The 72089-nt window shown below is 39.5% G+C and overlaps 2 protein-coding genes across 9 annotated transcripts in view; one reads left to right on the forward strand and one right to left on the reverse strand.

Annotated features, from left to right (window-relative positions):
- The first annotated feature begins 3345 nt into the window (after positions 1 to 3345).
- PDK3 (pyruvate dehydrogenase kinase 3) lies at positions 3346 to 56046 on the forward strand. 3 transcript variants are annotated; one of them, XM_020789146.3, is made up of 11 exons: positions 3346 to 4015; positions 25431 to 25572; positions 26246 to 26317; positions 30060 to 30244; positions 32394 to 32483; positions 40893 to 40970; positions 41504 to 41580; positions 42860 to 42961; positions 44939 to 45049; positions 50901 to 51014; positions 51937 to 56046. In XM_020789146.3, the coding sequence occupies exons 1-11, from the start codon at positions 3910 to 3912 to the stop codon at positions 52078 to 52080; spliced, it is 1221 nt and encodes a 406-aa protein (XP_020644805.1). In that variant the 5' UTR covers positions 3346 to 3909; the 3' UTR covers positions 52081 to 56046. The 3 variants fall into 3 exon arrangements, with proteins under 3 accessions (XP_020644805.1, XP_020644806.1, XP_078246579.1); XM_020789147.3 differs by lacking the exon at positions 3346 to 4015 and adding an exon at positions 15197 to 16592; XM_078390453.1 differs by lacking the exon at positions 3346 to 4015 and adding an exon at positions 18200 to 18281.
- Positions 56047 to 68691: 12645 nt separating this feature from the next.
- Positions 68692 to 72089, reverse strand: part of PCYT1B (phosphate cytidylyltransferase 1B, choline) — a 49032-nt gene continuing 45634 nt past the window's right edge. For all 6 annotated transcript variants that reach the window (XM_078390455.1, XM_078390454.1, XM_072994278.2 and 3 more), the window contains one exon: positions 68692 to 72089. This exon is cut by the window's right edge and continues 1237 nt beyond it. The gene's annotated coding sequence lies outside the window, so the exon portion shown is untranslated.

Raw genomic sequence — 72089 nt, forward strand, 5'->3', positions numbered from 1 at the left:
GATAAGCCATGTGTGAAAATCTACCGTATTTTTCCGTCTATAAGATGCCCCCTACCACTTTTCTAAACCCAAATTAAGAAAACTTAGCTTTTTCAACCTCTGGACTCAGAAGGCTCGGACATTACGAGTCCCTGTTGAATCTGAGCACAGCCTACAGACTCCACCTCCAATGAGGCGTGTTCCAGTTGGTTCGTTCAGCATCAGCTGACGTCAGTTCCATAAGGCTTATGATTGGAGGAAACTAAGCCTCCTGACTGTGGGAAGCTAAGCCTTGTGAATGAAGGAAACCTGTTTGCAGAGGCAAGGTATGTGGCTTTTGTTCTCTCCTCAGCTTACTTCTGTGTATACAACAACCCTCAATTTTTAGTCTAAAGATTTTGGACAAAGGTATCATCTTATACACGGAAAATTACAATCAGCTTCTATAGGAATTAAGAAGCTAAGTAGCAGCCAGGTGCTGCTAATGAAATTGTTGTTATTTAGTAGTTATGTCGTGTCCAACTCTTCATGACCCCATGGACCAGAGCACGCCAGGCCCTCCTGTCTTAAACTTCATGTTGGTCGCTTTGATGACACTGTTCAACCATCTCATCCTCTGTCGTCCCCTTCTCCTCTTGCCTTCACACTTTCCCAACATCAGGGTCTTTTCTGGGGAGTCTTCTCTTCTCATGAGATGGCCAAAGTATTGGAGCCTCAGCTTCAGGATCCGTCCTTCCAGTGAGTACTCAGGGTTGATTTTCTTCAGAATGGATAAGTTTGTTCTCCTTGCAGTCCAGGGGACTCTCAAGAGTCTCCTCCAGCACAATTCAAAAGCATCAATTCTTTGGCGGTTACCCTTCTTTATGGTCCAGCTCTCACTGTCATACATCACTACTGGAAAAACATAGCTTTGACTATGCGGACCTTTGTCGGCAAGGTAATGTCTCTGCTTTTTAAGATGCTGTCTAGGTTTGTCATCACTTTCCTCCCAAGAAGCAGGCGTCTTTTAATTTCGTGGCTGCTGTCACCATCTGCAGTGATCATGGAGCCCAAAAAGGTAAGCTTGTACTTCTTGGAGTTCTCAGTCCACATACTGCTGAAGCCTATCTTGTAGGATTTTTAGCCATGCTTTCTAAGGCCCATTTGACTTCACTCCCCTGGACTGCAAGAACAAACCTATCCATTAAATGTCTGGCTCAAGGTCAGCAACCACACTACAGTGGTGCCCCGCATAACAGGCATCTCGTTTAACAACAAATCCACATAGCGATGTTTTTTTGCAATCATTTTTGCGATCGCATTGCGATGTTTTAAGAACAGCTGATCGGCAGTTCCAAAATGGCCACCGGGTAAAAAAAATGGCCGCCTGCAGTGTTTTTGTGCCCATTCCTCGCTTACCGGGCAGCGAAAATGGCGGCTGTATGGAGGATTTTTGCATAACGGTGAGTTTTTTGCCCATAGGATCGCATTAAACATGTTTTAATGCATTCCTATGGGCTTTTTTGTTCCGCATAGCGACTAATCCACATGGTGACGATTTTTCCAGAACGGATTATCGTCGCTATGCGGGGCACCACTGTATTTGGGTTGTCCGGGACATCCAGATCTTTCTGGTATAATTCCTCTGTGTATTCTTGCCACTTTTTCTTGATGTCTTCTGCTTCTGTAAGGTCCCTACCATTTTTGTCCTTTATCATGTCCATCCTTGCACGAAATGTTCGTTTAATACAGACCAGGGCAAAGTGCGGCCCGAGAGCCACATACAGCCCATGAGCTGCTCCTGTCCGGCCCGCGGTCAGTTTTGAACAGCAAAACCATTTATAACTTTTTGTCTAAAGTTGATAAGTTGCTTATCTTTAACATACCGCAAAAAACCTCTTTAGTATTTGTGAAGATTAGCAAATTTAAAATAAAAATAATCATAACATCATTGTCTCATTTTATTTTTAATTAAAGTTGGTTCGGCCCCCAAACACAGTTCAGATTTTTCATTTGGCCCCCCCTATAGAAATTAATTGCCCACCCCTGCTTTAATATCTCCAATTATCTTCAACAGATCTCCGGTTTTTCCCTATTATTTTCTTCTATATCTTTGCACAGTTCATTTAAGAAGGCCCTCTTGTTGCTCCTTGCTATTCTTTGGAAGTCTGTGTTCAATTTTCTGCAACTTTCCCTTTCTCCCTTGCATTTTGTTTCCCTTCTCTTCTCTGCTGTTTGAAAGGCCTCGTTGGACAACCACTTTGCTTTCTTGCATTTCCTTTTCTTTGGGATGGTTTTTGTTGCTGTCTCAGTACAACACTTGTTTATTGGGAAATAATAATAATACTAATAATAATCAGGGGACGGATTTTATGGGCAGGTGTTCCCACGGTTCTGAAACATCACATCCCAACTGGCAATGTCACTACAACACCACCCACAGTCATGCCCCCAAGTCCTTTTGCAGAAGTAAACAACTGATCACATGGGAAAAAATCAATTCAAATTATTCCAGCTTGAAAAAATCAGAAGGAAAAACTGCAAAGCAAAAAGGGCCAGACTGATTTGAATTGGCCTTTGTGTCTTGTGATCATTTTTTCAAAAAGCAAATTAATCAATTTTATAGAGCAAATCCAATTATATTTGCCTATGTAGTACAACCATGGACATGCTGTACAATGCCCCTAGAAGAATGGGAAACCACTTGAGTGTTCCATACCTAGAAAACCCTAAAAAGGGTCACTGTACATTGGAGCTTAATTAACGGTCAGTAAATATTATTTTAAAATTAATGACATTCTAAACTGGCCAATTGTGAACAGCTCTGGTCAGGTGAAAGGCTGTGGCTTCTATTATTCAGTCAGTTCATTCCATGTTACATCTTCTCTTTTTCCTCCACTTTTTGTTTCATTGTGGTTTTGTCCAGTGAGTCTTCCCATGATACGTCCAAAGTATAACAGCTTCAGTTTAGTCCTTGACTGAATCAAGCCTTTCCCTGAAATCAAATATTGTATGTTCGCTTCCACTGGACCTACTTTGTACATGCATTCATTGTTTGCCCTCTCATTCTGTTCTAATCCAGGCATCAGGGCTGTTACCAGACCCCGGTTAAGTGTTAAAAAGTAAGGATATTAACACACACACACCGCTTTTAGAGATAATTTTGCATCACTAAGAACTCGCCCTGCTTCTGAAAACAGAGTAGGCTTCTGGAGAGCAACGAAAGTACCTTGGGGACCAGGGGTGACGGAGCCACAGCCCGTGAGCGCCCTTCGCTTTCCGCGCGCGCGCGCGCGGGGGGGGGAATATAGATACGGGTGCCGAGGGGGCACTTTCGCTTTCCCCGCCGGCTGTAGGCCCCGTCCCCAAACGGCGAGCCGTCGGCGCTTGCGCACCGCTCGGGGTGTCAAGGCAATTGCAGGCGGCGCTTCAGCATCCAGGCAAGAAAAAAAAAAGAAGAGGATGGCCGAGTGGGGGTGCCGCCTGCTTCTCGCCCACTCAGAAAGCTGCCTACGCCTGAAAGACGGGCCTTTACCAAATAGGCTAGACTAGAGAGTCGGCTCGGGCAGAACGGGGCGTAGAGTGGTCGGGGCACAAGGTGCCCGCCCGCCCGCCCGTTTAAGATAAAAGGGGGCACGGCTGTGAGGAGGCAGTGGCAGCTGCTATTCATGCCGCCGGCTCCTCCTTCCTCAGACCGCTACCCACTGACCGCGAGGAAGGGCCGAGCCGTTGGGGCTGTTGCGAGCCTTCCCCCCCTCCTCGTGTTTGTGTGCGTGAGGCACGGCACGCGCCGCCGCGCCAGACGGTTGCTCGGCCGGTTCGCCCGGCGGCGGCGAGTGGGGGTGGTTGCGCGCGCACGTCCGTTCCACCTTCACGTCCTTTGCCCACCCCCCAACACCAACCCCTGCCCGGCCAGCCCGCCCGCCCGTCCGCGCCACCCACGGACCGACCATGCGGTTGTGCGGGGCGCTCCTGAAGAGCCCCGTCCCTAAACAGATCGAGTACTACTCTCGCTTTTCTCCGTCGCCGCTCTCGATCAAGCAGTTCCTGGACTTCGGTGAGTGACGGAAGGGCCACGGCGCCACACACACATCACAACGACGCCCGCACCGCTTCCCCCTTCTCTTTTCCTTTCCCCCGCCAACCGACCCCTCCATCGGCATTTGGGGCGAGGGGGCGGGCGCAGGCTCCGCCGGGCGATGGCCCCTTACCCAGGTTTCTCGGTGTGTGTGTATGTGTGTGACGTCACCGAGCGGGGGGTGGGGGAAGGGCCGGCGACGAGGCATCAAAACAAACAGAAGCAAGTGAAGGGTCCAAGGGCTCAGGCCGTCCGGGCCTCAGGACCTCCGCCAAGGGCCATGGCAGGATGAGTGCCGGCCACGAACAGGCGGTTGGTTGTGAAGAGGCTCCGACTAGTGGGGGTGCAGGAGAAGAGGGGCCCAACTCCTGGACAGGCAGAAGCGCAAAACAGATAGGGCGCTGACTATGAAGCCACACTTTGCAGTGGGTTTACACACCACGGGTTTGGTCGGCAAGGGCCTCTTCATTTCTTGCCCGAAAAGGGTTAGGCAGTAGTTCTCAACCTGACAACCTGGCATATCTGGCTCAGGTAGGCAACGAGCAGGAGGCCAGAAGACTTACACTTCACCTGTTGACTTCCTTTGTTTTATAGCTGTTAGAGAAACAGGGCATCCATGTGGGTGTGCTAAGTAAATCTAGTCTTTCTGAACCATAATCACATGCATTCTCACCATTCTAGGGATAAGGTCAGATTCTAGATCTCCAACTCTTAGGATGGAGGACAAGCCAAAGGCTTGAGCACTCCTCCCCCCCCCAACTCCAGCTTGATTTAATTCTCTGGGTTTCCATGTTTCCCTCAGACTAATTGCTTGTGCTGCCCAATGTCAACAATTTCATGTTAAATTTAAAAATAAACTTATCTGGAGAAATTGTGAACCATGGTGTGGTGATCAGCAGTTGGGTTCGTGATTAGCAACAGTGGTCCTCCAGATGATTTGGTGTACATCAGCTGTAGGCCAGTGATAGTACTGTATTATGTATCAGTGGGTGCTATAGATCAGAAAGGTTTGGAAAACCACAGCTGCCCAAACCCTCCTAGTTTCTTGATTCATATGGTTTATATACTGTAGTAGTCTTCAGCTTTCTCAGTCTGAGACCTAGGAACATTTTAAGCTCACACATCCACTTCTTAACAGTTTCCCATTCTTTTGATAGTTGTATTGCTAATGTAACCTGTCTTAAACTGTGATCCAGTAGTGCAGTGGATTGGCAGCTGCCCACAGCTGTTACTGGACTGCAGCTCTCATCATCCAGAACCAGCAGTGAGCAATCCTGAACGTTCCAGTCGATCAATATCTGGAGGGCTGCATTTTGCTCCTGCAGGAGGGGGTAATCATCAAACAGTTGAAGACCATTGGATTGTTTCTGGTGTGATGTCTCCCAGATTTGCTGGGCTAGACACAGACCCCCTCCCTATAGATGTGTAGAAAATTATTGAAGACCAAACTGTCGAGGGAGGTCTTTGGCAACATCTGATATTGATTCTGTGACTCGTTATACAGTATTTCATTTTTTGGATTGATGTTTTATCATTGTCATTTGTTGTATTGGATTTTATTTATTTATTTTTGATCTGTTCTGTTAGATGTTTGTTGCTAATGTCAGGTGATGTTTGCCTTTCAGTTAATTTGACAGTTGGGAGGTGAGTCTTCTTTTTAATTGCATAGTTTAAATTTAGTAAACCACCCCAAGTTACAATTTTGCTAAGTAGGCTAAATAAATCAATAAATCAATAAATAAATGCAGATGCATATAAGAAGGAAATGTTCTGATGGGGCTTCTTAGGAAAAATACCATGGCTTTATTGTTTCACCAGTCATGGTGTTGAAGTGGAGTACCAGTAAGCAATGTATCAATTGCCAATTCAGACTCATCTTAGTGGTGATATTTTCCCCTGCGTGCCTTTGGTTTAGGGTCAGAGTAGACACTAGCAGATTTTAGAAGAATTGCTGTCTCAGATGGTGAAAAGTTTTACAGTACATAATTTTTCTCAACAGTATGTCCTGAGTTTAGCATGCTTTGTTTTATGATTGGTCATTGGGACGTAATATTCATTTGCATATCTGGTTGCTATGGCACCTGTCTTTTGAGGAAATCTTGAAGTTAATAGCTTGATCTAGCTAACATTTGGTTTGATCCTGAAATGCAGAAAGGGAGCCTGCATATTGCATACTACTGTTTGGAGTAGCAAAAGCAAAGTATTCTCTTAAGCTAATTCTGCTATGTCACCCTCACACCTTTCATTAATATTAGTTCTTGGCATACATCATGGGCTTCGAAAAGCATGTTCTCATTCTCATTGGCTTTGTTTCAGCTAATATTGCTACACAGTGGCTGGAATTGTATACAGATTCATGCATGCAGTGGTGATGATGTCATCAGGAGTGGCAAATACCCTGTTCCCCCCAAAATAAGACCTAACCTGAAAATAAGCCCTACTATGATTTTTCAGGATGCTTGTAATATAAGCCCTACCCCAAAAATAAGCCCCAGTTAAGTGAAACCCCAGTTAAGTGAAAGACTCCCTGGAAAAGACGCTGATGTTGGGAAAGTGTGAAGGCAGGAGGAGAAGGGGACGACAGATGATGAGATGGTTGGGCAGTGTCATCGAAGCAACCAACATGAATTTAACCCAACTCCGGGAGACAGTGGAAGACAGGAGGGCCTGGCGTGCTCTGGTCCATGGGGTCATGAAGAGTCAGACACGACTAAACGACGACGATGAGTGAAACCCCGCCCTCTACCATTGTGCAGCAACTAGAAGAAGATGACATGACTGTATTTGAATAAATGTAGATTGTTGTACATGAAAAAATAAAACATATCCTGAAAATAAGCCCTAATGTGTTTTTTGGAGCAAAAATTAATATAAGACCCTGTCTTATCTTTGGGGAAACACGGTAGTTGCTGATTAAAGGCCTCCTTTGGGGATTTTGGGCGCACTCAACTTTATCATATTGTGTGCAAGTCACATGCACCCCCAAATCACCTTTAATCAGTGGCGATTCATTTACCACTCATTATTATGTCATTTCCATTGCCAATGTGGAGATGCAAAACAGGATTTCAGTCGCTATCTGTCTAATGAAACTTATGTGTATCAGCTCTAAAACTCACCACAACTTATTGACGCTCATAGTATTCTGCAGATTTTTTGGATCTGTTTTGTTATCAGTCAATACACGCAACTTCAGGAACACCAAAGCTTTGTGTTTCTACTACATGGGCAAGAGGAGCCATGGGGGCCAAACAGAAATTGCTTTTATAGCAGGGGTGGGGAATCTAGGCCTAAATCCAGTTTGACAAATTATAAGGCTAAATTAAGGCCTTTAAAAAAAAGACCTAAAGATTGTCAACTAGAGTAGATCCATTGACTGAATGAGATTTACATCATGTTGGCATATTCAGCAATTGATTCAGTAGATCAGTGGTACCGTATTTTTCCATGTAAAAGGTGATACTTTTTCCTAAAATCATTGGAGGAAAAATTGAGGGTCATCTTTTACACAGAAGTAAACCAAGGAGAAAACTGTGCTGTAGCAAAACTGCCTACGCTGTGCTCATCAGTGGGGTCAGGAGGCACCTCCGTGCCAGGACCCACCCCCTCCGTTTCTGCTTCTGCTACTGCTTCACAGATCTGAAGCAGTGGGCGCTGTTCCTCATCGCCTGCAAGCGGATCCGGAGTGGGGTGTGCATGCACACAGCGGGGCTTAGGAAATGGAGGGGTAAAACAGCGAAAGGGCTGCAGGATCAAAGGGCTGCAATCCTGCAGCCCTTTCATCGCTGCTTTACCTCTCCATTTCCTAAGCCCTGAATGGTGGGGTAAAGCAGCCGTGAAATGGCTGTAGGATCAAAGGGCTGCTTTACCCCTCCACTTCCTAAGATTCCTGCTTTCCCCCTCCACTTCTGCAGCCCTTTGATCCTGCTTTCGTGAGGCTTAGGAAGTGGAGGGGAAGAGCAGCGATCACATTTTCTTATTTGGGGTTGGAAAGTGGGGGTAGTCTTATACATTGGGTCATCTTATACATGGAAAAATACAGTATTTGAGACCAGTGGTTGGATTTTGTTTGCAGTTATGTGTGCAGAGAAGCACATATTGTGCTAGGAGAGAAGAAGGAATTGGGACACCTGTATGTATCTCATTTTAAGAAGAATGAAAACCTGTTTAGCAGCAGAGATTATCAGTGAAGTAACTTGGTTGAAAGAACATGTGGGGGTTACAAGAATATGTATAACGTTCTCACACAATTAAACTGAATGACAGTTACTTTGAGACAAATACAGCACTCCTGATGTATATTGAAAAGCATCTACTTCAGCTACTGTCCTGTAAAATGCCCAGCTATCAGGAGAGACCAGTTTTGTTTTATCTTATTTATTTATTTATTTAACTTGTATGCCGCCTGCACTACCCAAAGGTCTCTGGGCGGCTTACAACAATTAAAATACAATAAAAAGATAAGACAATTAAAATACAATTAAAATATATACTCTAAAAATTGCCATTAGGACCCACAGTTGATATTATTTTAATTAAAAGCCTTCTGGAACAGGAAGGTTTTGACCTGGCGCCGAAATGTCATCAGCGTCGGCGCCAGGGCATTGAAGTGTTCCTAATTGCCTTATGAAGTTGCTACAGCAATATGAATTGTTCATGTTTGCTTTCATGCTGGGTAATCTAGAAACACACTATGTTTGGCTGACATAGTGTATCAAAGGCATACATAGAAGGAGGTGACCATTTGAGATTGCTTGTAGAATTATCTTCTTAGACAGTCATAGGAACAGGAAAACTAGAGAATAGAATGTTGCTTTTCTGAATGGTATATACATACTTTGTGTTTCTGTATTGGCCTGGTGATAAATTGGTGTGTTAATGCTGGCTAAAGTGCTGGATTAGAACTTGGAAGATCCAAGTTCAAGGTCCTGGGTGACTTTGGGTCAGTCATTCTCTCTCAGCTGACTTACTTCACAGGTTTGTTGTGAGGAGAAAGGAAGATTGCCATGTGTTCGGCCTCAAACTTGCTGGAGGAAAGGTGCAATATAAATGTAACTGTAGACAGACAGACAGACCTTCCAGTTTTCCTAGCACTGTGTTCTTTTCTACTGAATCTTGCCTCTTGATATGCCAGAAGTATAATAGCCTCAGTCTAGTTAATGAATGAATTGATATATTCATCTAGGTTAGTGATGGTGAACCTTTTTGAGCCCAGGTGCCCAAACTGCAACACAAAACTAACAATTTATTTTTATTTATTTATTTATTGCATTTATATGCCGCCCATCTAGACATAGTCTACTCTGGGCAGCTCACAACTTAGAAGATATAAACAATTTAAAATATACAGTTTTACATTAAAAAACAAAACGATATAAAATATAATATCATAAATTTACAATTTTAACAGTTAATTTAAAGCAAAGAGTCCCAAGATGGCAAGAATAAAAGAGAAAAATAAGAATGACTTAATTGACTGAAGGGAAGGCCTGCTTGAATAGCCAAGTTTTCTGCTGGCTTTTGAAACCATGACCACCCTGAAGAGTCCCACTCCTCCAGCACCTTCCTGGGACACTCCTCGCTCTGCCTTCAGCTGCAATCCTTAAATGTGCAGGCAGCAGGAGCCAGGTGTTTCCACGTTTGGCATCCAGGTGGATGTGTATATGTATGTGTGTGTTAGTGTCAGTGGCGGCCATTGCCAGCTTGGCTCTCTCTCCCTTCCCAAGAGTTCTTCCCAAAATCGGGGATCGGAGGGCAGGTAAATATTTCTCGATGGCAACTTATGACTGGCAGACTGGAATGCCCACAGAGAGGGCTCTGCGTGTCAGCTGTGGTACGTGTGCCATAGGTTTACCATTGCTGATCTAGGTCCTAAGAATGAAGATTTCTGTTTGAACTGAGAGATTTGATACTAAATTGTCCAGTAGTTTCAATGGAGGAGATAGGAAGGACAAATGAAACAATAATTTGAAATTAGTTGTGTGATCTATTAATGAGTCTATATGAACAAAACAGAAATTGCTAGATGTGAAAAGCCAATAAGATGGTAAAAAGTGTTGGCTGACATAACATATTTTCAGTTTTTGCTAAGGAGAAAGAGAATTAACTGTTCTCAGGAAAATGGGAAGTGGCTGGAAGTGGATATCAAAATGCCTGGATTGTTGTTATGTGCTGTCAGCCCCCGACTCATAGTGGCCCTGTGAATGTGTGATCTCAAAGATATTCTGTCTTCAATAGCCCTGCTCAGCTCTTGCAAACTCAAGTGTGTTGGTTCCTTTAGGGAGTCAATCTATCTCTTTTTTGGTCTTCCTCTTTTCCTGCTGCCTTCCCCCTTTCCCAGCATTATTGTCTCTTTCAGAGAATTCTGAATTCTCATGAGTTGTTCAAAATAGGACAACCTCTGTTTCAGCATTTTTACCTCCAGAGATAGTTCAGGCTTGATTTGGTCTAGGAACCACTTCTTCATCCAGGGTATCAGTAAAGCTCTCCTCCAGCACTATTTTTCAAATGAATCAATTATTTTCCCGACAGCTTTCTTTGCAGTCCAGTTTTCACATCCATACATAGTTAACAGAAATACAGTAGTGTGGATGATCTTGATGGTTGTTACTTGAAATGTTTGGCAAGGAAAATTCACAAAATGGTAGATCATATGCACTATTTACTGTAATTTAAATTGTTTTGTACATTATTTACAAATCAGCATGGTTATCCATGTATCTGTAACTTTTATTAATACTGTATTTTATGTTTTAGTTTATGAGGAGTGCTAATTTATCACATAGATTTTATGTGGATCATTAAGTAATAAGACATGAAAGAGAGAAAATTAGTTATATTTTGAGGTTATTTTTGGTAAAACAATGATGCAAGGAATCGGTAAAATAGTTAAAAATATGTGATGTTTTATAGACCAAAACATTGTATTAATGATCACTTTTGTATTAGGCTCTTCTTTTGAAAACCAGGAAGTCAAACAGTGTTTGTTTTCACTATCTAAATTTCACTATCTAAATTGCATGCAGTTACAAGCAAAAGTAGTGAAAACTGTTTGCAAAGATTTTAAACTCCAACAACTAACATAATCTAATCTAATCTTTAAATTTAGGTTATGTAAATACTAAATGGTCACATAGTTCCCTCTGAGCTTCTGATAGATGGAGTGAGAAGGATATATTAGTAATTTCATATAATTCTTACTTTCTGTCATTATCTTCAAAATTCCTCTCATGTTGTAGGTTGTTCACAGTAGTATCATCAGAACTAAACTTTCTGGATCATACAAGAAAAATTACTGTGTTTCCCCCAAAATAAGACAGGGTTTTACATTAATTTTTGCTCCAAAAAATGCATTAGGACTTATTTTCAGAGGATGTTTTTTTTCCATGTACAGCAATACAGTATACATTTATAATACATTCATGTCATCTTCATCTGGTTGCTGCACAATGGTGGAGGGGGGCTTTCACTTAACTGGGGCTTATTTTGGAGATAGGGCTTATATTACGAGCATCCTGAAAAATCATACTAGGTCTTATTTTCAGGTTAGGTCTTATTTTGAGGGAAGCAGGGTAGCTAACTAATTTGTCCAACTGATTCTAACATTCCTTTAGAAAGTACTCAAGTTACAGCTTTTACATTTAGGATTTTGGTTGTACTTTGGAATTTGATTTCTTTTTCTTATTAAGCAAAGCAGTACATTTAAAAGCAGTGGTGCCCGGTTTGCTTTTCAAAACAAACGGATAAACAAAGAGGAAAAATATATGAACATTATCAGTACTGCTACTCACACAGTAATAGCTATTGTAAGGATCAGCCTTTTAAAAATTAAGGGTACAAGTGGTACTATGTAATATATTTCATCTGAATATTCTTGTTTATGCTAGAAATGGGAAATGTGGTGATGAGAAGGGTAGGGCAAGATCAATTCATAACTGGGCTTCAAACAAGCGATATTCATTAAACTGGCCTTGGCTATGCAAGAGTAGTAACTACTATTCTGCCATTTGGAAAAACATAAAACAGTATAGCTAAGAACAACATGGCTGATCTGTGGGTACAGGTGTCGTACTAGTTGTCAGAGAGTGAAATGGCATGTACCTTATGTCTAAAGACTCTTTAACAGTGTTTTCCCAAGTGGTGTATATTGAATAATCCCTGTATGTTTCTTGAATATGGTTCTGCCTCAACAACCAAGCACCAAAGCTGTTTGTACCCATGGAGTGGCAACAGTAAGTTTTTTAATTTTTTTTTTTTACATCATACTGGTTTTCTGTGGAGAAGGCAACAACATTCCTGACTTGTGGCTGTCAAATAGGCATCTAGGCAAAATTCCAACCTAGCCCTATCAGCTGGTGGCCCAAGTAATCCGATAGTAAGACAAGAAGCACACAAGACTACAGAATTTTAGAAGTCAGCAAGAATACTGAACCTGACCTTAGTCTAAGGCTTTATTTTATGCCGTGGGACAGGGTAGAGAAAAAGTTATCTCTTCAGTCTACCCCTAGCTTGCTCCAGCTCACCCTGCTCATGTTGGGTGCCAGACAAAGAAGAAGAACCAACTTATATTCTTTATTTCTGGTTAAAAATAGTGTAATAATTTTAACCTTTTCAAATTATCTGTATTTCATATACATCCATAATTTTGAATTTTGTAACACTCTGATATGAATAAAGAAAGAACTTACAGTATATTGATAAACCAAGATTGAAGGCAAGATGTAGGAGTCAGGTACCCAAAGCTCTGTGTTCCACCTGTGTTAAGCATAAAGGACCTTAAGCCAAAAGAAGAGAGGCCTCAGTCTGTTTTTGTATTCATGAATGACCAGCAGAGGGCTGCATGCTGTGCAGAATGTAAATGCGAGATATTTTGTTTCCTATATGTTTACAGTCATCATTCGCACTCTTGCTTCCCTGCAGTCAACATGAATTTTCACTTCTGCCCTGCCCATTTGATAAAGTTTGTGTATGTTGCATTAGTTTTTTGTGAAGCTTTCTGGAAACATAAATGGAAGGGCAAAAAGGAAAAGGTAGCTGAAAGTGTATTTTTTAAAAATTCCGCAGCTGAACAACACAGCCAAAATGCTACAAAAGTGTCCAGATACTTGAGTTTTTTAGAAGATTAGATAAATGATTTAAAAAGAAGGGCATGGGGAAGAAACAGAAAAGTCCCAGTATAAGCTCAGATATTTTACCATGAAGTGGTCTGTTAGAAATTATATACATAAAGCTGGTGATCAAACTGTAATTGTTGCACTGGATAGAAAAAGTCAATTGAATCCAAGCCATTAGTACTGACTAGTGGAGGAGGCTGAACCCATTGTATAAATTCTTTCTTCATGTAACAGGATTACCTCTAGTGATAAGATTGCCTTATGGCTTATGCTACTACTCTTTGCTTGGTTTTAGTGTTACAGTTCTAACTCTCCTGAAGTATTAATGCTTCTTTAACAATTAAGTGGGAATTCTTGCTGGGAGTTGTAGGAGCCCCTTAGAACATGTACATTATCTGGGCTGCCCTGTATTTGTTTTTCTTCTCTGGTTCTTCATGTTGATATGAAGCTCCTTGCTGTAGGGTTCACTAATGTTTGGGATGGTATGTTGACCTTTTTTGAAAAGATGCTTCTTGGAGAGCCTGTGACAAAAATGGAAGCTTTCCACATTACTTTCTGGTTCCAGTCCAAGAACAACCCAAGAACAGAATAGACATAAATTGAGTGGACGGCCTCTTTTTAGCTAATGAGATCAGGTGAAATAGTCTGTATTGACTACTTTTTTCAAACTATATTGATATTACTTAACAATTTAAACAAGGGTTAAATATGTACTGAAGTGAAAGTCAGATTTTTAAAGGCTAATCTGATCCCAATATAGTTTGAATCTAAACAACTATTAAGTGATTTTTATTCATGTTGTTGGATTCAGTCCTGTTCTAAGACTTGGAAGGAATTTATTATGTGGCTAGTTGACTGGGCTTTTCTGGATCACTGAGCAGAAACCATGCATGTATGATTAAGTTATGTTCTCATTTCTTGTTTTCAAAAGAAATAAATTGAGAGCTGTTGTGTTTTTCTATTTCTCTTTAAAGTCAGCTTTGTAACTTATTGGCAGTTGGAACAGTCTGTTATATAACCATTTCTACTGGATTTTACCAGCAACTGTGAAGTCTGCTTTCTGTATTTGTAGAAGTGTCATGGGATAATGTCCTGTAGATTTCAGAACATTGTGACCATTTATTCATATTCTCTAGGAAGTCGCCTGGATTATACAGAATTCAAAAAATGTGTGTGATACAACCTATCTGTCTGCCACTTTGTAGCCTACACACATTTCAGCAGGGCTTCCACATAGTTCCTTTCGTGAACTCTGAAGAAATAGTTTAAGGCAGTGGTCCCCAACCTTGGGCCTCCAGATGTTCTTGGACTACAACTCCCAGAAGCCTTTACCACCACCTCTGCTGGCCAGGATTTCTGGGAGTTGAAGTCCAAGAACCTCTGGAGGCCCAAGTTTGGGGACCACAGGTTTAAGGGCTCACGGAAGCATGTACCTGATAGACTGTAGGTGGTGAGGCAGATTTTCTCACCAAGGCAAATAGGACTGTCAGAAGATAGATTTTTTTCTGGACGGCAACATGGGAGAAAGGGTTAGATCCATTCCTAGTGTGGTTTCAATAATTACCAATCCTATCTCCAGTGGTTTTTGACAATTATGTTGAATGCAAAGACGGTTTGATTTTAATTGTAGTTTGAATGTGAAATTTGCTCCATTGACTTTGGTGTTATTTCAGCTCCAATACACAAACTAATTGACTTTACTTATTTTAATATATTTATTTACATGAAATATGAAAAAATCAGACAAATCCACTTTGGAATAACAGATTTATATCAGACGTTTCTCAGAAAGCTCTTAAATACTTTAATTGCATTTTTATATATGTACTGGTTCATTGCTGACAGTATCCTTGATGTTTTTTGGCTGAGAATTTCCTGATGGTCAGTATCTGCAGTGTATTAAATCAACTAAGATAGTTTTGTCAGAACAGGATAACCTATTGAATAATTGTTGTGTATCTTTCTTCCTCAGTCTTGCCTATGCTATTTAATCAGTCCGCTCCAAAGAACTTACATCAGCATTGATTAGGCTGTTCCAGAGTGAGTAACCTGAGTCAAAATACCTGTATTTCATAATGGAACTATTTATACAATTTGAGTGGTTTAGGTATCTAGGTACAGAGCCATTTGATTCCCCACTGTGCCTCCTGGAAGTTCAACCAGTTTGTGTGGCTTTGGGCAAGCTGCACAGTCCCAGGGTGCCCCAGAAGAAGCGAATGGTAAACCACTTTTGAGTATTCTCTACCTGGAAAACACTGGAAAGGATCGTATTAAGTTAGAATTGACTGATGATACATGATTGAAGTGAAATCAAAATGGAAAAGAAATATGAAATAGGGGACTGTTTATGTTGTAAACTTAAACTGCCTGTGCTTTAACAGCATTAGGAGCAAAATTCCACCAACATACATAGTTGAATCCAAATTCTGCATACAGAAGATGCCTTCTGCTTATGGAAAGGCTGCTGTATACTTTGAGCCTTTGTGAATTCTGACATCTTCTAGATGTGTTGAACTTTATCTCCCATCATTTCTAGACATCAGGGGCAGTCATATTGGTGAAGAGAATTGTAGTTGGGCACATTTGGTGTTAGGGACGTCTGTGTTAGAGCACTACATGGGAAGGATCTACTGTCCTCTTTGGATGCAGTCTAGCCCGTCCTGAATTAGCTTTTGTGTGTGCTAAACGATGTTAATTAATCAGCAAAGAATTTAGCTGCTTAAATTTGCTTCATTTTATATGTGTGTGTGTGTGTGTGCATACCATATCTGAATACGTTTTCATGGCAAAATGTTTGCATGAAGGCAGAAAGCTGCTTTTTGCAAATCGCTCCCCCCTGCATTTTCTTTGCAAAACGTGGAGGGTTGAAGCTGCTTTTTGCAATGAAACTGTAGGGGGAAAGCTGAAGTCGCTTCCCCCTGTATTTTCTTTGCGAAACGTGGAAGGGGGGAGTTGGTTTTTTGCCATGAAAATGTAGGAAAGAAATTTTGCAAAGAAAGAAATTTTGATTTAGAAGGGGGGGGGCGTTTTATACATGGGGTGTCTTATACATGGAAAAATACGGTATGTGCCATGCAGACATCTCAGTTTTTAGAAATGGAGAAAATCAGTATATTTGTGCAGAAGAACTTACTGCTTTGGTATGTCTTACTGCGGTTAGTAGCTTTGAATTACAGTATGTGTGTTGATGGGGAAACCAGTTCTTACAAGGAAGTCAAACTACATTGCTGCTCATTGTTTTTAACACAAATTATTAAATGGATTTAAGTAGAAAATTGACACTTAAGATTGTTCTGTTACTATGACTTCTTTGTTTTCCTACTTCTTTCTGACAGTAATTACTTTAACATGCTTGTCAAGTGGATGCATTCTTTCTGAAAGAAAAATCAGTGTGTTGTAGGTAGATGTCTACATTGTAGCTGCCCCACAGTAAACTTGTATGTGTGAGTAAATTTGCTTGTTTCTCTATTTCTTCCTTCTTTCCGTGTTTCTTCAAATCCATGCTGTGGATATATTTAACTTTTTTGCTACAGAGGCTTGGAAAGGTCAGTGGTGTTGTGCAGTAAGGTCAGTGGGACCTTTGGTGAAAATGCCAACAAAGAGTTTGGTTACCCCAAAAATTAAAGCCTGGGGGATGAAGAAAGTAAGAAACCAATCTTTCCAGCCACAAAGTAAGCAAAATGAGTTTTTTTCCCCCTTTGGTAAAGTGTGGTGGGAAAAGAGAGTAAGTAGGAAACAGTAGTTTCCTTAGTGGCATGTCACTTCTTCTATCCACTGTAGATACTAAGAACTGTTTACCAGTTTCTCCTTAAAGGAGTATCTATGTAAAAATTGCTAAGTACTATTGGATTCCTAAGTCAGTTCTGAAGCTTATTTTTCATCCAATTTTTTTCAATAGCATATGCTCACTTTAACAGTCTTGGTTACAATCTGTCATTGCTGACCTCTAGTAGGAGTTTTGGAGTAGTAGGAAACTGACTCCTTTTTCCAAGATGCATTTTTATATATTACACTATTACTTGTTGTGGCACCTGTCCTGTTGATGTTGCTACAAAAGCTTCTAGCATCTGTTATTTTAAGAAAATGTCAATGATTTAAAGAAGCCACATTTTGAAAATTTTGATTTTTTTTAGGGACTGAAAAGTATACAGTTGCTGCTATGTGCCTGGTTTGTATGGATGAAAAACTAGATGCTATGAAAAAGGCTGGATTCAGATAGAATCTTAAAAGACATAATAGCTGGCTGTAACCACAGTTTGTGGAAGTTGAACATTTTGCTTGCAAATCAAGCAAATTATTGGTTATTTTTTATCTAATACTGGTTAGTCGCCTTATTTCTTTAGTTGTTGTTGTTGTTGTTGTTGTTGTTGTTGTTGTTATCTGGTGTATTGGTTTATGTCAGCCAAGGACTCCAAGTAATTACTCTATCATGATTTACTTGCCGCTGGCTGGCTGTGCAAAGAGGTTGCAAACTTTAACTCCCCTCAGAACTTTTTAGCCTCTTCCATTAGGGTTCTTTGGCACTCTCAATGTATCCTTGAGCAAAGAAATCCTAAAGGCATTTTTTTAAATAAACACTTGCCTCTAAGTCTTCCTAAACAGAAGTCCCTCCTATTGTATTCTTTCAACAAAGGCTTTGTTTTCCCTCAGCAGTAAAATTTCACTGAGGATGAAGCTGAAGAACGTTGGTTCGCAATAACTTTAGTTTTTAGGTGGATGTGTTGTTGCAGAAAGAGATGTTCTTTGACTGAAACTCCAAGAAGCCTTCACCATTTGCTATGCTTGACAAGATTTCTAGGACTTGTAGTCCAAGAACATCTGGGGACCCAAGGTTGGGAACCACTGTTTTAGAGTAGCTGCATTTTACAAATTGCTGGTATAGCTTATTAAGAGCAAAGGTGTGCTTTTAACATCTCTCTCTTTAACAATACTAATTGTGTGCCATCAAGCCAATTCTAATCTATGACAACCCTTTTCAAGATTTTTTAGGTAGAGAGTACTCAGAAGTGGTTTACCATTCCCTGCTTCTGAGAGCTTCCTGGGAGTGTGCTGCTTGTCCAGTGCTATTCAGGCTGGCCCTTCTAAGATACACATTGAGAAATTGAACTTCCAACCTCTGGATCCTCAATCAGGTACCTAACTCACTGAGGTCTCTAGCCAGCCATGTCTCTCTAGATGTGTGCAAAATTGGTTGTGGTCCCTTAAAAACATTTTTATTGTAAGTTGGCCATGGTGGAAGAAAGAGAGGAAGTATAAGGGTAAGGAGCCTGATGCGAAGCAGAAGGAGAAAGTGCTTTAAGAAGTTAAGTCTAGAAGTGCAAGCAAGGGTCTCCTGGCTGTGTGAATGGTTTCATCCTCTTCCTGCAATCCCCTTTTATTTATGTAGTTTATATGATGTAACAGACTACTAAATTAAGCCAAGATGTCAAGTTCAGATGTAGCACTTAAGCAGTCAGGATCTACAAGCCAACTTTAAATCATGTTTTTAGGTTATGATATATTGGTTCCAGCCTCTAAAGGATCCAAACAAACCACATTTGTCTGGGGCAAATTTGGATCATATATACAAGGAAGCCAGGAGTAAGCTAGACAAAAGTATGGCTTAGCACTATATCCAGACTCGAAAACACACCCAAAATATAATTCACTAACCTGCTTGCATGAGAATTAAGTCAGAACATTGGCAAATGGCTATTTTAAAGTACAATTTTAAACATTTGGTTTTTCATGGTTCTTCTGGATGCTATATCATTTGCCTGTAAAAGCATGAGACATGATAGGTAACTTTTCATTCCAGTAATCCTCTCTAATGAGAAAGGAGACTTGACAAAGATAATATGCTGTTCGGCCAAGCTAAGCTTCATTTCATTTATTTGCTTTTGGCTATAAAGAATAGCATTTGATTTAAAAACCTGCATCTGATTGATTGCTTCATGCTGCAGTTGTGAAGCATGAATTCTTACCATGGAGACTGTAACCTGGCTGCTTAATAAAGTTCATGTTAGAGGTGGTCCTGCCATTATCAATTTCTCAGAAGTGTACTCACTACAGACTTCTTGTGCTTAGGTACTTTTAACTAAAATGAATGATTGAGATGTATCAACCAATCAGTTGTTCCATATCCAATTCTAACTGTTGCTTTCTGTCCCACGTATAGGTTTCTCAGGAGATAGATAAGGTGGTCAGGCACTCCCGTTTCTTTAAGGACTTACCATAGTTTGTTGTGGTCCGCACAGTCAAAGGCTTTTGCATAATCAATGAAACAGAAGTAGATGTTTTTCTGGAACTCCCTGGTTTTCTCCATAATCTAGTGCATGTTAGCAATTTGGTCTATAGTTCCTCTGCCCCTTCAAAATCCAGCTTGTACTTCTGGGAGTTCTCGGTCCACATACTGCTGAAGCCTACCTTGTAGGGTTTTGAGCATAACCATGTTAGCGTGTGAAATGAGTGCAGTTATACGATAGTTGGAGCATTCTTTGGCACTGCCCTTCTTTGGAACTGGGATGTAGACTGATCTTTTCCAATCCTCTGGCCACTGCTGAGTTTTCCAAAGTTGGTGGCATATTGAGTGTAGCACCTTAACAGCGTCATCTTTTAAGATTTTAAATAGTTCAGCTGAAATGCCATCACATCCACTGCCTTGTTGTTAGCCATGCTTTGTAAGGCCTGCTTGATTTCACTCTCCAGGATATCTGGCTCAAGGTCAGCAACCACACTATCTGGGTTGTCCAGGACATCCAGATCTTTCTAGTATAATTCCTCTGTGTATTCTTGCCACCTCTTTTTGATGTCTTCTGCTTCTGTGGGGTCCCTGCCATTTTTGTCCTTTATCATGTCCATCTTTGCAACAAAATGTTCCTTTAATATCTCCAATTATCTTGAACAGATCTCTGGTTTTTCCCTTTCTATTATTTTCCTCTATTTATTTGCACTGTTCATTTAATAAGGTGCTCTTGTCTCTGCTTGCTATTCTTTGGAAGTTTGCATTCAATTTTCTGTAACTTTCCCTATCTCAGAGTGCTGTCCTCTGAAGATGCCGGCCACAGAGACTGGCGAAACCTTAGGAAGAACCACCTTCAGAACACGGCCAAAGAGCCTGAAAAACCCACAACAACGATTTTCCCTATCTCCCTTGCATTTTGTTTTCCTTCTCTTCTCTGCTATTTCTAAGGCCTCGTTGGAGAGCCACTTTGCTTTCTTGCATTTCCTTTTCTTTGGGATGGTTTTTGTTGCTGCCTCCTGTATAATGTTATGGACCTCCATCCATAGTTCTTCAGGCACTCTGTCCACCAAATCTAGTTCGCTAAATCTGTTCTTAAAATCTAGTTCCATAAATCTGTTCTTAACTTCCACTGGGTATTCATAAGGGATGTGGTTTAGATTATACCTGACTAGCCCAGTGGTTTTTCTTACTCTCTTCAGTTTAAGCTTGAATTTTGCTATGAGAAGCTGATGATCAGAGCCACAATCAGCTCCAGGTCTTGTTTTTGCTGACTGTATTGAGCTCCTCCACCTTTGGCTGCAGAGAATATAATCAATCTGATTTCGGTATTGCCCATCTGGTGATTTCCATGTGTAGAGTCGCCTCTTGTGTTGTTGGAAAAGAGTGTTTGTGATGACCAGCTTGTTGTCTTGACAAAACTCTATTAGCCTTTGCCGTGCTTCGTTTTGAACTCCAAGGCCAAACTTCCCTGTTGTTCCTTTTATCTCTTGACTCCCTACCTTAGCATTTCAATCCCCTAGAATGAGAAAAACATCTTTCTTTGGTGTCAGTTCTAGAAGGTGTTGTAAGTCTTCAAAGAATTCGTCAATTTCGGCCTCTTCAGTATCCTTGGTTGGTGCATAAACTTAGATTATTGTAATGCTGAAAGATCTGCCTTGGATTCGTCTTGAAATCATTCTATCATTTTTGAGATTGTATCCCAGTACACCTTTCCCCACTGTTTTGTTGACTATGAGAGCTACTCCATTTCTTCTATGGGGTTCATGCCCTCAATAGTAGATATGTTAATTGTCTTAATTGAATTTGCCCATTCCTGTCCATTTTAGTTCACTGACTCTGATGATGTCAATGTTTATTCTTGCCAACTCCTATCTGACCACATCCAAGGTCATTAGATCTTATATTTCAGGTTCCTAAGCAGTATTTTTCTTAGCAGCATCGGACTTTCCTTTAACTTCCAGGCATGTCCGCAGCTGAGCATCCTTTCGGCTTTGGCCCAGCCACTTCATTAAATTTGGAGCTACTTATACTTGTCCTCTGCACTTCCTCAGTAGCATGTTGGATGCCTTCCAACCTGAGGGGCTCATCTTCCAGCATCATACATATTCCCTCTCCACTGATATTTTCCTCTGAGGAGCAAGTTTCTGTCTCTGTGTTCTCTGAATGCTGTGCTGGCCCAGTGTCATGGTCTCCTGGGTCCTTTGCAGTGATTCTGCCTTGGTGATGGCAAAATGTTTTTTGCAATTTAGAAGACTTAAACTTTTAGTAAAGAGAAATTATCATTGTCTGACCCTGTGCAGTGTAATAATGATTCATATCTTGTTAATGAACATGTGGCTTCTTTTGATAGCCAGTAGTTGCCTGCCTAACTCCACTGGAAGATTAACTGGCTCCATTTCTGGTCAGTTGTGATCAGTGATTGCAGACAGTCCTGACAGGTTCTAAATACTTTTTTACAGAATAATTATATGATAGAATAGGGCTTCTGTTTTATATCATCCTCTAATTCTTATTCTTTTATCTTCCTAAAATGTGTTTTTAATGTGTTTTACTGGGTTTTAATTCATGCTTTTTAGTAATTCATATATTAAACTGTTTTTAATACTGTGATTTTTATTTGTAATTGTTTTAACATTAGTGTTTATCTTTTGTAAGCTGCTTTGAGTCCCTCTATAGGAAGAAAAGCAGGGTAGAAATAAAATAAATAAATAAGACCTCTGTCAGCCCCCAACCAACCAGCTCCATCTACATGCATGCAGATGAACAGGCAATGACATATATCAATAAATACTTGTAGGATCATATCTAAAACAAAAAATTACTAAGCTATAACAAGCCATTGTTAGGTATGCCTTAAAGGAGTGAGGAAAACTGGGTACTTAAGGAGCAGAAAGCTGATTGGGCTCTATCCTGCCAATGTACATTTATCTGTGAACAGATGCTGAATGATGTGCTGTTGAACTGATTATAATGGGACTGCCTTAAAAAGTGTGACCTTGATTGTGCCAGTTGCACTACACTTAAGGATTTTTCAAATTGCAAATCTTAGTTATTATATGCATAGCGATGCTTTTAACATTATTTCCTGGGCTGCATGAACATAACTTAATCAGTACCTTCCAGCACTTGTTCATTTTGCAGGCGGTTGTCTTTTGTGACCATGACTAACACATTTGCAATCTTTCTCTTGCCTAAAGTGGAATACTGACAGCTCATTACAGGTAAAACACAGGTCTGTGAGTTTACCTGGCCTTTTTGAATATTACTGTGGAGTTGTCTGCTCTTAGGGAGGGGGTGAGAGAAATGAAAATATGTATAGTTTCCAGTCTGAAGCGTATGTGTCTGACTGCTGGGAAGTGTCTAGATTGGAACATCCCAGTTGCTTTAAAGAAAAAAATGAATAAACCTTTACAAAGTACTGTATGTGCTTGTCTGAACATATTTATGGACTAAGACTAGCTATTTCCCTGTTTGCCTGGGAATTGGTAAGTCTCTGTTGGACTTTTCTGGGTACATTTGTGTAATTGAGGATTATGCTTTAAAGTGTGATGAGTAAAAACCAAGAACACATTGAAATGATTTTGTAACCACTATGATTCTATAACCATCTGTCTGATCTGCTGTGATTTGCATTACTGCATTGAGCAGAGGGTTTGACTCGATAGCCTTATTAGGCCCCTTCCAACTCAATTATTCTGTGATTCTATGAAGTAATTGAGAACAAAGCACATAGCAAAAACCTTCATTTATCTTAATTTCTATGGGACTGATCAGTCCCTATTTGTACCCAGTTTTTGCATTAGGAAACAGTCTGTTGTGCCAGTGAATACACATTTACAGATTTTGCACAAGGGTGGTAACCAGTGTAACTTCTCTTGTACAAGCAGTTAACTCAACCTACTTTGCATGCTTGTGGTGGGGCTTGTGCTATTACTTGTGCTTTTGCAGCCCTGCAACAGAAAGTAACTGAACTGGTGGGATTTTCACTCTCCTGGTGTTGTGTTGGATGTCATCCCTCATCTGTCCAGAAGCATGTCCAGTATTTTGAGCTTGGAGTTTTCTCTTACTTCTCTTTCTTCCTTTTTGTTGGAAGCAATCCAGTGGTTCTTCTGAACTGGGAGGATCAATCAACAGGGTGCTATCATTGCCCAGGGAATGACTAAATGAGTTCACAATATTCACATTCTTTGGGGAAGCTCCTTCCATTCCCCCCATGTATTTTTCCTTTTAACACCCCCAACTGTCTTAAAACAGTACTGAAAATGTTTATAGCATTTTGCTATAGTGAACTTACAGGGGGTGACCATTAAGTCAAAATTGCACCAAGAAGTGAACCAATTCAAAATGTATTGAAAGAATAAACAGAATAATGAAAAGGAGTAAATGTTCATATAAGTAAAGACAACATATTGTATTGAAAATAATAATAGTAATGTTTAGGTAAAGGTAAAGGTTCCCCTTGACATTTTAGTCAGTCGTGTTCGACTCTAGGGGGCGGTGCTCATCCCCGTTTCCAAGCCATAGAGCCAGCGTTTGTCCGAAGACAGTTTCCGTTGTCATGTAGCCAGCACGGCTATACACGGAACGCTGTTTACCTTCCCACTGAGTCGGTACCTATTTATCTACTCGCATTTACATGCTTTCAAACTGCTAGGTTGGCGAGGAGCTGGGACAAAGCGACAGGAGCTCACTCCATCGCATGGATTTGATCTTACGACTGCTGGTCTTCTGACCCTGCAGCACACAAAGGCTTCTGCGGTTTAGCCTGCAGCGCCACCACGTCCCTTAATAGTAATGTTTAAAGCATAGCAAATGAAGCAGATGCATTATAATTACAGAGAAAGCAATAATATTTAAAGTATGACATGTAAAGCAGTTATACTATGATTACCAAGAAAACAATGACAGTATAAGAAGTGAAGCAATATAAAATTGATTACAGCATAAAAGGAATGTATAGTAAGCAAAAGGAAACTATATGTTTTAAGTGAAAGAAAACGACTGAATAATATCATTGAATGAATCCAGAAATTACAAGGAAGTCTCATGACATCCTTCAGTACCCCATTATTTTAACAGAATGCAAGAAACCCAAACATGTTCTAGCATTTCCACCACTTTAACTAACTTAAACATTCTTTAAAAATGCATATTAGTACAATGGAGGGTTGTCAGTTCAATAAAGTCCAGAAAAGCATCCAAAATATGTCCAAAACAAAGCTTCAAAGTGGAGCAAAAATGGCAACGTTTATGAGGGCTGCAAGAGCATCCATCTTTCACAAGAGGCTTGCTTGGTTAACAGAAGAAACTACTATATAGCAACCCCCACTAGGCATACAGTTAGGTTGTAGACCTCTTTCTGTCATAGCAAGACTCTATGAGGTCTTTGCATCTCTCATATTACACAGGACCTGTAGTGATCTTCTCTTTCGGAATTAAGCTCCATTGACCAGTGGAAGTTATTTCCAAGAAAAAAAATGCATTGGGGTAGCACTGTCAATTCCATTTTAGCCACACACTCAAAAATATCTTTCAGAACACTATTAAGGTTCTCATCTTCTCCTGGATAATTTGGACAAAGAAGATATGAATGGGAAATTCTGAAAGAGACAGTCTGCAAAGTGTGCAAAACATAGTATCTGTGGAAATATTTCCTTAATATTTTATAGGGATGGAAACCTTTTATCAGAGTGAATCAGAATTCCACTTAGGTACATTCAGTCTCAAATACTTGCTTGGAGTTCTTCAACTAACAGAGAGGTAATTAATAAGCAGATGAATGCAAGTGTGAGGATATTTGAGTGATTGTTGCAGTTAGTCAGGGTTGCCAACTTCAGAGTGGATATTACATGGCTCTGGAATGCATTTCAGGTTGAATATGGAATTCTTCTCAGTAAGATTGAATTTAAGTTTTGCGGACAGGAAGGGAACTTGGTTTTAGAGTCCATAAGGAAAGAATGTTTGCCTTCTTACTACATTTTCTAAATAAACAAATTAAATATAGACAAAATATGAATTAAAAATCTATCTTCAGCTGCATTGTCTTTGCTTTCCATAGGGCGTGATAATGCATGTGAAAAAACATCATATATGTTTCTGCGAAAAGAACTTCCTGTGCGGCTTGCTAATACCATGAGAGAAGTGAACTTGTTGCCTGACAACTTGCTGAATAGACCTTCAGTTAAGCTAGTCCAGAGCTGGTAAGTGCAGAAAAAAATCAGAGTATCTGTGTGAACCTGATGGTTTTTTTAAGTTATAGTCTAGCATTAGTGACATTGCATATAATAAATTCAGGGCTTTGGCTTCTGCTCCATGTTGTCCTTGTTAAAATCCTTTTCCCATAGTATACATTCCAGTCTCCTCTCTTAGCTCTTCTACTCACAACGTGTCTCAGCTCAATTTTCATGAGTTTTATTCTGTTATAGTAAAAGCATCTACAAATAAATTGGGATTTATAAATATTTTTGTATGTACAGTATATCCACATATTCCTGAATTAATAAATTTCAAAGTGTTAGAATAAGATGCAGAAGGAAGGTGTATATAAGTTGTTCTTCCAGGATTCTAAAAGTGCAAGGAAAGCATTCATAGATGAAGGAGGCTGTCGTAATGCACAGTTCAATTAAGTATTTATTTATTTATTTAACTTATAGGCCACCCACACTACCTGAAGGTCTCTGGGTGGCTTACAACATTTAAAATACAAAGGCAAAATTATTAAAATGCAATTAAAATATATATTCTAAAAATTGCCATCGGATAGGGCTTGTGTCTGGTAAACTGAAGCATAATTTCCCTTTTCATCTATATATTTTTCAAGTCTTTTCCCCCAGTTAATCTGATACTAACATTCCCTGTTTACTTTTGTTTCAGGTATATGCAGAGCTTTCTTGAGCTTTTAGAATATGAAAATAAAAGTCCGGAAGATCCACATGTTTTAGATAAGTAAGTGGTGGGTTGTTGTAAATAAATAAAATTTGGGGCTACTTCTACTAGAATGTGGCTGAAGTCAGAATTATATTTTATAGTTTACTGAACACTTCTGACTTTTATTGGCATGAGTAGATATTTCATTAGAACAATAAGCTAAATAGAAAATATTGCCAATTTTCTAATTACACTTACTGCATGCATTAATAAACTAATTAAATATTGATTGAGTGATAGCTTGGTTATAATTCAGCCAAACTGGTATACATGACTCTCCTCCAGTCTTATTTACTCTCACAATACTCTTGTGAAGTAGGATGTTTGAGACTGTGTGATTCACTCAGGGTCACCATGTGAGTTCCAAGTATTGGTGGGAGCTTGAATCGGAATCTGGCCAGATCTGAGTCCAGTACTCTTACCACTTCACCACTTTTATTCCAAGTCTATACAAGTTTAAGGTGAATGTTAATTGTTAAATTGTAATTCTCCTTACTAACAATGAGATAGACAAATGGTATTGTTTCTACAAAAGGAAATACATGTTAAATGCTGTCTGTTGTTTTCTTCTGAAGTTGTTTCCATTTAGCTAAATGGGTAAAACGATTTTTTACTGAAAATAAATGGTGTCCAGAATCCATGTGAGCCAGCGTATCTACAGTGGTTTAAATTGTAGAAATGTAATATGTGCACATATTGCATTTTTGTTTTTTATATCTTTTTCTGTAAGAAGGGGTGCTCTAATACTTAGATCACCTACCATACAAAAATGATTTTCTCCCCTATCATTTGAGAAAGCAAAGCATAGGAGTGGACTTCTCTTGGCCTTAACTCTCAGATCCTCATAGAATCAGCAGGATCTAATCTAGCTGAAGCTTTTAAGCATTAAATAATTTTCAAGAAGGGGTGCTTGTCCAATCAGCAAGGCAGGTGAGGAGGTTAAAACCCTCCTTGTGCAATTTGAAGGTTTTAGGTTTAGGATTAGGTTGTTACTGTTCAGATTTCTCAGTTATTATTTTTAGAGTAATGGATCATTTGAAAACTGCATGAGGAATTTGCAAGGTACTTAAGCATTGCTGATTAGACGGGAAAATGGAAAGTAAAATATCTTAGAGCAGCAAAGCACTCTTTTACAATCAGAAATGTACTGTATGTTAGAAAAGTACCTGCAAGGAAAATGGACATGATTTTATTAGAAAAGGTTATATTTACATCTCGGCAGCCCTCTGGACTAGAATATCTTCTCAGCAAAAGATATAGGGAATGAAATTGATCAGAATGTCTGGAGAGCTTACATTCTTCGTGAAAGTAAGATAATGAATTTAAGTAATTTCTTGTTCTTGCAATAAATATTTAGTGTACTTATGCAACTGTTTAAATCTGATAATTACTGAAAATGAGGGTTACAACTGTTATGTTGGGCCCGCAGAAGAAAAATAAGTCCTGTCAGAAAGGAGAAACAGTTGTATGCATTCTGTAATCCAAAGAAGGCTGTAACCTGTATAAATGGAAGAAAAATTGCATTATTTTTGCATCATTCTGCTTTTGCTAAGTATAGAGGAAGGAAAGAGCTGCTCAGCCCTGAGACTGTCTTGCTGGCCACACATTATCAGGCCTCCTTTTCTTCCTTAAGAAAGAAAGGCCAGCTTGGAAAGGAAAACTTAAGTGTAACTCCCGTTAAGTCTTTGTTGGTTGGCCAGGTATTAAATGATATACAGTGAGAAAGAGGTTCTGATTTGGTTAAATATAGTTCCTAATTGACTCCACCACGTTTACCACCATCCTGTTCTGGTTACAATATTCTTGTTTCCCTTCATTGTACGTATGGATTATTAGACTGACAGCCAAGTTCTGAGTAGTTTTATAACCTGTGTTGTACAACAGTAAACAGTATTGTAGCTAAATAAATACTAGGATACATTGAGACATGTATAATTTAAGTGCAGAGTCCTGATTTGCATGGTCTTGATCTACTGGCTCTTAAGTTATCCATAAAGCTGATCCATCTGAGCAGTATTTTTCAAGAGTTAAATGAACTGCATTTCAGATGTATGATATCTCTTAATACTAAAATATACCCATTAAGTGGACACATTACTAAAGAGGAGGCAGCCCACATGATGTTTGTGGAAAGGGGTGAAAAGAGAAAACATAATTGCCACTAGATATAGAGATTTGGTATCTGTATATCCTTTGAGAAATGGGGAGTCAAAAAAAGCAAAAAAACATGCACTTCTGTTTGCATATTTTAAATAGCTGGAGCCTGAAGTCATAAAGTAGCAATGTTGGTTAACAGTTAAAATTTGCTCTTGCTTATAGATACTTTCTTATTCTACTTCGAAACAGTGAATCTTGTATTTTCAGGTCTTCTCTTGGAATAATTCCATTCTAATTTTTACTTATTAATCATCTACACTCTTTATATAGATGGCCTTATATATTATGTATGAGAGTCTATTTTTTCTCCAGAATGCTCCATGTAGGTTCTACTTTGATCAATATGTTAAACAATATCTTTCATAGTTGCCTATGAAAAGGTCTCTTCAGTTTCATACACAACATCTGAAAAAAAGGCTTTTCCCCCTCCATTGTACTTTGAAATGATCCTTTCTATCTTGTATATATCATAATAAATATATAAAAAAATGTGATCTGTAAAAATTGTGGAAGGAAAATTTGTGACATTTTACCATAAATGTTATCTAATTGTTTTCAACTGTTCTGTTGAGTAGGTCACTGCCTTAATAACTGTTAGGATTTATAGAAACTGAGGTTAAAAGTTAACCAATATATTTAAATTTTAATCTATCATTATGGCATAAGTAGACATGTGGGCTGTATTGTGTGTTTCATCATTATCTATTTATTGTGGAACACTGAACCCTTAAAAGCAGAATACACGTGTCCTCCCCAGGCTGCCAGTTACCCTTGTCTTTTCCATGTGGCTTCTCATGTAGTTTTCATTTTCAGACTGGTGTTTCCCAACCTCTCTGTTCTTATATATATGGTGTCTTCAGATTAAAAACAGACAAAAAGCAATAGTCCCTTTCACATTATGCAAGATTCCTAAGATTGTCTGTTATAAGACACCATGCTTCCATTTTTCTAGCCCCTCACACAGATGATGATGATTAGTGCTCTAAGTTTTTGGCATGAAGAAACCCAGTCTAGCTTCAGCACAAATGTTTATCCCAATTAGGCCTTTAAATGCTAAATATGTAGAAGATTAGCTTTCTTTGACTATGGTTTATGTTCTGGCTTGCTTATTTTGTAAATATTAAAGGATTATTTCAAGTCATGGGCTTCATGCCCTGGACTGTCCTAAAGTATATGCTAGAGCAGCCATAACTTCTCTGGTTCCACTGTCTGAAGTACCCAGATCCTAGGAGAGATCACAGCAAATGAGATCAAGGCAAACCATAGGGTTCTGAGCAAGTTAACTGGAACTGAGACAGGTGTGGACAAAAATGAAAAGAGGATCAGAAGAGGCAGGCTGGAAGAACAGAGTAGGCAGGAGGCTGAGTTTCACATTACCATGACCTGCAGAGATGAGGAAGACTGAAGTCTGAATAATTATTTGAAATAGCCAGGTGACCTTTCTCCTACAGGCCCATAATTTTCCTTTGAATATATGATTTACAGAAGTTTTAGAATATGATTTGCAGAAGTTACAGAAGACTAAATATTTTAAACCCATCATTTGAAATGTGGATATTGCATTTACTATAGCAACATTTCTGATTTCTCCCTTTCCCTCCAGCTTTTTAGATATCTTAATTAAAGTCAGGAACAGGCACAATGATGTTGTTCCAACTATGGCCCAAGGAGTAATTGAATACAAGGAAAAATATGGCTTTGACCCTTTTGTGAGCAGTAATATCCAGTATTTTCTAGATAGATTCTACACCAACCGAATCTCGTTCCGGATGCTTATTAACCAGCATAGTAAGTATTTTATTTCTTTCTCCTCTTCAAGTAATAGCTAGACTTCCTGATTGCAAAGCAAGAGACAGGGCTGCTCTGCCTTTTGTTACACCATTAAATAGATCTGATGTACACGTGGGAATAAAGTATATTTTAATCAGCATGGGTTGTTTTTAACCCTTCCAAATCCTTATTTTTAAACTCTTTTAGTCCATGCTTCCTTAAGGAATTTGTATAAGATTGCTTGTATCGCTTTCTCTTTTTATTTTCTCAGTACTGTGAAATTATTTAGATTATGAGTGTGTGATCAATTTAAGCATTAATTAACATCATGGTCATGGATTTGAACCCAGCTATTTTAAATCCTGGTATTTAAAAAGCATGGCAGTACTGAATTGCTCTGGACTTACTCTAGTGCAGTGCAGAATTTTGGTTAGCACAGTTCATTCACGTGGATCTGCATGTTGTTGTGTTGTTAGAATCAAACAAATTTGGATATAAAGTGGCTAAAATGTTAATAGAGGGAGAAGAATCTGGTTTCTTATTTGGCATGAAAAGAAAGACAGTGGCGGACAAAGGAAACAAAAACATCCCATGCCAAGCTGGCTTACTGGAATGTTTTCCCTTTAGCTCCTTGAGAGAGGCTAGAAATAGAAAGGAGCTTGGAAACAGTTTCCATATAAAATTTCTGAGCAAGGGACAACATGGATAAAAAGGATTAAAGGGTACATTTGGGTTTAAGTAACCATTGCTAAACCAAAGGGACCTTTAAATTGTGTTTAGTTTGGCATGAAGTACTTATTGTACCTGTGCATTAAGCAATCAGCAGTGCCAGTTCAGAATGTCTCTAGCAGCTGAATGCCAAGTCACTACTCAGCAGGTTGTGGAAAAAACAAGCCACATGAATTGCATCTGACCCACACACTGCCCAGCAGCTAAGGAAGTCTGGCCTGCATTGTTTTGTCAGCATGACTGTACTAGCTTTGTTTTCCCCCAGTGGAGTTAGCAAACAGAAGGAACTGTTTTTACTGCTATAGAAGTGGCTTGGTTTGTATGGGTCTCTTCTACGGCCTCAAGGGCTTGACCTTCACTGTTAAAATTAATTTGTATATATCATACCCAATTTCAGTTCTGTTATGGTGATTGCAAATAATTTGTTTCCTATTTTATAAAAGACAAAAACTTTCCCAAAGATACTAACTCGTTTTTTATTCTTCAGATAGTGGTACATACATGTGCACATATATGCAGTGCAGACTTCCAGGATGCAAGTTGCACATTCTGTTAATAAATTTGGATGTGTTTCACACCTAGCACAGTCCCAAAGCTCAGGTAATACTGGGAGAGCTACCCAGATTGAATAGCCTCCCACCCTCACACTGTTGCTTTCATACATTGAAAGTGATGATGGAGGAAGGCAGGTGTGGTGTGATAGATAGATCAACACACACACACACACACACACACATATGTTCAGTGCACCAGGTTCATGGATGTCTGAGTGTGATCTTTTTCTACTACAGTATTTGCGCTAATCCAAGAGCATGTCCACGAATTAATTCTTGTTTGTATCTTTTCTTCCTAAATGGATTGTAGTAACCATCCTGCAATATCTTCTAGAGCACTGGTTCTTAACCTTTGTTACTCAGATGTTTTTGGACTGCAACTCTCAGAAGTCTTCACCATCAGCTCTGCTTGCTGGGGTTTCTGGGAGTTGCAGTTCAAAAACACCTGAGTAACAAAGGTTAAGAACCACTGTCCTAGAGTAGTGCATGTATTTTATGCTCCTCCAGAATAATCTTATTTTTGTTCAAAGAGCTCACAGAAACAGTTGTAAAGAAAAGCAGCCACCTCTGCTGACTCATTAATTTGTGCCGTGGTTTCTGTTTTGCCATTTTGCTTTGCAGTAAACAAGTAGCTGCAGTGCATCATAGTAGACATTAGGAACCAGAACAATGGTCCCCAATATGTGTCTTGTCTGTTTGTACTGAGAATTTTTTTTAACCACCAAAAGCACCCTTTATTCAGAACACAACTAATTTGGGGTTGTTGTTTTTTAACCTTGTAGAATGTTTTTGGGAATTCTGTGCTTGTAATCAGCTTGCCTTTTCCTGTGTTATTTTAAAAAGTAGCATTAATTCAATTAACTGCTACCTTTTTGTCCCCATAGCACTGCTTTTTGGTGGAGTCACTAATCCTGCTCATCCCAAACATATTGGGAGTATTGATCCTACTTGTAATGTGTCTGATGTAGTGGAAGGTAAGATTACTTTGAATTTAAAAGTGATAGTGTATCTGTGCTTTTAAGCAGAGATGGGCATGGACCTCCATTTGGAGGTTTGTGCTGGTTTGTAAGCACAGCACCATAGTGCCACACATTCCTTTCCCCCACCTCCCAAGGAGGCAGGGCTGGGAAGTCTATATTCCTGCTAGGGGCTGGCTGAAGAACTGGAGAGGAAGAGGAGAGAAGCTCACGCCCTGGTGATGGGGGAATCCAGCAGGGGAGGTCAGGGAAAGGAATGCATGGCACCTGTAGTGCCACACTTACAAACTGATACAAAACGTCAAACCAAGGTTCATGCCCATCTCTATTTTTAATATGAAGGCCAACAGCTATCAGTTTTTCTCTTCTTTCCCCTGTAGGCATTATTCCTTCACTGATGCCAACCATGGTTAATATCAGTCACATTTTTAAACCAGAAACTTTCAGACCCTTTTCATATCCTGTTTAAATTGGGGGTCTCTGTTGGTAGTGTAGTGATCTCAGTAAATCAGGATAAAAACAGAGCGAGGAAGAGAAGAGTCTTGGCTCTGAAGAATGAGAGAGAAGGGGAATATTCATCCCCAAGGACGATTTCTAATTTGCCAGCCCTGGTTTACAAAGGACTAACTTTACTTCAAGACATCAGAGCTTGTGCAAAAAAGTGACTAGCCAGGATTTTGAGACTTTAACATTCCCACCTTTAAATCTTTCTGCTTCCTACCTTTGCCTGATTTTTAATTTAGAGCACCCTCAGTCTTTTTCTTTAACTGTACTTCAGACCTTCAATACTTTGTTATAGTTCTAAACAGATGTGCCTTCACATGCTACCTTTTCTGTTCTGACTGCTATTTTAGAAAATAATTCCAAGTGATGTTTCATTTGTGCTGCCATTTAGTCAGTACTCATATATTTATTTATTTTTTTATTTTATTTTATTTTATTGTCATTGTAAGTATATACATAGTATATCCATACAATGAAATTCACAGACACCCAGAGACCAGACACATGCACACACATAAAATTCCCCAAACACTCCCCACCCACTAAAAAATCCCCCAACACTCCCCACCCTCTAAAAGTCCCCACTAAAAATACAAACATCTACACCGCAGGCCAAGTAACACAGTCCAACTAACTATTCACTACTGGTGGTCTTTAAGCTCATTATTAAGTGCAATTATAGCTCTGGGATATATGAGGGAGGAGACAATGTAAATATATAAATACAGATGTACCTCGATTTACAAATGCTTGGCTAACGTGATTTTTGGTTTACGAAAGAAAATCCATTGAAAAGAATGCCTCGGTTTACAATTTTTTTTCATAATACGAAGCAAGTTTTCCCAGGATGCATTGCACCTGAGAGGTTTATAGCGCCACCCTGTGCATGCGTTCCTATGGGAAGCCACGTTTCAGTTTGTGAATTTCTCGCTATACGAAACGTCCCGGAAAATGCATTGAATTTGTAAACCAAGGTACTCCTTTAAGTAAAAAGTACTGCAGGCCCTGGCTGATTACTGACAGGACAGATTCTGTAATGTACCGACATTCTTTGTCACTAGATGGAGATATAACACAGTTAAAGTAGCAAGAAATGTAATCTTTGTGATCTTACTGAAGTTATGTTGATTAGTACTTCTTCCTCTTCAGACCCAATATTCACTTCTTCAGACCCAATAATCACTTGCACTATTTAGTGTAACTTTATTTTTGCGTGTTTGTTGAAAACAAGTTAGTCCTGGAAGATGCTTAATATCACATTCTTTTATTTGTATGGATGTTTGCTTGAACTGTATTCTAGAGTGCAAGAAGTATGTTAACAGCTTTTTTGTGCACAATGTCTTAAAGATAGCATTGTTAACTACTGCTAAAATAAATTGATCTTACAGGCTAGGTAGCAATTATTAATGAATAATAATTATGTGCTGTCATAATTTCTACTTATGATTACCCTTTCCAGGATTTTCTATGTACAAAATAAAGGAAAAAAGCAAAGCGTGCTGCTTATATACCACCACATAGTGCCTAAAGCACTATGGTTTACAATTTAATTATGCTACATGTTGCACCTCCAAGAAACTGGATACTCAGTTTGGCAAAGGAAGGATGGAAGGCTGAGTCAACCTTAAGCTGGCTACCAGATCAAACTCAGGTAGTGAGCAGAGTCTTCACTGCAGTACTGCTCCTTCCGGAGATTCTCTGTGCTGGTACAGCTTGTCTAAGGCCACACAAGTAGCACATACCAATTGCTATTACCAAGAGCTATACCAATTTCATAAAAATTATATTTCTTCATCGTGGTCTTCTGTGAATGCACACATATGGGTTTAGTCTGCGCCTGCGCTGACGTTCTCGGAGTATTCTAGAGCTAAAAGTAATAATTTTGTGGGATGATCCCCCAAGAGGCACATGCTCCTCCCACCCAATATTTCCCTCAGTTCCTTTTTTCCGCCATGCTGTGTAGTTCTACGGAAGAATCAGAGCTATTCCATGGGCTTTTTTCCTTTATCTTATTCATCGTTTCCCCTTTATTTGGATACTTCCCTTCTCAATTATTTATCTACGATCCCCCCTTGAGTTGGTTTTGTTTTTATTCAGCCGTTTTATTTCTTTCAAGTTTTCCCGCCTTTTCTGGCCTCCTCAGCCTTTTCATTTTCTGACATTTTTATGTTTTTTCTGCCTGGATAAACCACGTTTTACCCAGATAGATGCAGCCGCACGGACTCGCTTTTACGAGTTTGCTTTCTTATTGCATTTTGGCTATTATACTAGAGAAATAGATCGAGCGACACCCCCATTTTTCTCTATCTCGCCTAATTCAACAGAAGAGTCATCGTCGGAGCGGATTTGCCTCAGAACAGGGGACGTGCGAGCACTCCCTGCACGAAATCCTGGATCGCCCGGTTCGTTCTCTCCTCCAACTGGCCGTTAATGACTGCGCTTCCGTCCAGTCTGGCCGTGGCCCATTATAGCCCTACAGGAGGGCGGGCATTTGTAGTTTTGAGTTGGAGTCTCTGTCTCTGTTTGACGAGCAGAGGAGAGAGAAAGAGAGGCACGTCTCAATGAGAGACTGTGAATTGTCGACGGGCGCCGGCGTTTTGCCTGTGAAAAACAGAGTATGCAGAGTCCTCCTGCATACACTCGAAGACCGCCCAGTAGCCTCTCTCTTCCGTCTGGCCATTTAGTGACTGTGCTATCATCCAGTCTGGCTGTGCCCCTGTGTAGCCCTATGTTAGGATGGGCATTTGAGGAGAGAAAAAGAGAGGCATGTCTCAAAGAGAGACTGAATCGTCTATGGGCGCTGGCGTATTGCCTCTGAAAGGCACAGTATGCAGTGTTCTCCTGCATAGACTCGAGACCGCCCATTAGCCTCTCTGGCCAATCAGTGACTGCGCTGACATCCAGTCTGGCCATGGCCCTTTGTAGCCCTGTGTTAGGGCGGGCATTTGTCAGTCCGAATCCTCGACCTCGAGGCTCGTCTTCCCTCACATGAGGATCGGCAGAGACAACCTAAACAATCCAGTTTGTCCCCAGCATCTTGCTCCCGCATCGATATGCTTCGACATCAAACTGTGTTCTCATATGCTGGTCCATTTCTCATCAAAGCCCTTTATAGCTGGGCTCGACATGGACAAACTACGCTTCAGCGTCGGGCTATGTTCTTGTATGCCTGTCCATCTTATGTGAAACTCTGTTCTGGTCGGACTCCACATGGATAAATTATGCTTCGGCGTCGAGCTATGTGCTCATATGCCGGTCCTTCTCATATCAAAAGCCATTTGAGTCACCTACACGTCGACATCGAGCTGTATTCTCACATGTCAGCCGATCTCGTATCAAAGCACATTCTGGTCGGACTCGACACGGGCAAACTATGCTTTGGCATGGAACATTACTTCTCCTATGTTGATCCATCTCGTACCACACTACTGCTATGGTGGTCTATCTCATATCAAAGCCCATTCTGGTTGGGCTCTACATGGACAAGCTACGCTTCGGCATGGACCAATACTTCTCATATGCCGGGCCATCTCTTAAAAAAAAAAAAAAGCACTTGTTTGATCGGCTTCAACATAGACAAACTACACTTCAGCATGGAGCGATACTCCTCATATCCCAGTTTATCTCGTATTTAAGCCCATTCTGGTCGAGCGAGAGATGATCAAGCCATACATCGGCATGGACCAATACATGTACATTTACATGTTCGTACATCGACATGTACGAACCACTCCTTGGCAAGGATCTATACCTCTCTAATGGCGATTCATTTCATGTCACGCCATACTATGATCGGACTCTACATAGGCAAGCTGAATGCTGCTCATATACGGGTCCCTTTCTCGTCAAACCCATTGGGACTGGGTTTGTCGGGGGCAAGGTAAATATTTTCCGCCTTCCATTGGAACTTCAACGCTTCTACCAAGTTTACATTTTCGCATGGAAAGATGATTCCCATATGCTGACACATTTTACTTTGAGGCCCATTAAAATCAACCTCAACTTGGAGAAGAATTTGTTCTTCTTTTCTTTATCGTATTATCACTTTGACGGAAATATATGATTCCCAGATTTCGATCCATCTTAGCCCATTATGATTCGGCACGACCGATCTTGGCTTGCACTTCACCTCCTGCCAATTCTGAGCATACTCTCGGAATTCCTCCAACTGATGTCCCTTCCGTATGATGCAGTCCGTTATCATTTTCTCTCACCTTCAATGTACTGTTTGCATATGCACAGCTTAGGTCTTCGATAACCACATCTTGTTCGTTGTGAGTAGAGGATTCCCCCTTTTCCAGACCTATTGGTAGATCGGGGGATGAATGTTTTACACATACAAGGTACGTGGAAAGGATATATAAAATTTAGGGTGACACCAATCCCACTTCTATCATTGTATAGAGGGTTTATTCAAAGTGGGAAATGATTTCCTGGAACCCTACTAATATAAATACGGAAACATCGATATACTTAACAGGGAGACTTATTCCCTTCAATGGTTTCTCCTTCATGTACCCAACCATGAGTCATAATAGGCGCCTACCAAGGGCGATTATAGTCTAGGATGCTATCTATCTTAGAATCCATTACAACAGAGTTTATAACTATTCACACCAAGATCACGACTCCAGTAAGGCAATACATGATTGCAGCTAGACACGTAAAGGGTATTAAATACTGTGGCATCCTCAACGTTGCTAGAATGTTCACCTAGTTAGGATCCACTGGCTCAGCATGAATGCAAAGGACAGAGTTGAATATCTCCCTTTCCAGGGTACCAGTCTCGTCAGTCTAGACTGATGACACTTAAACACACGCACGCGCGTGCGCGTGCACACACACACACACACACACACACACACACACACACACACACACACACACACACACACACACACACACACAAAATACGAACAGCAGGCAAAGTATTTGTGGATGGACAGCCCTTTCGCCCTTTTCTCGGTTCTACCTATAGTCTTTCAACCATAGCGGCTGTTCAGCCTCCCGGACAACTCTGTTCATCCAATAATGTTACCATATCTCTCAAGGTTACATTATAAAAAGGACTTTGTTCCTTGTTCATTAACGATCAAGCTTACTCCCTTTTCTGTACCTTCCAGGAAGGGGTCCTTACCTCCTGAACATTACCATGATCCAAGTTCCAACATCGGGCTTGTGCAGTGGCTTCTATATTTTTATAGACATAGAAGCGACGGAGTCATCCGTACTATTTTTTATTTCAGAAATCTTATCATGTGTATTCCACCATTCGTCTCTAATCGTCTACACCATTCTTTCATTACGTACAAAGTGTCAGTTTAAATCCTTCCCCTACAAGATATAGCCATCTACCTATACGGGTGCTACAGCATATGTTTTTCCTTCCAAAAAAAAAAAGAGAGAGAGAGAGAGAGAGAGAGACAGAGAGAGACAGAGAGAGAGAAAAGGAAAGGAAAAAGAAAACGAAAAGGAAACTTCTATATGAAGTAATCATCTCCTCAAATTCATTGCTCTACGGCTTGACTACCACAGCAAGCTAGACTCAGCCTTGAACTACTCCTATACTGGTATCCCTTGCTGTTCGACCACAAGCAGGGTCACTATTCCCAAGTGACTGCAAGTTCGGTATTGTCACTTTTTGATAGTACCGACCATCGATATATCACTGGAGTTTGAACGCCAACTAACGTTCTATTGTTCCTGCACAGGTGCAGACAAGCACACCGTCAGGGATGCGTTCATATGTCAATGGACAGGGAATCTGCTACAGATCTTCCCTATGATATCTTTTATTCTAGGGATAGCCTTTCATCACCATCATTCCTAATAGAACATGATCCAAATACCTCCATGATTGCCAAGGTAGCCATAATGCGTCTGCCTCAGATTGACATCGGCAGACACATGTCAGTTCCCTCGGGTTCCTCGCCTCCTAACTTGGAGAGAGGGATGGTCTACCATCTGGATCTATCGTCCATGAACTTGACAGTCTGGAGAATGTTCCCACTTTGACATCAGTGTTCGACTGAGCTCGGAGACCATTAGCTCTATGTCTATATATAAATAAGTGAAATCTTTTACATACTGTATACTAAAACAAATAACCATGTTACTAACTTCCTTTGAAAGTGCTACCTACATGGCCTTTCAAATATTATGTATCTGCTGCTGTTGCCCATTGGCCAGATGATTCTGGTCCAGTAGGACGTTTGTTTTACTCTGTTGCCAAACGTCTTCTCAGAGGACTCAGTACCACCTGTCCTCCATGTAAACACATTGTTCCTCAATGGTCTATACATCATTCTAAATTCATTCGGCCATTTGAGCCCGTTTATCCTCAGATGCGAAATTACTCACTTTCAAACAGCCTTCCTAGTGGCTGTCATATCTGTCATGGTAACCAGAGACGTGGACGGATTGTAATCCGATCCACCTGTTATTCAGAAGTTCCTGATAAAGCCGTTTCCTACTTTAATGTTTCATTCCTATCCTAGTTGGCTATTTGTCATATTTATCTATGCTTCATCTTACCATTCATTTCCTATAGAGCACATGCTCCACAATATGCTCACCAGCGTTGTCTGTATACTGTCAGAGCTTTTGAACAAATGGAAAGTTCTTTTATGCTTTCATACTTGTCATTTTGAAAGTCCAGCTTTGTCCTATCCATCTCTACTTCGACGGTACGGACTGTATCTATTGTTTGCCAGCAGTCGGACAACTCGCCTTCTAATAGGCTTTAGGCTCGCTCCACAGAGCACTTCCTACCTTGACTACATCCAGAGTAGGATCAAGTCTCTCGACATCTACTGTGAGCCATGCCATCCAACTTTGCGTAACACTACCGCCTAGTCATAGGAACGTGCAGTAACATTAGATTTGGCAGAACTGTGTGGGCATCCTTCCTACCGTGACGTCCCACCGGCCAATGAGCGAAGCTTGCCAGTCACCCATATGTGTGCATTCACAGAAGACCACGATGAAGAAAGACAGGTTACTTACCTGTAACCTTTTTCAAGTGGTCATTCTGTGAATTCACACTACCCACCCATCCTCCCCTCTGTCCATTACGGTTTTCTTATTATAGTACAACTATTGTGCCTGGCGGACAAATTGCAGGAACTGAGGGGAATATTGGGTGGGAGGAGCATGTGCCTCTTGGGAGATCGTCCCACAAGATTGTTACTGTTAGCTCTAGAATACTCCGAGAACGTCAGCGCAGGCGCAGACTAAACCCATATGTGTGAATTCACAGAATGACCACTTGAAGAACCATGGTTACAGGTAAGTAACCTGTCTTTTTTGACTAAAGAGTGTTAAAACCTGGGCCTGAAAACCTGCTCTTTCAACTAGTAATTTTTTGCTTTTTTATCTAAGACACAGAATTTGGCATGTATTTTTATGCTGCGATTGGCTGAACTTGTGAAAATGAATTTTAGAATATTTAAAAACAGATTTGCGACTGCAAAAGAAAAATAGATTCCTAGTTTTTTCTGTTGGTGGTGCAGAATTGCAATGAATTTCCCATTCATTTATGGTTAAAACGTTTTATGTTTTGAATTTTGGAAACTGCAGCATCAAGGGGAAATGGTCATGTATTTCATCCTAGTAGAGCTAGGAATAAAGCTAGGAGCAGTTCTTGGAAAGAATCAGTTAAATCTATTAAACATTTTGAGAGAAAGCTTTAAACCCCTTTTTCCTTATTTTCCAATCAAATGAGGAGCTTTTCCATCAGCTGGTTAAAGCAAAGCAAAAGATATTTAGAATATCTAATCGTGGATTTTACATATTAAGTATAGCTTAGTCTTCATAGGAGTTGTTTAAACTGATGGATACTTATACCTTTCTGAGTGTTTACGAAGTTGCCTAGCTCTATATGTTTATTTTCTTCTCTTACAGATGCCTTTGCAACCGCTAAGATGTTGTGTGAGCAGTATTATCTGGTAGCTCCTGACTTGGAAATTGAAGAATTCAATGGTATCACTGAACTTTATTTCTTCATTTTGCGAATTGTAGAGAATTCTTTATTTTTACAGAAATCAGTTGCTGCATGTGTTGTTGAGATCAAGATTTTGCCAACTGTACAGGAAACTTACCACAGCAGAACGTACCACTTCTCTTTTACTACTTTCACTTTTTAAAAGTCACAGATAACTAATTATTAGCTTTGGTAGAAAGTTAGTTAAGAAAATGAGTGAAACTCTAGGTGAATTACTTACGTATCTTTCATGACCTAGGATCCAGAAAAATACTAGATACTTCCAAAGAGGTGGGTATATCCAAGATGATGTGGTTTGTAAATGATCTGATGTAGGTGTGGTTCCATAATTCTTTTACCTAAGCTTTCTGTCCATTACATGTAAGGAAGGAAAGGAGATGAAAAACGTAATAATGTATGTTATAGGGTTTTTGGTGTTTTTTTTTTTTTTCTTCAGGTTTCCAATATATGAAGTGAGTGAAACTATGGACTAATGAATTTTCAGTTAACTAAACGTTTCCTTTTTTTCTAGCTAAAGCACCGGGCAAACCTATTCAAGTAGTTTATGTGCCCTCACATCTATTTCATATGCTTTTTGAATTATTCAAGGTAGGTAGAATAATATAGAGGTAGGTAGATTAACTTTATTTTGCTTCTCACTGAGTGTATTGGGGGGAAAATGTGATCAAGATTACTCGTCAAGAGCTGTGTTTTCATGTTCCTGTGAAGGTTTGCCTCTGATCCTTGAGGAACATGGCATTCTTCCTTTCATTCTCCCACAGTGTGTGCAGTTTTCTTAGTTACCATATCTGTTTGGCAAAACCTCTAATAAATTAAGTGGCTGATGGGTCCATTCTCCTTTTGACATCAAAATAATGTTTTGAAGAGCTATTGTAAGCAGCTGTACAAAAAAAAGTTATGTTAGTGACAGCAGATTTGTGTAAATCTTTGATGGCAAGTTGATTAAATAATGATAATTGTGTGCTGTCAAGTCAGTTCTGACTTATAACAACCCTTTTCAGAGTTTTCTAGGTAAAGAGAACTCAAGTGGTTTACTATTCCCTTCTTCTGGGGACATCCTGGGACTGTGTAGCCTGCTCAAGGCCACACAGGGTAGCTCTTCTAGGATGCACAGTGGGGAATTGAACTCCCAGTCTCTGGTTCTTCAACCAGATACCTAACTACTGAACTATCCAGCCAAGTTCCTTCTAATTAAAAGTTGAATCTAATTAGTGGATTATTACATGACAATTCTGAAAACCTAGTAATGTGTTTATAACAAAGGTTTTTCTTTATTATTTCTGTATTAGCTAATCCCTCCATCCTTGCTAAAATGTGTGTTTATTTTAGCCTACAATTGGGCAAAATGGTTTGTGATCACTTACAGATACTGGATAACACCATGTTTCAATTGCTGTCATTTCGTAGAAATATTTCACAGAAATAGTTACTACTTAAATTTCTCCAATGAGCTCAAATTTAAAAAAAAAACAGATCAAGAAGTCGTTATGAGACCATTGTAAAGCTTTGTGGGCACTTTGTTGTCTGGCATAGGTTGTCTGGTGCAATGCTGAAAAATGTCTGATTGTATGGACCAGCAATTAAAATTCCACTGATCCAAAAAGCCTATCCTCATCAGAAGCTTTCTGCATTCGTTGGCAGTCTTTTGCCCATGAATATCTTAAGTACAAAACCATTTCTCCAGTTCACCTACATATGCAATTCATGTAAAAAAATACTTTGGATATATTTTAGGTGACTTCATAAAGTGATATTAAACGAATACAAAGTCATGGTTATGTTTTCATAAATTTCCTAATACTGTTGTTAATGCTAGAAGTTAAAACTCTTAGAAATATTAAAATGTGTTTTTTATTATTATTTTAAGAACTCAATGCGAGCTACAGTGGAATTACATGAAGGTAAATCTGGAGGCTATCCATCAATTAAAACATTAGTCACTTTGGGTAAAGAAGATCTTTCTATAAAGGTAAATAACATATAAATAATATTTTGAGTTTCTAGTAGTAAGCTTTAGAAATGGCTTTATATGTAAAATAAGATAAGAACATTTTGTGGGTTGGTTCTGATGACAGGATAAGCCAAGAATCCTCAAGAATTCAGATTTATTGATTGTAAGCAGCATGTTGATACCTGCTATGTGACTCTGCCTGCTTGTAGGAGAAAGGGCAATGCTGCCCATGGAGCTTTGCTCTGTGAATTGTTTGCCATGCTTCCTGAACACGGGCACAGCTGTCTCTAATTTGTTTCTCCCACCAGGAAAGGAATCCAGGTTCCTTTTGGGGGAGGAATAAATCAGAGGAGCAGCTATGTCCAAGTTCAACAACATGCCATGCAACCAGAGCTTCGTGTTGCTGATTCCAGAGTTCAACAGCAAGGAAGAGCTATTTGGCAAAGTGTACTAGGCTGCTGCTCATATCTGGTGGGGGATTCTGCACCTTGTCCTGTCATTTGAACCAGGCCTTCTGTGCACATATGGTTTTGGGTTTTGCTTGTTAGACACTGAGTTTGCAGAAGGATAGAGGAGTTAAGAGACTGTGGGTGTTATGCTGACACTGCAAGATAATTGCCTGAAATTATTCTATTGCCACCAGAAAATTAATGTTCAAAGCAAGATAAGAGTCAACAAAGAGGAAGCAGAGCAGGCCCCAGTGTCTGCTGTGAACCAGGAGCTCTTGCATAAGAAAGACTGCCAGTTAGACTATTAATTTTGCCTGAAATTTCCAAGCCAAAAAGAGGCCCACTGAGCATTCCCAATGGCCCCATGATGGGCAGAAAGCAACAAAACTATTCATCTGCTACAAACTTTGTGCTTGAAATAAAGGAGAAAAGTAAACAGTTCTGTCAGGATTGGGTAGAAGCTGTTCCTCCATTAACAGTGAAAGTAAATGGGCTCTCTGAAAAATTACATTTATAGATGTTAATCAAGCAGTAGTACTTGGGATGCAAAATCAGAAGCATATAAACATTTTAGTGACTCACACTCTGGATCTACAAGTTCATATAAGATCACTTCAAAATGAATAGAGATGGCTGAATCTTAGAATTTGATACATTAAAGAAATTGATAATGAAGCTGACATGATTAAAGTGGAACTGCTGAAGGTGCTTTCTGGTTTTTCACCTAATTCCCCCAGTAGCAAATTATAATATTACCGCCACATTCAGAGCCCCAGGACCTACTCACAAGGATGGTGGTAAAGAAAGACATACTGTATATTTTATTCTCCTTCTATTCTTGTAGACGTCTAGAGAGATTTACCCTGTTTCCTCGAAAATAAGACCAAACCTGAAAATAAGCCCTATTATGATTTTTCAGGATGCTCATAATATAAGGCCTACCCCCAAAATAAGCCAGTTAAGTAAAACCCCGCTCTCCACCATTGTGCAGCAATCGGAAGAAGATGACATGGCTGTATTTGAATAAATGTCTAGTGTTGTACATAAAAAATAAAACATTCCCTGAAAATAATTAATACATTTCTTGGAGAAAAATTAACATAAGACCCTGTCTTATTTTTGGGGAAACACGGTATTAGCATGACCATTTCATGCTAATCTAGATATGTTTGTCAGTTTCCTGGAATATCCTTTTAAAAAGGAAAAACTTACAATAACTATATATAGAAAGTATCAGACACCAGAGATGGTGGGTTAAGAAGGTTTTATCTTGGAGGGGAAAGTCCCTGGAAAAAAAAATCTGATTAAAAGTGTGGAGTATCTTCTACATCATGTTATGTGGTCATTGACTGGGATGTCTCATTCATTCCTGCTGCCTGTCTACAGCACACTACAATCAGGATAATGCTCATTTAATGGATGCTTGATATAGGTATAGTTAATGGGGGATATCTAATAATTTCAGTTTAGGAATACAGTAGTTGATTTTGAGTTCACCTAGGATTATTTTCTTTTGTTTACATGAAACTTTGATTTTATTCTGTAGATTAGTGATAAAGGTGGTGGAGTGCCTCTCAGAAAAATAGATCGCCTGTTTAACTACATGTATTCGACTGCCCCAAGGCCAAGTTTGGAGCCTTCGAGAGCTGTACCTTTGGTAAGTCTGTTCTTCAGGCTAAAATGTTTCCCAACAAACCTTGAACAAGTTTAATTAAAAGTGTACAGTACTGTATAGACTTCTGGACAATAATCTGTTAATGGCTACTTCCAGTATTGCAGTGGTGCCCCGCATAGCGAGGTTATTCCGTTCCGGATTAACCGTCGCTATGGGGAAACATCGCTAAACTCACCGTTCTGCGATGTTTCCCCATCCGGCTGCCATTTTTGCGCCCTCGGTAAGTGAGGGCAGGGCGTGAAAATGCTGCGCGCGGCCATTTTGGGTGTCCAGTGGCCATTTTGGAACCGCCGATCAGCTGTTTTAAAAAAATCGCTATGCGGAAATCGGTATGTGAAACGCTTACCGATCGTCGCAAAGCGATTTTTGGCCATAGAAAGCATCGGTATGCGATCGCATTAGCGATCCCAAAAAACGGATCGCTATGCGAATTCGTTGTTAAACGGTGCGCTCGTTATGCAAGGCACCACTGCACTTAGTTGAATACTTCCTATATTAGAAATACTGTGTCTCACTATGCTAATTGCTAGGGAACACAAGCAGAAGAGTGCTGTTGTTTCATGTTGGGGTACCTTGCGGTTTGCTGTGGGAACAGACTGATGGACCTGAACTAGAGTAGCCTGCAGAGTTCTCTGACCATTGGTCAGGCTGACTAGAGCTTCTGAGTCTTAAAAGTCCAGCAAAACTGGCAACCCAAGTTTGGGAGCTTTTGCATTTAGGGTATTACTATCCAGTATATGTGGATTTATTTCTCCAAGGTGGTAGCAGCCATACTGAATCTGACAGGAACTAAAAATAACTTAGTTAATTTAGCTGCTGGGACTTCTAATTGGCTTTTATTAGTGCTTTTTAAAAGCCATTAATAAACGTTAAAGAAGAATGTGTTTTGTATTTGTTTTGTTTCTCATATATATGTTAAGAAAAAAATTTGATCATTAGAATCAGTGAGTAGAATAACACAAGACATAATGAGCCATCTTTTCTGAACAGGAAGCATTCCTGTGGTTTCAATAATTGTAATGTGTTCTGCTTATTTAGTTACAGTAACACGGCATCTATTAGGCATTTTTATGAAATGTTAAATAATTATTTGGATTGCCTTCAAGTTATGATTACGTCTATATTGCCATCTCTTGCATGTAGACAGCATTCATTGATTGAGTATTGCTTGTGGAGACTGGATGTCAAAACCTTTATGTAAAATTGCATCTGCATTAGGACTGACCAAGATTGTCCTCCTGTCATGGTTCAAAGATTCACTTTAATCAATGGATTCACATTCTGGTTATAAATGCAACCCATTTAGTGATGCAGAAGAAAATTTACACTATAATTGTAAACTGAGGCTGGGATATCCGTGGGATCAGGAGGATTTAAAACCTCTAGTATGCTTCCATGAGGAACATGGAACATATTATAATCCCTAGCTGTCTCTTCAGCTGTTTCTGTTGTTGTTTTAAATCATGTTGTGAACCACTTTGAGTCCTAGTCTTGATACAAAGACCAATTATTAATAATAATTAGGAAAGCAGGAATCTGTGCTGGACTTTAGCTTACCTATTTAATACTTGCCTGCTCAGATAAGTTTTTCATTACGTATATCTCTCTCTTTCTCTCTCACCTGTACCATTTCTTCAGAAGGGCTACTTAGATAATGTCTTCCAGACGTGACCCTGATTTCACCAATGTTCCCATTATCAATATATGAAGGAGATGGTGCAACATATAGCTATGTGTTTTATATTTTTTGTTACTAACTTGATGTGGGCTAGTCAGTGCTACTGTTTGGTGGATTTGTAATTGGATGACTGACCTAACCCAAAGGGTGCTCACCAATGGCTTCTCTTCATCCTGGAGAGAGGTAATTAGTGGGGTGCCTCAGGATTCTGTTCTAGGGCCTGTGCAGTTCAACATCTTTATCAGTGACTTGGATGAAGGAATAGAGAGTACACTGATTAAATTTGCAGATGATACCAAATTGGGAGGGGTTGCTAATTCCCCGGAAGATAGGATTAAAATTCAAAATGACCTTGACAGAGTCGTGGGCCAAAACTAACAAAATGAATTTCAACAGGGAGAAACGTAAGGTTCTACACCTAGACCACCTAGACAGAAAAAATGAACTGCACAGATATGGGTGGAAGACACCTGGCTAGACAACAGTACCTGTGAAAGGGATCTAGGAGTCTTGGTAGACCACAAACTGAGCATGAGTCAGCAGTGTGGTGTGGCTGCCAAGAAAGCCAATGCAGTTCTTGCTTGGATCAATAGGAGTATAGTGTCTAGGTTAAGGGGAGTGATTGTACCACTCTATTCTGTTTTGGTCAGACCTCACCTGGAGTATTGTGTCCAGTTCTGGGCACCTCAATTCAAGAAGGATGTTGACAAACTGGAACGTGTCCAGAGGAGGGTGACCAAAATCGCCAAAGGTCTAGAAGCCATGTCCCATGTCTGTGCGGCTTAGGGAGCTGGGAATGTTTAGCCTTACAAAAGAAGGTTAAGAGGGAACATGATAGCGATGCTTAAATATTTGAAGGGATGTCATGTCAAGGAAGGGACAGGTTTGTTTTCCATGGCTCCAGACCCTAGGATAAGGAGCAATGGTTTCAAACTACAGGAAAAGAGATTCCACCTGAATCTCAGAAAGAACTTTCTGACAGTCAGAGCTGGTGGGCAGTGGAATAGGCTGCCTCGGAGTGTGGTGGAGTCTCCTTCTTTGGAGGTTTTTAAGCAGAGGTTGGATGGCCATCTGTCAGGAGTGCATTGATGGAATTCCTGCATGGCAGGGGGTTGGACTCGATGGCCCCTGTGGTCTCTTCCAACTCCGTGATTCTGCGATTCTATGATTGATTAAAAACTTTTTCCCTTCCTTTTTCATGTAAAAGACACTCGTGGTGGTACACAATAAAATGCAACAGAACACATGACAATAGATAATACAGTAAGTGAAAGTTTAGAGGAACATCATCATTTTCCCATTCTGCTCCCGTAGCGTTTCTTGTTTTTCCTACGAAGGATCTTGATGTTAGAAAATAGGTATGAAATGCTGGGCTTGGAAAAGTTACTGAGAAAATGGAAAACTGTGGAGAGGTGTACTGTGTAGTATAGTGGTTCAAATGTTGACTTTAGACCCAGATGCAGATCCCCAATCAGCCCTGAAGGTTACATGGGTAATCTTGTGCCAGTCAGCCTTTCAGTCTCACATATCTAAACAGAATTGTTAAGGAATAAAATGGGAGGAAGAAGAACCATTTATACAGGAAGGATAAAAACGTACTAAATGTTAATTAAGAACATTTTAAATGTAATGTGGGAAGCATACAAAATGTTAGATTAGCAATCCTCACAGATCAAGATTTCGCAATGCATAAAGTTTCTGTCAGTGTTAAATGCTATATACGTCTCCTCAGATGTAAGCTCTATTGATTTAACTCACTCCAAGGTGAGTGATACAGGATTGCCACCTATATCAGTTAGATACAGTATTTTATTTTGTACCGTGAAAGGCAAAACAGAGCCAAGTTAGATGGCTGATGCCTGCCAATTTCATATGTTACTCCTGGATAGGCAAGAGTTATTTCAAAGTAAGATTTATTAATTAGTTCTGGCTACAGCCAGAATGATATTAGGAAGATTTATTTATTCATGTCGAATATTTTTACTCCACCTTTCTCCTAAAAAAAGATCCAAGGCAGCTTACATCATTAAAAACATAATATCAAAAACTAAGAATAGTAAATTATTCAGATATTTTAAAAGAATTAAATAAATATTATATTACAAATGTTAGGTAGAAGCACTACTAAAACTGATTTAAAAGCCACATAAATACAAGCCATCCTGTTTTAAAACTGCCAGTCACTAAGGAAAAGCCTGCTTGAAGAGAAAGGTCTTCACCCGCCTGCACAAGGACAGCAATGATGGGACCAGCCTAGTTTCCTGTGGGAGGGAGTTCCAAGTATGCAATACGAGACGGCCCCCTCCCATTTCCCCCCAAAAACGCACTTGTGGTGGGACCAAGTCTAAGGTCTCCCCATATGATTTTAACACTCAGGCAGGCTCATAAAGGGAGTTGTCCTCTGCTAAGGGTGTATAGTTTAGGTGAGTTCATATATGCAGTAGGAATATATCACACATTCTTAAGTTATGCAGTGGCCAGGTCCTAGTTCTTTGTAAGGAAACAGTCATTTGCATATAATGGTTTTGGTTCTTTTGTGACTAGATATTGTTGTTTATTTGAAAGCCAGGAAGTCTTATCAAGCATACTTGAAAACATAGTTAGGATTCTATATATCCTTGTAATTCTTTTCTGTTGACAAAATTGCAAGTCTTATTTTCTCTACAACTTTTTTCTTTCTTCCATTGCTCCATGCTGTCAACAATAATTTGACCTAGCAGAGTAGCCTAACTGAGGGATGCAGTTCCAACTCTAGCTTTTTTCACATCTCCTGTGTTTATAGACTGCTGTGAATAACAATCTCAGGTAATAAACTACCATCAGAAGCTCAGCATCACTGAGTTGTGACTGGGATATTGCAGCACTAACTGCCAATATGAAGAGTCCTGAAAGACTATCAGCTTGTTTGGGTGGCTTGTGGATCACTGTCTGTTCTGCTAATGTAACTGCATCCAACAAAATCCACATCCTTCTGAAGTCTCCGCAGTCAGATTTGCTGTTCAGTTGTGCGTGTTCTCAAAAATGATTTTGTGCAATTGTGGTTTTTCTCTGTCTCTCCCACGTTCAAAATAATTTGTTTGCGGCCTGAAACTCTTAATGTTGACAGGCTCTAAAGTTCGAAAGGAAAAAAAATTGGTACTTCCAAAAAGCATTTCCAGTATTTTAGTTGCACGTCTGTAAAAATGTTCATTGCCTTCCAAACATTATTCACTCTTATACACCAAGTATAGGGCACCTTATTCCCCAAAAGCCATGTTACTGAACAGTCTATAACAGGCCTATAACCACAATGTAGGCATTTTTAGACATTGTCACCTACATAGTTACAAATAATGATCTAAATCTGTTTATTAGTGTCAACTAGAGTAGACCTCTTGAATAAACAAATGGCACTTGTTAAATCAACACATATGAGAAATCCATTGATTCAATGGATTTTCTCTGGTTAGGATTAACAATTAGATTTACCTCTGTGTCCCCAAATTTCATCTACCTCCAGATTGTTACTTACATTTTTCTCCTATAGAAAAAAAAAATGGTGGGACCAAAATGTCCCAGAAAATACATTGGTATTTCCCATTGAGGCATTTATTTGTCCTAACTAGTGTATTGTGACAGAAAAACACCCCGTGCTATTTATTTGACAGCAAGCCATGAAGCAGCTAAGGAAAAGTGATGTGCTGTGGATTGTCAGCAGACTTGGCTCAGTTTGCAGAATTTTATTTCATGTAAAGTAGGCACACTGGAGTTCATCTGATCAGGATAAAAACCTATAATGCAAGATACAGAGATTTGATTTGATTTTGCCAGATTTTGTTTTATTTTATTTTGAACCCCTTGTAATTTCTGGTCTTGATGTTTGAGTAGAACACATTTGATCCCCCAAACACAGAAACATTCCTTTGCATACACTTTGTTCTTATACTCACAATGCTTTGGAATTCTCATTGGGATCAGAAAATACTCCACAACATCAGTGCAATTAAAAAAAAACTTATAATGCATGGCGGTAAGAAAAATCAGCAGTCAACCCCCAGAAGACTTACAGGATTTCATTTAGAATAAAATCTCAATGGGACTCTGGCCAATATGCAGTAACCCTTGACTTCTCTTGGAATTGGAGTATTTGCTTTGATGTACTGATTTTTTCTTTAGGCTGGATATGGATATGGCCTGCCAATCTCTCGTCTTTATGCCAGATACTTTCAAGGTGATCTCAAACTGTACTCAATGGAAGGTGTGGGCACTGATGCTGTAATTTATTTGAAGGTAATATCTTGAGTCGTTTATGAAGAACACAGTCAGTGAAGCTGTTTTTACTTTACTGCATGACTGGAAAAGACTAAAAATTTACTGAAGGTTTGGCACTGGTTCAAATATTGGCTGAAATCCACCAGTGCAATTTATATTATTTAAGACTAGTGAAATAATCAGCCATCACAGCTTTTTGGAAATTAAAAATCTCTCTCTCTCTCTCTCTCTCTCTCACACACACACACACACACACACACACACACACACATCCAAATTGGGATGATTTTACTGACATCCTTATGTGGAGTATGTTATGCAATTGGATTTCATCCATTGTACTGCTGTACATGTGTATAATAATTCATAAATAAGGGTTTAGCTTCATATAACTCATATTATTTATGATTTAATATTCTTTGTAAGGCAAAGGTGTAATGTGTTGTAATCCAAGACGGTATTTTCACATTCTTTGAGAATGGGTATGTAACACCTTTGAGGGACAAAGATCATCTTAAAAAACTAATTAAGACTTTCCTCTGTAATCTTTCCAATAACTAGTAATAGAAGGTAGAAAAATATTTTTGGATGGAAATACCAAGAGCAATATTCCCAACAAATAGACAGCAGATTAATGTGTACCTGAAACAAACTGTCTTTTTTGTAAGTCTTTTTTTGTGGGCTTGTATAAGCTGAACTGGACTGATGCCGTCCAAACCAGGTAGTCATAGGAATACTGTATCAAACAAAATACTCGCATACACAGCAGGAAGACATACCTGCAAATAACCTGAGATTTTAAGAAAGTGTGATGAGGGTAATGGAGCATATACTGCATACCATTTCTTCAGTTGAGTAGAGCAGTCAGACTCTAGAAGTGTGCTTGCGGTTATGGAGCTGGGGCTTTGAAATGTGATCTTCTAACTTTTTCTTTCTTTAGGCACTTTCCAGTGAATCATTTGAAAGACTGCCAGTTTTCAATAAGTCAGCTTGGCGACATTACAAGACCACCCCAGAAGCTGATGACTGGAGCAACCCTAGCAGTGAACCCAGGGATGCGTCCAAATATAAAGCAAATCGATAACTCACCAACCTTTTCTACCTTGATGGTGACACCTTCACACAGAAATGAGTCTCTCCTTTGTTTCAAATTCCCAGATCTGCAAATTTCCAGTAGTATATTACTTCCCTAGAAGGACCTGTTACGGGACTAAAATTTAAGAACGGAGAGACTGTAAAAGACTGTTGTACTGCATTTTTGGTGTGAGTTGTTATAACCACTTTGCCAAACATGCTTGGTTAGTTGAGTTACAAGTGACAAAAGGGGTTACACTGTGGGTTCAATTAGATTACACAACTGTATATTAAAAGGGTACTATATTTTTAAAGGTCAGTTTCTAGTCCAAGGTAAGAATCTGCAAAAGTGTTTTGACTCCTTATTTGATAGTAGTGTCTTACACAGCAATATAATGTAACAGACAAATTCCAGTATAGTTGAATATCTGGTCACACTGCTGTATATTTATATGGTACAATGTAATATGCTACATTAAAAAAACAGCATACTATGGGGGATTTTCTGATTTTACCATCAAATTAGTTTTTTAAAAGTTCATCATGTTTCTTCCCACAATTCCAAGAGCTCATTTCTTCAGTGCTGAAGAAATTTGAAAACATTAAAATGTTTACTTTCTAATAGCTATATGAATAGGTTTTTTTTTCAAAAATTGATCACCCTTTAAGAATTTCTTTTGCCAAGCCAAATTGAATATGGAATAACAGCCAAATCATTTGTATATACCTGAATCAATTTCAGCTGATGGAGAAGACAGGATTACTTTGGAGTCTGAGATTTCGTACGTATTTACATTATTTTAAGCAAACCCAGTAAGAAGTATGCCAGCCAGTTATTAAGTGAATTTAAGTGAATTAATCATTTAAAACCCACTTAATATAAAAAGGAAATAATTAACAAGAGAGTCACAAAGACAAGGTTAGCAGAATAATGAGAGTAAATGTTAGAACTTAAGATTAGTTAATATTTACTGGGGCATGAATTGAAAATAGCTGTCTAGAACAGTCGTTCTTTCAAGAAGATAAATTCTGAGGTAAATTCTGAGGTAAACAAAATGGCCTCAAACTGAAGTCATGCAATAACCTTTAGTCATCCACTGCCTCTGGTATTACGCCTCTAAAGAGAACATGACTTGAGAAGCAATGAAGGAAAAGCTGTGATGATACCATTTTGCAGGAGCCAAGCTAGAATGGGAATTCAGAGCACCAAAACACATTGCTCAATATCTGTATATTTATTTTCTTAACATTGTTTTGACAGTAAGAGACTATGAACCAAATGTTATTTGGATAATCCCTGCTCTGTTAGGCAAACAAGGAAAATTCTCTATGTCAGTCTTATTCAAGCACATAAATTGTTCAAATAACAATTAAACCTGACTTACCCCACTTCTAACAGAGAACTATCTAAAAGCACTGTTATGGGACTAATTTTGTTTGTACATTTTGTATCAGTGGCTACATACATGAATTTTAAATGTGTTTATGAATGTATACAATATTGGCACCTCTCTAAGCATCATATTCATCTTTGCACTCTAAAAAAAGTGAATCCGCATACATGAAATCTGTAATATATTCTTCCAGTGAGTCACAATTTAATGATAGGGAAGTCAGTTTTAGGGTGAGGTTCAAACTGATAGAATTAAAACTTGTAATATCTGTAGGCAAGCATGACCAACTTCTAAAACTCTTAATTTATTTATTGTGGAAAAAGTCTGCCACTCTTGTTGAGAAGACATGTTTTATGTTAAACCTACATCTAACAGTGAGATAAGATTTTTCATTAATATTTTGATAATTTGTTTTTCACTCTGAAGAGACAGGATGGAAAAATCTGTTAAACAGCCAGTCATGTGAACTTTCAATCAGAAAAAATTAAGTCGATGCTGGATACAGTGCAACTAAATTTTGTGTTATCTGTTTCAGATCTCACTATGTCACTTCAATGCTAAGTTGTTCAGCGTACAAAACACTGGTAATTTTCTAGAAAATGATGTCTACATAAGAAATTTTTTTATTTTTTTTATTCAATACTTCAGTACGGTTTGGGTTGTGTTGACACTGTTATGGTTTAATATCCATAAGACATCATTGAGACCATACGACCTGTCCTACCTTTGTTAGAAAAATAGAGGTTCATGGCTGAGGTGTTCTGATTATATAAATCCTATGTACAGCTTCAATGTGACTTTGGAAGAATGTTGATCACATTTTCTGCAGAACCACATGAGATGGAATTTGCTTTTACTCCTTGTCTTTGTTTTGTTAGCAGGGAGCAATTTTGACCAGAAAAATAACCAGAGGAGATAGGATTTTTTCCTGTTGCTCTTTTGCTCTTGATTGCTACTTTCCAACACAAATGCCTACCCCTGTCCCACACAAATGAAAAACCATCAGTCAGAGTATTTTCTTTGGTTATATCTAGATAGGCCATATCCAGTTCTATCCTGAAGGAGGTTAAAGACAGCATTCTAAGAGGTAATATATACGTGAGCTCCCTGTTGCTCACTTTTCTGAAAAGCTCAGAGAATTAAGAAATGCCTATAAGAAACAAGATGCCTATAAGAAATAAGTGGGAATAAATACTGAGTATTTATATGCCACACTTTGAATGTTCACAGTATCCCGTATAATGATTTGAATAAGCATTACCACCGTATGGTTACAATAGCTCAAGCTGTAGTTTGTACTTTCATTGTTACCACTGTTCCTGATTCCTGTATGAAATTTCCGGATGAAATGTTCCTATGAAACCTATGAGCAATACAGTTACGTATCATTTGTCTCTTGATTAAAGGGCCAAAAGTCTTTTGGTCCCTGTGTAATGGAAGTGGACCCTTCCTCTCCTTGCCACACACATATATGTAATGCAGTGAGTTGTTATTGCTACAGCTCAGTCTTGGACACTGGATCTTGCCTCCAAGCAAGCAAGTGAAATCTGATTTTGTGCCCTGGTGCACAGGATTCGCAGCAAATGTTGTATTGACTCTGTATTATAAACCAGTACATAGATTGGAAGAAACAGACAAATCTGATAGTGTAATTGCTAAGAAATGTTGTGAAACAAGGTTGAAAAACACCTGCAGTAGATCAAGCCACACTTTTCAGCATAAAAACACACATCTTGTGTGTGTGTTCTTCGATGACACACACACAGGCGAACATAGACCTTTCTCTTTTCTGAACCATTTGACATGCATAAGAATAATTTTATAACAGTTTTAAAACTGAGCCCTGCCTCATTCCAGAACAAATAATTGCAAGTGACTCATAAATGCAATATAACTTACATAGGTTGGTGACAGGTTTTAAAAAAATATTTAAGTATTGTAGCTTTTTATTGCTCTTTCTTGAATGACTAAGGCTGCCTTATAAGTGTACCAGTCCATCAGTAAACCTAGTTGTCTCCTCAGATTCTTTCTAGAATACAGTGTGCTGTTATGCCAAGAAATTCTTTGTTTTGGTATCTCTTGACCTTGTTGCATGCCTTTTACTTCTAATTGAAAACCTTAAGAAGATGTTACTATCTGGGGAAAGGTACAGTGACTCATGGGGGAAATGGATGACTGTCTGGGACAGATGGAGCTTTTCCTCTTATGGTGATCACTACAGTAAGTCTTAGCTGCCAAGAACAAGGAAATCTGCTGTAGGAGTCCCAGAAACCTAATGTCTTTCACCTTGATTGTTTTATTTAATTTTTCATAGGCAGCAGTAGTTTCAGTGCCAAATTTTGGCTGGTGTGGGCTGAGTTTTACCTGTCTTGTTCCCTGGAAATGTGCCTCCCATCCCCCAGCAGTAATTTGTTAAAGTTCTTGCCATCGGTAACTTCTCAATTGTATTATGTTCTAATACTTGATGTTATTTCATACATATGGATTCTGTTTATAAGCCACTGAACTCTCATGTAGACCAATTGATTTAAGAACCAGATTATACAATTACCTTATAATAAAGTCAGTTGGGGATTGTTGAATCCATTATCCATTTATATTTCAATAATGAGTTAAAAAGTGTTCCTGGTTCATTAGAACACATCTGAGGGAAGCTAAGAGTATTCACTGTGTATTCAGACAGGATATCTTGAAATACCGAGAGCAATTTTTGACTTGAGAGGGTGTAGTTCTTGCATTTGTTCTAGAGATGGGCAAAACTTAAGTTGTGCCCTTCATACAAAGCTACTCGTGTGGCATCATAGCTGTTGCACATTTCCTTCTTCCACCCCCAGCTGTCTGACCCTCTCACAAGCCTCTGTGCTTTGCCTGAGCTCTCCTTATCACTGGCTGCCCAGTCTGGGCAGAAGCCCGGGCTTTCCTTCTCCACCTTCTCCAACAGCTGGCCACTCAACAGTTGTGCAGTGAGAATCATTGTCCTACCTCCTTTTCTGAGTGGCCGGCTGCCAGAGGTGGCGGGGAAGGGAAGCCTGGGCTCCTGCACGGACTGGGCAGCTGGTGACAGAGGATGACCCAGGCAGCACACAGAGGCTTGTGAGCTGCCTGGGGGGGGGGGGGAGAGGGAACATGTGGCAGCTGTGGTGCCACACAAGAAACTTCATACAAAGGGTACAACTTAAATCATGGCCATCTCTAATCTGTACTATATGCAAAACCCCCATAATTTCATCTTTGACATGCCCGCTTGAAAAACTCATAGGTAGGGGTAGGACAAACCTGCACAAGACACACCACTGCTGGTAGATATTACTGAGCCAGATGGACCAATGTTCATATTCTATAAAAGTCAAGTGGCAGTGTGGCTAGAAGATGAATGAGAAAAGAATGTTGGAGAGAGTTGAAGCAGCTGAAAGTCCTGCTTTTCCCCTGTAACTTGTGTTAGTACTTCAGATCTACAATCTCTATTATTCTTTCACTGTAAAATAATGTTTCCGTATTTTTCCTTTTCACTGGAATTCACTGGATTTTTAAAAAAAAATTAAAAAGTCATCAGAACATGATACTTGTCACTTAAACACATTTGTTTAAAAGCAAATCCATATGAATATTGGATGTTCAGGTAAACATATATAGGATTAAAGTGGATAGCACATCAGCAAGCCACATTATTTGAAATGCTGCATTAATTTGCCCAACATCTCCTATCTGTTTTCCTGGAACAAATCAGGTGTTTAAACGTTTATATAGAATTACGATTACTAGCTACGTGATCCTGGGTACCCAGTATGGTGTAGTGAATAGAAAGATTAAGATCTAGGAGACCTGGGCTCAAATAACCCCCTCAGCCAAGGAAACACCTGGGAATGTGGCATTGGCAAAAATGCTCCAATATCTCACTTACCTTGAAAATCCTATTAGGGTTGCTGAAGTCCAAAGTAACTTGATGGCACATAACACTGAGAGATATGTGATGTTCTACAGTTGGGTACCAACATAGAATAAGAATAGGACTTTACAAGGAATACCAGTCTCAAAATAGGAAAATTTGGGCGGTAGTCTCTATCCACTATACCATACTGCATCTCCTTTTCAGTTTTACCCCCTACATTTTTGTGACTATTGGTCATTATGTGTTTTCAAAAGTATGAGTCCAACCTGTTTCCCCTTGTCTTTGTTTCTTATCTAAATGACATTTGGAAGAGTGTAGTTGTTTTTTTGGCAGAAACCTACTGTTGAATACAGTTCAGTTGTATTCACAACACTTTCTTGCAATGTAAACATCATAGGGAATACCTGTTGAAGGAATGACATTAAAACATAAACTACTACTGTAGTATTCAAATCTTAGAAAATTAAGACAGTAATCAAGCACAGTAGTGGAAATCCTTCCATGTTTGCTCTTGAGCCACATTGTTCTTGGTTAGGTGGCTGCATTGATACTTGGACAGCACTGAAATGACATCAAGGTAAGTATCCAACAATAGTCCTGCAATCTTTCACATCACAACTAGCCCCTTTTGGATCCTAGCTACTACTACTATGCATTAACCACTTCGGGTAAAGTTTGTACTGTGCTTTGCATCCATTTGACTTACAAAGAGCCTGATTAAGCTAATTATTATCCTTATGCAAGGTATTTTTTAAACAGCTCTTTTTTATCTACATGTTACAGTATGAATATTAAAAATACACTTCTTGTTGGTTCCATTCCAAATAATATTATGCACACCTGAGACCCTTCAGACAGCCAAATCAGAAAAGTCAACTCAGCATAAATCACCTAAGTAATGATGAATAGCTTTACATCTTAAAACAAGTATGGAATCACATTGGTTGCTGATTTGCATAAATAGGATTTTGTTGACACTTCATTTGCGTAATCGTGAACTGGAGTGCTCCCATTGCTGAAATGTTGGTTTAAAATCAAAACTTCTTGACTTGTAAATCTGGGGACACTATTTAAAGGGTGGAGTATTCTCTATTTTCTTAACACATTGATGGTTTTGGAAAGGCCCTCAAATAGATTATGCATAGGACACCGTGTAGAGTGCTAAACTAAATTCTCTTGTTAGTGTTCCAGACATCAGCCTTTCAGTGATAGGAAGCAGATGGTAATGAATCTACTTCTCATAAGTGGATAATAGTTTTATTGCTCATGTTTAATTTGTTACATTGACTTTTTAATGAAACAATTTGGGAAATAAGATTTAGAGGCTCATATAAAACTGATTAAAAAACCCTACACTAGTTCGCAACATTTATAAATTAAATATCTAGATGTTTCTCTGTTCTTTCTGGGATGCTACTTTCATATTTGAAGAGGAAAGACAAACAGTGAGATAAAGTGGACAATGCATAAGGACTGGGTGGATCAAAAATGAATTGTATAGGAAAATTCATCTTTGAAATTTATGGGTTGCTCTTCAGGTTTCTTAGAAAAAAGTATAGAATAGAAATTTGACAAAATGAAAAACAATATGGGACAAAATGATACGTCATAAGATACTGCATCATTTCCTGACATCCTAGGTTGACAGGTTGCATACCTGTCATACATTAAATATGTGTTAGGGTAACAACTGTCCTTGAGCTGGTGAGCTCCATTGGAATTCAGGACATTGTAAGCACTCTCACAAAATAGCTGCCAAAATGGGAGTCTTGTTCATAAAACGGCAATCGTGGTGCATGTACATGATCACAATATACTAATTTTTCACAAAAACTAGTGGGGACTAAAACACAAGTAATTAGCAATGAAAAACGATTAGTGATGAAAGTTAAGGAAATGCAAAAATAGGACAATAGCTGAACATTAAGACTGAAATTAATGGCTACAGAAAACGGTAACAGTACCATTGACACAGAAAGACTCTGAAACTGGCTTAGAAACTTAGTAAAAGGCAGAGATTTGGTTTGATTTAAACCACAGATCACAAGAAAATAACCAGCTTAAACTGGGTAAAATGGTGATGCTCAATGGAGCATGCATGACACAGAGTGAGCCCCTTGCAAAGCAATGACAAATCAGTTTACACATGCAGAGGAAACGCACCCAAACTTTCCCAGTCTTCGTAGCTGGGCATGCTTCAGAACAAAGCATTGGACTGCTACTTCTCATCCTTTCTAAATTTAACAATGCAACAGTGAGTCCGGATATGTTAGAAATAAAGATGGCACTATTAACAAATTTTATTGATTCATATACACCAGGCTTCTGATTAAAACAACAAAATCCAGAGGGGCAGGCAACCTGACAGGTGCCAAAGGAGGTGTCTGCAATCATAGTGGTGCCCATGGGCACCACAGTGGAAATCCCAGAAATAAGGTTTTGTTATCACAATTACTGTAGCTTCATGCCGTCAAGTTAATTCCAATTTACAGTGACCTTCCTGGGGATTTTTAGGCATAAAGTAGAAGTAATTTACCAGCTTGTCCTGGTGATACATTGGCACCATGAAGATTGTCCAAGGCCACAACCATGCCTGCTCCAGATGATCTCAGGTACCTTCCTCACCCCTGGAGACACATTGGGGATTTAAACTCTCAGCCCCTGGCTCTGCAACCATGCACTTTAATCCACTATACCAATTTATCATAATAATTTGTAGTCTTGTCAAAGGATTTGGACTGGAAACCATTTTGCTTGAGAGCTAATGTGATGTAGTAGTAGAGTCTGAAATCCTCTTGCACAACTCCACAGCAGTAAATGCTGATGATATTATCAGCCACCACCAATAATCTTTAATTCTCCAGGTTCTAAGATTCCCTAGGGATCCCTTTTAATCCGGGAAGTCTTTGGGTTTTGGTATAAATGAGGATAAGCCTGAGTATTGGTTAATTTTGATGTAATGAATACTGACTTGGAAGTATTCACTATAAATAAGTGAAGAAGTAAATGGTAAATTGTGCAACAAATGATGGGAAGTTTAACACACACACACAGACACACAAAATGAAAACCTCCACTAGGATCAGGAACAAGCATGGCTATTGTTGGATGCTAAAGCCTTACCCCCCTATCCTGTGACTCCCAAAGGCTTATTCAGATTGAATGGCATGCCTACGGAACCTTGGAACCTAAGGGGATTGTCATTTAGTCATGTCCAACTCTTCGTGACCCCATGGACCAGAGCACGCCAGGCCCTCCTGTCTTCCACTGCCTCCCAGAGTTGGGTCAAATTCATGTTGGTAGCTTCGATGACACTGTCCAACCATCTCGTCCTCCGTCGTTCCCTTCTCCTCTTGTCTTCACACTTTCCCAACATCAGTGTCTTTTCCAGGGAGTCTTCTCTTCTCATGAGATGGCCAAAGTATTGGAGCTTCAGCTTCAGGATCTGTCCTTCCAGTGAGCACTCAGGGTTGATTTCCTTTAGAATGGATAGGTTTGTTCTCCTTGCAGTCCGGGGCACTCAAGAGTCCAGCACCACAATTCAAAGGCATCAATTCTTTGCGGGGGGTCAGGCGGTCAACCTAAGGGGATAGGAAATCTTAAATATTATTGGCAGGGGCTGATGACATTATCAGCATTTATGACTGCACAGCTCCACCAACAGGATTCTAAGGAGAGTGTCAGACTAGGATGCAAGACCTCAGCCATGGAAATTCACCAGGGGCAGGAGAGAGACGGAATAGCAATGCTGAACTAAAACTTGAACAAATCACGGATCTCAAAGATCCTGTGAGAGTTGCTGTCAGAAGTGCTTTAAGGCACATAATGTGCATGCCATTTTGTTTTAAGATGCCAGGCAGCTTCTTAATCTTCCACCTGGAGTAGGTATAAAATTCAAAAGCTGCAAAACACTTGAATATGTGTAGATGTACATATTTCACTCTCAACTCTTGGGAAAAAATTACTTTTCATTACTGAAGCTGTTTTCTGTAGTGAGATCTCAGGTAAAATGATCAGGAAATGGATTTGATAAATCAAAGACAGCATGAGAGTGAGAGCAGAAGACTAAAGAGAGGAAGATTCTTAGATGTTCAAGAGATGGCCCGGAATTGGAAAAGGCTGTAGGAAGAGCCATTAGAAACTAGATAAAGAAGTGAAGTTGGACATTAAAAAGATATCAATTGAATATTTTCCAGTGGCATTGATGAAAACCAAAGTTCTTAAACATTTATATTTCATGGCCAGGGTTTTTTATGATAAAAGATCTTAGGTTGTATCTAGTTACTAGTCCTAGTTAAAGTAGACCCACTGAATCAATGACTAAATACTGATTCAGTAAGTCCCATCCTTCAATGCGCCTACTCTAGTTGATTTACTAACAATGCTAATATAGGCACTTTCAAACCAGATATAGCAAGTCTTTGCCTTTCCGGATGTTAGACTGTAATTTGTTCAACTCAGTTCATTGGCCATGCTGCCTTTTGGTGTTCTCCTTACTGGAAGGATAGTTTTAAAGCTTCTAAGTTCTGTTTTTATTTAACACATCTGGGTTAAAGTGAGTTCCCATGGCACTTCATATGTATTGAAAAAGCATTTTTCCTTAAAGGTGGGTGTGCATCTTTACATCAAAATCCAGTTTATATTCTAATCTGTCAATCCATGGGTCTTCTTTCACCAAATGACTGTTTTGTTTTCCAAGTTACTTTCTGGCTCACTACTACAATAAGGCACTGCATTCTGATTCAGTCCATCATTGGCAATCAGCATGATTATTACTTCTGGAATTCCATCCCCACATCCCCAAGACTCATAGAAACCGAAACGTTTTCCACAGCAGGTAACTTCAGTCTGATGTCTATGTGATACTTTGAGGCTGCCGTTTCTTCTTATTCCTAGCTGTTGCTGCTCACTGCACAAAGATGCCACTTGTGAACCATCCCATGTACTGTATTCCTTTCTCTTGTCTAGCCTTTCATTTTTGCAGTACTTCTTTATACTGCAGAGAATGTCTGGTCAGAGAGGTGAGCACATATTTCTCATTAATATCCAATCAAGATATTACACTTGATCATAGCCAAAAGACTGAGAAACGATTCTGCTACTCTGATTTTTCTTCTTCTAAAAGGGACCCCCCCACCCACCCACGCACCCTTTGTATTTAAAATATTCCAGGGAAGGGAGTGGACCAATTGAGGCACAGCTATGCATATACAAGACTTCTGTCAACTTGAAGCAGTGCAGTCCAAATCCCTGCACACAATTTTTGGTGTTCTGCAATACATCCCCCATGCCCTACTTAAAAGAGAATCTGGAATGATTGCATTTTAAGCACATGCTTGTACCAAATAGTTTGTTTCTGCTTTCAGTTAAACATTAATCCTGCTTTGACCTTAATAGATAACCACTTTTCGGGCTGGGTAGGAACTACTGTATTGAGGAAGAGTGGCAAAACACACACACACAATTGAACAACACATCTGGACATAACTTTCCAGACAGATAGAGGCTGAGTTCAGCATTATCCAACAGTCAGCAACTAAGCAAAATCTTTGCTCCAGCAAATTATCTTTATGGCTTATAGTATATTAAATACTGTGGAGCTTTCATCTTGCCTATTTCAACAGATTGCCATCAGCAGTACTAGAATGAAGATACCGGTGTATCCTATATTCCCAATGCCTCTGTTTTCAACAATCAGGTATGGCTGAGACCAAACAAATTTTATTACATTATTTATATAATAGGGACATCTGAAAGTTATATATTTCTCTAATTTTCAAAAAATTGCAAGGGAGAGATGATAAATTTTAATGTTCTTTCCTCTCTGATGTATCAAGCGAAATCATAGCTAAGATGGCAAAATATTCTGCAATGGCATGTTTAAAAAGAAAGCAACTGGTAAATCACTCCACTTATCATATTATAAATAATGCATGGCTGCAACAAGGACACAAATTATTTCATGCATATAATATTCCTGTGGATTTCTTGTGTTTGGCAACTATTGTGACTGTTTTATTTTGTAATGGCTGGTCAAATGGACGCAAGTTCATTACACTAAATGATTTGATTTGGTAAATAGACATGTGAGATGGAAATGAGACTTAGGTGGCTTGTACCTTGTTTGGGCAGAGCTCAAATAGGGATAGCTGCTACATTGTTGTGAGAAGGACAGAGATACAGATGCCCCTGTCAGCACTCCATAAAGCTGCAAACCAGGACTCACCCAGTCTCCCAGTGAGCCTGCCTCAAGAGTGGGAAAAGCTGTAATGGGATATAATCTCAAAAATGATAGAATGATGTCAATATGAATCCAAGGCAGACCTTTTAACATCACAATAATCCAAGTTTATGCACCAACCACCATTGCTGAGGAGACTCAAATTGAACAATTTTATGAAGATTTAAAACACCTTCTAGAACTGACACCAAAGAAAGATGTTCTTCTCATTCTAGGGGACTGGAATTCTAAAGTAGGGAGTCAAGAGATAAAAGGAACAACATGGAAGTTTGGCCTTGGAGTTCAAAATGAAGCAGGGCTAAAGCTAATAGAGTTTTGTCAAGACAACAAGCTGGTCATCACAAACACTCTTTTCCAACAACACAAGAGGCGACTCTACACATGGAAATCACCAGATGGGCAATACCAAAATCAGATTGATTATATTCCCTACAGCCGAAGATGGAGGAGCTCAATACAGTCAGCAAAAACAAGACCTGGAGCTGATTGTGGCTCTGATCATCAGCTTCTCATAGCAAAATTCAAGCTTAAACTGAAGACAGTAGGAAAAACCACTGGGCTAGTCAGGTATAATCTAAACCACATCCCTTATGAATACACAGTGGAAGTGAAGAACAGATTTAAGGAAATTGATTTGGTGGACAGAGTGCCTGAAGAACTTTGGATAAATGCTCGTAACATTGTACAGGAGGCAGCAACAAAAACCATCCCAAAGAAAAGGAAATGCAAGAAAGCAAAGTGGCTCTCCAACGAGGCCTTAGAAATAGCAGAGAGGAGAAGGAAAACAAAATGCAAGGGAGATAGGGAAAGTTACAGAAATTTGAATGCAGACTTCCAAAGAACAGCAAGGAGAGACAAGAAGGCCTTCTTAAATGAACAATGTAAAGAAATAGAGGAAAATAATAGAAAAAGAAAAACCAGAGATTTCTTCAGGAAAATCAGAGATATTAAAGGAACCTTTTGTGCAAAGATGAACTTGATAAAAGACAAAAATGGTAGGGACCCCACAGAAGCAGAAGACATCAAAAAGAGGTGGCAAGAATACACAGAGGAATTATACCAGAAAGAGTTGGATATCCCGGACAACCAAGATAATGTAGTTGCTGACCTTGAGCCAGACATCCTGGAGAGTGAAGTCAAGTGGGCCTTAGGAAGCCTGGCTAACAACAAGGCCAGTGGAGGTGATGGCATTACAGTTGAACTATTTAAAATCTTAAAAGATGATGCTGTTAAGGTGCTACATTCAATATGCCAACACGTTTGGAAAACTCAACAGTGGCCAGAGGACTGGAAAAGATCAGTCTACATCCCAATCCCAAAGTAGGGCAGTGCCAAAGAATGCTCCAACTACTGTACAATTGCACTCATTTCAAACGCTAGCAAGGTTATGCTCAAAATCCTCCAAGGTAGGCTTCAGCAGTATGTGGACCGAGAACTCCCAGAAGTACAAGCTGGATTCCGAAGGGGCAGAGGAATTAGAGACCAAATTGCAAATATGCGCTGGATTATAGAGAAAGCCAGAGAGTTCCAGAAAAACATCTATTTCTGCTTCATTGACTATGCAAAAGCCTTTGACTGTGTGGACCACAGCAAACGATGGCAAGTCCTTAATTTATCTCCTGAGAAACCTATACGTGGGACAGGAAGCAACAGTTAGAACTGGATATGGAACAACTGATTGGTTCAAAATTGGGAAAGGAGTATGACAAGGCAGTATATTGTCCCCCTGTTTATTCACCTTATATGCAGAATACATCATGTGAAAGGCTGGACTGGAGGAATCCCAAGCGGGAATTAAAATTGCCGGAAGAAATACCAACCACCTCCGATATGCAGATGATACCACTCTGATGGCAGAAAGTGAGGAGGAATTAAGGAACCTTGTAATGAGGGTGAAAGAGGAGAGTGCAAAAAAGGTCTGAAGCTCAACATCAAAAAAAACACACCAAAAACTAAGATCATGGCCACTGGTCCCATCACCTCCTGGGAAATAGAAGGGGAAGGTATGGAGGCAGTGACAGATTTTACTTTCTTGGGCTCCATGATCACCGCAGACGGAGACAGCAGCCACAAAATTAAAAGACGCCTGCTTCTTGGGAGGAAAGCGATGACAAACCTCGACAGCATCCTAAAAAGCAGAGACATCACCTTTCCAACAAAAGTCCGCATAGTCCAAGCTATAGTAGTGATGTATGGAAGTAAGAGCTGGACCATAAAGAAAGCTGACAGCCGAAGAATTGATGCTTTTGAATTGTGGTTCTGGAGAAGACTCTTGAGAGTCCCCCAGACTGCAAGGAGAACAAACCTATCAATTCTAAAGGAAATCAACCCTGAGTGCTCACTGGAAGGACGGATCCTGAAGCTGAGGCTCCAATACTTTGGCCATCTCATGAGAAGAGAAGACTCCTTGGAAAAGACCTTGAGGTTAGGAAAGTGTGAAGGCAAGAGGAGAAGGGGACGCCAGAGGATGAGATGGCTGGAGAGTGTCATTGAAGCTACCAGAATGAATTTGACACAACTCCAAGAGGCAGTGGAAGATAGGAGGGCCTGGCGTGCTCTGGTCCGTGGGGTCACGAGGAGTCGGACACAACTAAACGACTAAACGACGACGAGTACCAGCACTACTATGGATGGTTTACAAGTTAAGCTTAAAACCTCACAAGACCCCACATAACAACATACATTCAAACAGTATTGCGACACACAACTATAAAGTCTGAAATTCATACAAAGAAGAGAAAAATTACAGCATCCTGGAGATTCAGTCATTGATGGAAGCTTCAAATAATTCCGTTTTTCCCAGTTTCCTGAAATTAAGGAGGGAAAGAGTCTGGCACTTCTCAGTTGGTAACATGTTTCAGAGACATTGAAAAGGCCCAATTCCTTCTACAGTAATTGACTTTTTGGCTCCCTTAGGGTGGCCCTTTGTAGCAACACAAATTGAGAGGAATGGGTGGAAAGGATAGCTGATTTCTGAGACATTTTGACAAGTATCAGGATCGTAAACCATTAAGGGCTTTATAGGTTTTCAGAAGCAATTTTAAAGCCTAAAAATGCAAAGGAAAAGTTGAGTTGGAATTTAGAATTGAAACACTAATTCCAAGTAAGGTAAAGGTAAAGGTTCCCCTTGACAATTTTTTGTCCAGTCGTGTTCGACTCTAGGGGGCGGTGCTCATCCCCGATTCCAAGCCATAGAGCCAGCGTTTGTCCGAATATAATCTTCCGTGGTCAAATGGCCAGTGCGACTTAGACACGGAACGCTGTTACCTTCCCACTGAGGTGGTCCCTTTTTATCTACTTGCATTTGCATGCTTTCGAACCACTAGGTTGGCGGGAGCTGGGACAAGCGACGGGCACTCACTCCGTCACGTGGATTTGATCTTACCACTGCTGGTCTTCTGACCCTGCAGCACAGGCTTCTGCGGTTTAGCCCGCAGCGCCACCACGTCCCACGTCCAAGTAAGTTGTTCTGAATTCCATGCACTTTTGGATTACTAGAGTATGTACGAGTAGCTGCATCACACACCGATGAATGATGCTTTCGTTTTTCATATATTTTAGACTAAAGTTTCCCCAAATCACTTATCACTGTCCCTACTGGCACGGACCAATAGTAGTTGTAGGCCCCAAGATGTAGAGCAGCGGTTCCCCAACCTTGGGCCCCCAGATGTTCTTGGACTAAAACTCCCAAAAACCTTCACCACTAGCAGTGCTGGCTGGGATTTCTGAGAGTTCTAGTTACACAAGGTTACACAAGGTTGGGAACTGATTAAGATCAGCCTTTTTTTGGCCATGGCCATAAGCATAAGACCCTGATGTTAGGAAAGCGGGAAGGAAAGAGGAGAAGGGGACGACAGAGGATGAGATGGCTGGACAGTGTCATCAAAGCTACCAACATGAATTTGACCCAACTCCGGGGGGCAGTGGAAGACAGGAGAGCCTGGCGTGCTCTGGTCCATGGGGTCACAAAGAGTCGGACATCACTAAACAATAACAACAATTAGCACAATATGAAATAAATATAGGCTGAATCAAGATTGTGTAAGTCACATAACAAACTTTATAAAGTGGTGTCTGAATAACTGTTTCCAATAGAGATAGGGGTATTCGTATTGGTATCCCCGCACAGCTGGAATTAATGAGGGTTTATTCCTGCTCACTAGCCACTCCAGGCAGAGGAAGGGACGACAAATTTCCCTGCACAGCTGCTGAGTGGCTAGTGAGTGGGAAGAGAGCAGCACTCCAGGAGTAATTGGAAGGAAGAGTGACACCAACACCAGACGCATGGGTGGATATCAACTCCAGCTGTGTGAATACCCCCATCTCTTGTTTCCAGTCTTTGGCCTTCTTCAAATGTGCCAGTGCCCCATTAAGAATGGTTGATGAGGACAAATTTTACCTTACAGTTTTCCAGATTTATGTCTCCCTGTTTGTGAGTTAGGTCTATTTGCACATGGCTGGATGCATCTGAGCATATCTCATCCTATCATAGAATCATAGAACAGAGTAACTGAGTTTGAAAAGACCTATAAGGCTACCAAGTCCAATCCCCTGCTCAAAGCAGGAATCAGTCCTCTCCCCTTCTTTGTGTGAACTACTTTGCCAGTCCAAGAATGGGAAAGATGAAAGACCTTTTCTTTCTATGACAACTTATTCCTACCCATATTATCTAGCTATAAGAGAAGTGAAAGAGTGACAAAATAAACAGACTTGAATGCTCCCTCCCCCAAGCAATTGGTGATATATCAACCGCATTTCCCAGTTCCCAGCATTAAGTTGAAAACACTTGAGAAACCACAAGTTGCCAAGCACTAACTGCCTGATGCCATCTTATCCATTTTACAGCTGTCCCTTGCTGGCTATTCAAATAAATGCTTGACATAAGTGAAAAGCATCTTGATCCAAAGCTCTCTCCCTGTGTGTGTATGTGATGATAAAGAATTTCCAAAAACAAATGAAGATTTGGTGGGGAGCAGGCTAGGCATGTACAGTCAGGTGGGCAGGACTTGAACCAAAACACTACTATTGACCCCAAGAAGGCTCTAGACGGCTCTTGAAAGAAGTGGTAGGGAAATAAAGCAAGCAAAGTACAGTAAGTGCTCTTCCCATCATACTTCATTTACTTATGTATGGAGCTTGCACATACAAATAATCTGGAACACACTCAGTCAAGTCTTGTTTGAATTTTAAAAATCCTATTGATGGCAAGGAAAGGTTTAAAAACACTTCTTGTATTACTGAGCAGAAACCTACAGACCATGTCATTGCTGATCAGAGTTTATTCCATGGCAAGAAAACCTGTTGTGTATCTTCCACCTGAGAACATTAGGTACGTATATAGAAGACTCTGTTGCACATGATGTTTGTAAAACACATTAAAAATCAAATGATGGTGATTCTGGTTAGGTTTTATTCTCCTCTTGATATTTAAGTGGCACAAATCTACCATTCTTCTCTTTCTCCTATATCTGCCATTAAAAAGCCCTGTTAAAATAAATACGCTGGAACTGAAGCATTCCCCTTGATAAATAGCACCAGTGAGCATCTGGCTGATGCCACTGTGATCTATTTCTGACAGTAAGGGTTTTGTACAGATATGAAACAGAAACGAGCGCTGACCTAGGCATAAGATTAAAGCACCACATGAAAGATTTCAATCAGATCTTCTAGTGCACTAGTATCACTAATAAATAAGTGGTGATAATTAATTTGTTATTAAACAGGAAGCAGCTTAGAAGTGTGCAAAAATACTTTCCCCATTTTTGTGTGACAGAATCACCTATGGTTGCTTTTCAAGCTGCATTTCCTAAAAACTGTATCAGGCAAAAGGTTTCCAATGGACAACTAATGAGGCCAGTCTATACGAAAACAAACCATAAAGCAAGGGAATGGCTCTTGTGAGCAAAGTCCTGTCATAATGGATAGGCTTTCTGTATTTATGAAGGAGATAAATGTTTCACACACCACAGAACTGGTGTAGAGTAGCTCATTATTTAGCTAACTAGGCCTGTATTTGTGAGGCTCTTCTCCATATCTGAGGACTTGCCTCCCTTTGTTTAATGAAGGGCTGGCTAAATTGGGGTTCCCATGTAATTAGTTTTAAAAGAGGTAGCCATGTTAGTCTGTGCTAGCATATGAAACAAAAAGATTTTTAAAAAAGACAAAAACATTGTGGCACCTTAAAGACTAACTACTATCTTTTAATGTGAGCTTTCAGGGAAAAGTCCACTTCCTCAGACATAAGAGTGCAATTTTCTTCACTGATGACCTTGGACTGGAATATATTTTTAAAAAAAATATTAGTGTAATTAGTGAGACCCATGTTTCTCTAAATTTCAGACTCTCTTATAAGAAGTCACTGATCATCATAGAATGGAATGATAGCTAAAAACAAATGAACAAAATACCTACCAAGCTAAAAGAAACAAAGCACAAGGAAGTATTAATAGTCTTAGTGCCAGTGCTTTGGCTCTAATCGATGGAAGCACTCCTGCTACATATATTCACAGCTTGGAAATGTTGGTGTTCTTTGGTTGGTTTTGGTTTTGGTACCGCTTTCAGAATCTCCTATGTCCATGTTGCCATACATGCTGCAGAGTGCTGTTATCAAAATGGATTTGTATCCATGTACCTTATTTATTTTTAAACTTTATTGCCATTAAAAAAAGAACAAAGTAAACAATTATCACAATGTAAGCACATAACCAAGATAACTTTCTATTATCTCTTACGCAAAATAGTAAGTCTTTAACATCTTTACTTCCTTATTTTCCACCAGACATTTATTTTCTTTGCAATCTTAATAATACCTTTCTTCTTATTTTATATCTATGTTAACAATCTGCTTTACTTTTTTTTTTACCTCTAGCAATGTTGGGAGCAGTTTTGTGTCTAATTTATACCCGAGTCACTTGGTACAGGTTTGGAATCTTTCTTCCATTTCTCTCAAGGATAACTTTTTATTTTCCCCCACTGAGATGCGTGCTCCATTCTACCCTTTCCTTTCAATGAGTCTGTTAATTCATCCATTAATATTAATTCCCGTAATTTTATTAAGCAGTCCTTCACCGAAGGTTCCTCCTTGTCTTTCCATTGTTTTGCCACTCGAATTCTGGCTGCTCCTAATATGTATAAACAAATCTTTGTCTCTTGTTTCGAGTTTAACTTTACCATATTTAATAAATATGTTTCAGGTTTCATTCCTACCATTATTTTTAAGTCTATGGTAATTATTTTTTCTATTTCTTTCCAAAATGTCTTAATAGATTTCTTACCTTATATAGGAAATACATACTGTAAAAATAATGAAATCCCCCCCAAAATAGATATTGCGGCCAGTATCACAAACTGAATAAACTATTACATGAGAGAATTTTACGACAGTCAAAACTGATGTGTACTTTCTCAAATACCAACCCCATACTGTTTTTAATATTTAATTGGCTATATCTTGGGATCTTCTAGGGAAGTGTTATTTCTGATCCTGTCCGTGCTGTGCAACTGCTGTGCAGATAATGTCATTCTTCAATCAAATATTAGAAGCTGAAACTTCCAATAGATTTTTTCTAGTTTTGTTAAAAAAGCTCAGTGACTAAACAAATAACTTTGATGCTTTTCAGATAGCCATAAAATAGGGGGTTGGGATTATGCAAAGCAATCTTTTAGAAACAATGACCTAGGTCATTAGTCCACTGGTCAAGATCCAAAAAGTCAAACATTGGTCTGCAAGCAAGTATTGTGGCTTATCACCAATTATGAGGATACCTATTCCTTATAGAGATGGGGAACAAAACTGAGGTCTATGAAGATTCTAGTGGGCCATCATGCACGACTGATAACTACATTCAGCTATCACAGATTATGCAGAACTGCTAGACAAGCACAACTCATTCCATTCACTTTGTTACTTTTCACAGTTCGGAAAGGGATGGTCATGGGAGGGTGAGAGGAGTAATTTCAGTTAATATTAGATCAGTAGCAACAAACTCTTTGACAGAGTACTGAATGATGACTATTGAATCATACAAGAGTATAAAAAACTCATGTCCAATGGCTTAGCTGTAGTAATATGTCACAAAAAAGAGAAGAGTGATTCTGAACAATGGCATCTTACTGTATGTATAATTCTGAAATAGCCTCACTCTTCCTCGTATGCATTATTTTGCAAGGTGGGCTTTCATGTTTGGCCTTTGACATATCAATGGCAGGTGTGGGATAGCCCAATGACATAAACTGTTGTGATTGTAAGGAGCAGAAGCTGAGCTTAGACAAGAAGAATACAGTTGCTTCTGTGCACCTCTACTCTGCACAGGTGAGCATCTGAATTAGACATTAGAGGAGTATGGTTCGGTATTATTAAAAACATTATCAGATTCATATGCAGAACAGGAGAAAATGTAACTCACTGAGGAGTTATTAAAATATATTCCAGTGCAAGGTCAGTAGAGAAGAAAAACTAGTTCTAATGTCATGCTTTTCCTCGCCATGAGTCCCTA

This window comes from Pogona vitticeps, chromosome 3 (genome assembly GCF_051106095.1).
Source record: "Pogona vitticeps strain Pit_001003342236 chromosome 3, PviZW2.1, whole genome shotgun sequence".
NCBI lineage: Eukaryota > Metazoa > Chordata > Lepidosauria > Squamata > Agamidae > Pogona > Pogona vitticeps.

Excerpts from the sequence above, each read along its gene's own strand:
- PDK3 (XM_020789146.3), top strand. The coding sequence starts at position 3,910 with ATGCGGTTGTGCGGGGCGCTCCTGAAGAGCCCCGTCCCTAAACAGATC. Across the intron at positions 30,245-32,393 it reads GATGCTTATTAACCAGCATA|CACTGCTTTTTGGTGGAGTC; the intron begins GTAAGTATTTTA and ends TTGTCCCCATAG. Across the intron at positions 42,962-44,938 it reads AAGAAGATCTTTCTATAAAG|ATTAGTGATAAAGGTGGTGG; the intron begins GTAAATAACATA and ends TTTATTCTGTAG.